The sequence below is a fragment of the Diachasmimorpha longicaudata genome, chromosome 6, assembly GCF_034640455.1.
Source record: "Diachasmimorpha longicaudata isolate KC_UGA_2023 chromosome 6, iyDiaLong2, whole genome shotgun sequence".
Classification (NCBI taxonomy): Eukaryota; Metazoa; Arthropoda; class Insecta; order Hymenoptera; family Braconidae; genus Diachasmimorpha; species Diachasmimorpha longicaudata.
In genome coordinates this window covers 865046-936769 of record NC_087230.1, presented here as the reverse complement: position 1 = coordinate 936769, position 71724 = coordinate 865046, and the positions used below count along the sequence as shown (strand labels likewise).

Genomic DNA, 71724 nt, shown 5'->3' with positions numbered 1-71724 from the left:
AATTGTTTGTTGTACGCCGAATATGACAATTTGCTAGAAATTGATTCCACAAGGCAGGTTATTGTCGACTACAGCGGATGAAAATGGAAGACTACTTAATGGATGCGCAGCATAAGATTGCATTAGTTGCATTCAACCTGCTGAACGAGACCAACGCTCATTTCCCGGATGACCGTCGTTCTATGAATACACTTGAGCTCCTGGAGATATTACCGCATACAGATGCATGCATTGGAGGTGTTTACCCTGCCGACCGTGTCCCCTGGACATGGCCCCGGCCCTGTGCTATCATCATCAACACCGACAACCACAATCAGGCAGGAAGTCACTGGGTTGCCGTTTACATCGGTTCAAATAGGCGAGGAATCTATTTCGACAGCTTCGGAATGCCACCCTTCGATACAAGAATCTCTCAGCGCCTTAAGCGAAATTGCAATGTTTATGAATGGAGCCAGAAGAGACTCCAAGATATATCGTCTGATGTTTGTGGGCAGTACTGCATTGTTGTGCTTCACTGGTTGTTCAATGATCGGTCTTTACAGTCTGTTAGGGATTTGATGAGTTTAACCGGGTAGGGTGGATTGGAAGCGGAAGTGGAGAGATGATTTTCCAACTCGGGATGGTGACAAAAAACACGTTGATTATGCCGTAAGGCGATCCAATATAATTTAACCCAAATATACACTATTTACACGTGATAACTTTCCGATAATGATGATGATGATAATTATACAATATTCGATGATAATGAACCAAAATTGATATAAGAAAAGATGAATCAATCCGATAAAAGCCACGATACAAAAACCTGATCAGATCACGATATTTGATGTGATTTAGTTGATGGATGAACACGAAGTGAGGTATGTGGTCAGAGTAACCCCTCATGGCACCCGAGCCCACTCCCGAATTATTCCGATGGTGTCCGATCGACCCAGTGCCCTGGATCAGCCTTAATTTTATACATTCCGCCCGCCTTCATCGTCGGATGATGATGAATGATCCTCTTGTTGGTTTTCTTCCTCGGTGCTGATTGGTAACGGAACCACCTTGTTGATGTGTCTGGTGTAGGTATTTGCACCTCCTGCCCCAGTGGTGATGTCTACCACCCTTGTGAGATTGTCATCACTTGGATGAACCCTTGATACTCGTCCTAGAGGCCACTTTGTTGGTGGATACCTCTCGTCAATGATGAGGACTAGTGTTCCGACCTTGATATCATCCGTTGATCTTTTCCATTTGTAGATGGTTTGATAATGATGCATACACTCCCTTGACCACCTGTCCCAGAATTGCTGAGCGATCCTTGCGATCATTTTCCACCTTGTGAGACCTTCCATTTTGTGATTGATGAGTGATGGCTCTGGAACTGCGTTGATGGGTTCCCCAATGATGAAGTGTCCAGGTGTGAGGGCTCTGCAGTCATCAGGATCGTCTGATAGAGCGCAGAGAGGCCTCGAGTTAAGTTGCGCCTCGATTTGGATGATGAGTGTATTGAGTTCTTCGTACGTGAGTACCAAATTCCCTGTGAGCCGTTTTAGATGAAATTTCACAGATTTCACCGCAGCTTCCCATTTCCCACCCATGTGGGGTGATTGCGGTGGGATGAAGATCCATTTTGTGCCGTTTGATGCCAGTTCGTTGATGATGTGATGAATTTCCTTCCTTGATTCGTCTAAAAGCTTGCCCAGCTCATTGTTTGCTCCCATGAATGTTTTAGCATTATCACTGCTAAGTGTAGCACAGATACCTCTCCTTCCAGTAAATCGTTTGTAGGTCTCGATGAATGCCTGTGATGTTAAATCTGTGAGTAGTTCAAGGTGAATTGCTGATGTGGCAAGACACACAAAAACTGCAATGTACCCATGATATTGTCGAGCTCCTGATCCTCTCCATCTGCTGATTTTGATAGGACCTGCGTAGTCCACCCCTGCGTGATTGAATGGCCGTGCTGATGTGATTCTTCTTGGAGGCAGCTGTCCCATAAGCTGCTGTCCCCTGATGGCTCGATGTCGTGCGCAGATGACGCACTTGCGAATATGCGATTTTACAGGATGACGACCCCCGATGATCCAATATTTGTGTCTGATGTGTGCCAACGTCGCCTGTACTCCTCCATGAAGAGTTTTCCGATGAGCCTCCTCGATGACCAGTGATGTAAGCCTTGATTGCCTTGGTAGAATTGATGGGTTCCTGGCTTCTGGCTGAAGATTTGATCGTTTCAGCCGCCCGCCTAGGCGAATGGTCTGATTCTCATCCAGATAAGGAATCAACCGTGCCATTGGATGATTATTTGCGATGTCTTGTCCATTGATGAGGCGATTGATGACTTGTCCAAAACTCTCCTGTTGTGTATAGTTGATCCAAAAGATTCTGGTCTCCTCCAGTTCTTCTGGCAAGAGATCTAATTCTCTTGGGACTGGCTCCCCTCTCATGTTGTTGATGACTCTCAGGACTCTCGCCGAGATCCTGCGCAACCTGTCGAGTGTAAAGTACCTCTCCAAGAAATCTTGAGGTCTCTCCAGATTCAGTGCCACCGGATGTGCAGACACTGGCCTTTCCTCCAGTGCTGCTTCTGCCGTAGATTCGATTGATGTTGATGATGATGATGGCCAGTTTTCCATTGATGATTTCAGCCATGATGGACCATTCCACCACAGCTGGTGATTTACAAGTTGATCTGGTGATAATCCCCGTGATGCACAGTCTGCTGGGTTCTCGACTCCCCTGATATGTTTCCATTCAGCTGCTGGTAATGAGTTCTGGATTTTGATCACTCGATTCTGAACAAAATCCTTCCACCTTGATGGGTGTCCATTGATCCATGTGAGCGCCACCGTGGAGTCAGACCAAAGAAAGAGTTGTAGATTCTCTTTCTCCAGCATCTTCCTGATGTAGATTACCAGATTGGTTAAGATGACAGCAGCTGTCAATTCCAAGCGAGGAATTGTCATTTTCTTAAGTGGTGCGACCTTGGTTTTTGCACTCACCAAGATGACTGATGGCTCAGATTGATGATTGTCCACTCTGATGTATACTGCGGCACCCATTGCCTGATTCGATGCGTCAGCAAACCCATGAAGTTGGATGTTGCTTGAAGTCGATGATGTTTGAAGCCACCGTGGGATTGATATTTGATCCAGATTTGAGAATTCCTCCCTGAATTCTTTCCAACGTTTGATGTGACTCAAGGGCAGTGGATCATCCCAACCAATTTTGAGAAGCCACAGCTCTTGGATGAAGATTTTAGCCCTGATGATGACCGGTCCGATGAGTCCCAGAGGATCGTAAATCTGGGCGATCTCTGAGAGGATTGTCCTTTTGTTGATTTTTTCCGTTGATGGCTTCCTTGATTTATAGATGAAGCTGTCTGAATGAGGGTTCCAGCACAGTTCCAATACTTTGACCGTTTTGTCCTCGAATTCTACCGCCGATGTTGATTTTGTTGATAATTGAAGATCCTGTAGGATTCCTTGATGATTCGAGATCCATTTTTGCAGTGGCATGCCGCCCGCCATGCAAATATTGATGAGTTGATTGATGAGTTCCTTGAGCTGTTCCTCAGAATCAGCTCCCCCATAGATATCGTCGACATATCTCCCTTTGGATAGAGAGACAGCCGCCAGTGGATATTGATGTCCCTCGTCCTCCACGAGTTGTTGAAGAACTCGTAGAGCCAACCATGGTGCACACGTTTGGCCATACGTCACCGTTGTCAATTGATATGTGATGATTTTCCCCTCCTCATCCTTCCATAGGATTCGTTGAAGATCCCAGTCTTCTTGATGAACCTTGATTTGACGGAACATCTTCACGATGTCCGTTCCGACGATTAACCGAAAAGTTCTCAACCAGATGAGAACGTCTGAGCCTTCCGTTTGCAGTTTTCCTCCTGCATGAAGTATGTCATTGAGTGACACTCCTGATGTTGTCTTGCTGGAACCGTTGAAGACGACCCTGAGTTTTGTGGTGATGCTGTCTTCCCTTAAGACACCGTGATGAGGCAGATAGTAGCTCACTGATGGTTCTGATTCCTCTGAGACACGTCTCATGTGTCCCAGATCCTCATATTCCCTGATGAAGTCCTTGTAGAGTTTCCCATACTCTTGATTTGATTCCAGTTTCTTCGCCGTTCGGTTTAACAATTGTAGAGCATGTCTCCTAGACTCTCCCAATGCTGATAGTGATGTTTTGAGTGGGAGGCGTACTACGTACCGTCCCTCACTGTCTCTTGAATGTGTGTTCCTGAAGTGTAATTCACACTCCTGATCGTCTTGATTGAGAAGAATTTCCTTAGATGATGAAAGTTCCTCCTGGACCCAGAATTTCTTAAGAAGATCCAACAGCTGCTCAGTCGGAGACTCTCGTACTGCAGTTAGAGAAGACTTCGGCTTGCAGTCTGTACAGCAGACCGTCCCAGAAACTATCCAGCCAAAGATGGTTTGTTGCGCAACAAGTTGATTATCCGGAGATTTGATAACCTCATGCCCAATGATTTGACCATAATGATCAGCCCCGATGATAATGTCGATAGGACCAGGTTTAAGATAGTTGTTATCCGCCAATTGAAGATGTTGAAGATGATTTGCCTCTTCCTTTGCACAGTGAATTGATGGTAATGTTGATGTGAGCTTGACCAGAATGTGGGCATGATTTCGATCTGATTTTGATCGTTGAACCGAGATTGAAGTTTGACCTTTACTGCTCCACGAGTCAACCCTGACTCCAAGCCTCCTATTCCAAAGACCCTGAGATGTGATGATGATCGACGAAGACGAAGAAGTTGTACCATTTGATCAGTGATGAATGTGACCTCTGATCCCTGATCAATCAGAAGCCTGACCATATGATGAGAACCTGTTGATGTTGATGCAATTGCTTTAGCTGTTGCCAACAGCACAACCCGTTGACTCGCTGAATTCGATGATGATTGATGTGTGACCTTGATGTCAGAGGACGACCCCGATATCTCTGATTTCGCCAATGATGTTGCTGATACTTGAAGATGACCAATTGAGCTCTCAATTGATCCCGATGCCTTTGATGTTGATTCACTCCCCTGTGAGATCTCTGAAGAGTTGAGAGAGTCGTAAATTCTCTCTGTCTTCGTTGAACTCGGTGATGATGATGTTGATGATGAACCTAGGGATGTCAGAGGACGACCCCGATGTTTCTGATTTCGCCAATGATGTTGCTGATATTTGAAGATGACCAATTGAACTCTCAACTGATCCCAATGCCTTTGATGTTGATTCACTCCCCTGTGAGATCTCTGAAGAGTTGAGAGAGTCGTAAATTCTCTCTGTCTCCGTTGAACTTGGTGATGATGATGTTGATGATGAACCTTGATGTCAGAGGACGACCCCGATGTTTCTGATTTCGCCAATGATGTTGCTGATATTTGAAGATGACCAATTGAGCTCTCAATTGATCCCGATGCCTTTGATGTTGATTCACTCCCCTGTGAGATCTCTGAAGAGTTGAGAGAGTCGTAAATTCTCTCTGTCTCCGTTGAACTCGGTGATGGTGATGTTGATGATGAACCTAGGGATGGAGACAACCAGATGAGGGGCGTATCATTTGCCAAAATAATGTAATAAAAATGATACTTAACCTCTCGATCCGGATGCTCCGTGATCTCCCTGGTTTTCCTCGATTGCTGTCCTGATCATCCTCACTCTGACTATGCTCCGCGTCAGACATGATAATCCTGATTTATTTTTGAATTAACTAAATTCGTTGATGAGGAGCCCTGTTGTTTACTTTCCAATGATCCTAACCGCCTTGTGATGAGGGAAAACCCGGTTGATGAGAACCGCTTTCCACAGATATGAAACCACGCCGATGAGAAACCCAATTTGACCTTCTGTTGATGAGAACCCCTGATAATATTTTTCGACTTACTGTGATATTCGTGTTTACAAGATGAAAACTGTCCAGTTGTTCGAAACTCGAGCGCACGTCGAAATCAAAACAACATTCCTCTGTTGCGATCGCTTTCCCTCACTCCCGATCGATGACGTCACCACGTCTCCGAGTTCCAATGTTAATGTTTAAATTAATCGCCACTTCACTTAAACACTTCCAGATCCGGCTCGAAGGACCATTTTGTTAGGGATTTGATGAGTTTAACCGGGTAGGGTGGATTGGAAGCGGAAGTGGAGAGATGATTTTCCAACTCGGGATGGTGACAAAAAACACGTTGATTATGCCGTAAGGCGATCCAATATAATTTAACCCAAATATACACTATTTACACGTGATAACTTTCCGATAATGATGATGATGATAATTATACAATATTCGATGATAATGAACCAAAATTGATATAAGAAAAGATGAATCAATCCGATAAAAGCCACGATACAAAAACCTGATGAGATCACGATATTTGATGTGATTTAGTTGATGGATGAACACGAAGTGAGGTATGTGGTCAGAGTAACCCCTCATGGCACCCGAGCCCACTCCCGAATTATTCCGATGGTGTCCGATCGACCCAGTGCCCTGGATCAGCCTTAATTTTATACACAGTCCTTTCATAAACTATTTACTTCAGGCACACAACGTAACGATCGCATTGTTATGAAAATGTTCAACAAAATTATTCAAAAACGCAATTGTAATCGTAGAAATTTAAGTAAGCCTTTTCAGAACTTGTCTGGTAAAGGTAGTTTGCATTGTAACCAACGGTCTTTAAAAAATATATTCCGTTTGCATTAATTTAATAATAATAATAATAATTTTGATTACCACTTTTTTTTAAATCCCCAATATTATGTACCACCCCTCATACAAGTATAATTTCTGAATAAATGATTTATATACTCAATAAATTATGTATTATATATTTATTTCATTTCCACATATATACCCACATTTCCCACGCCCCCCCCCTTTGAACCACGTGGCCCTTACCACCCCCCCCTTTAAATCACGTGACCCTTACCCCCCCCCTTTTGAATCGCGAGGCCCTTGCCACCCACCCACCACCCACTTCCTGTCGAACAAAGACATTCTTTTGGGGACCCTCACCCCAGGGGGCCCTAGAGCGGCGACGTCCTCCTCAAAGGACAATGGGGAAAACGTGTTCGGACACGTCTGGAAAAAGGGGGAAGGGGGGCGATTCCTGGAATAAAATTCGCCAATCGTGCCCACTTACTACTACAGACCCTCTCACTCTGATGATGCAAGTCCGGTGGTTTTAGTTCAAAAGAAAAATGCCTCATGGAGAATTTGCATTGACTATCGCCTCCTTAACGAAAAAATTATTAAAGACCGATATCCTTTCCCGCTAATTGAGGATCAATTAGATAAGCTACAAGGCCCTAAGATTTTCAGCACTTTAGACCTGAAGAACGGTTTCTTCCACGTGCCTATTGATGAAGGAAGTTGAAAATACACATCTTTTGTTGTGCCCGATGGTCAATACGAATTTTTGAATGTCCCGTTCGCATTGTGCAATTCGCCGTCGGTATTTCAACGGTTTATCAACGCAGTTTTTAAGAAAGAAATCGCAGAGAGTATAGTCTTAACGTATATGGACGACTAGATAATCCCTTCACAAGACGAAGAAGAAGGATTGAAGCGGGTTGAGAAAGTTTTAAAAACCGCGAGCGAACGCGGGTTAATCATTAATTAGCGGAAATGTATATTTTGCAGAAGCGCGTCGAATATTTGGGGCATATCGTAGAAGACGGTTGCATACGCCCCTCAGATCATAAAAAAAAAGCAGTCGTAAAGTTCCCAGTCCCTAAGAATGTTTGTGGGGTTCAGAGTTTCTTGGGCCTCACAGGGTACTTTCGGAAGTTCATACCGCGTTACTCGATTATAGCGAGGCCTTTAACACAGTTGTTAAAGAAAAATATGAAATTTTCCTTTGGAAAAGCCGAAATGGATGTTTTCGAGTCATTGAAGTTTGCATTGGTTAATAAGCCAGCATTAAGATTATATAACCAATCGGCAGAAACAGAACTGCACACCGATGCGTCTCATTTCGGGTATGGTGCGATTTTATTACAGCGTGACAGTGAAGATCACGCCGTTCCTCCTGTGTACTTCGCAAATGGAAAGACGAGTCCGGCCGTAGAAAAGTACACAAGCTACGAGCTAGAGGTTTTGGCAATCGTCAGAGCACTTAAGAAATTTAGAGTCTATCTGTTAGGTATTTCGTTTAAAATCGTTACTGATTGTTAAGAATTCACAATGACGATGCATAAAAAAGATCTATGTGTGCGAGTAGCTCGGTGGGCTCTTCTTCTCGAAAGTTTTGATTATGTTATCGAGCACAGGCCAGGGAAACGTATGGGTCATGTTGATGCGCTTAGCCGCAATACGTTGCCAACCGTATTTTTAATTGACGAAAAGAGAGATAGTGTGATTTTAAGAATGAGCAAAGCGCAAAAAAGTGATGAAGAATTGAAAAGGATTTTTGAATGAATCGCACGTGGTCATGGCGATGGATATATTGTAAAAAATGATTTATTGTATCGGGAAGTAGACGCCGATTTATTAGTAATAGTTCCTCGAAGCATGCAGGCTCAGGTAATAAGACAAGCATACGAACAGGGTCATTTTGCCGTTGGTAAAACAGAGTCTATTGTCCGTAAGGACTACTGGTTTAAGGGGATGCGATCCAAAATTGAGAAAATAGTCCGTAGTTGTGGGAGTTGCATTTTGGCTGAGAAGAAGCAAGGCAAAAAGCAAGGGTTATTGCATGCAATTGATAAAGGTGATGTACCTCTCGACACATATCATATCGATCATTTAGGACCCATCCCGTCAACGAAAAAGAGTTATCGGCATTTATTTGTAGTAGTGGATACTTTTACGAAGTTTGTGTGGTTGTATGCTACAAAATCGACTGATACCGCGGAAGTGCTAATGCGGTTACAGAAACAATCAGTGATCTTTGGTAATCCAAGACGTATAGTGTCGGATAGAAGATCCTTCACTTCACTTCCAATGATTTCAAGGATTATTGTCAAGAGCAGGGTATTCCACACAGCCGCATAGTAACCGGTATACCAAGGGGCAATGGTCAGGTAGAGCGAGTTCATCGGACGAGAATTCCACTCCTGGCAAAACTAGCGTCACCAAAATCAGATGAATGGTACAGGCATGTACAGACGGCCCAGCAGTATCTAAATACTACCATGAGCAGAAGTACTGGGAAGACACTGTTCCAATTACAGTTTGGAATACACATGCGTCTAAAGGATGATCCACACATTCGTGAGCATATCGAAAATGAAGCCGTGGAGATGTTCGAGCAAGAACACGATGACGTGCGTGGGATAGCCAAGGAGAACATCACCAAAATCCAGGCTGATAACCGGCGCACCTTCAACTCCAGACACAAGCAGGCTAATCGGTACCAGGATGGTGATCTAGTCGCAATCCAGAGGACCCAAGCTGGACCTGGATGGAAATTCTCCTCCAAGTTTCTGGGGGCATACCAAATTATTAAAGTCTTGCGTCACGATCGGTACCTGGTGGAAAAGGTTGGTGAACACGAAGGTCCGCAGCGAACTTCAATCGCATCCGATCACATGAAACCGTGCATGGTTCATGAGGAGTTTGATTTGGGGGATGACGTGGAGTCAGACATCTGAGGGCAGATGTCCATGCAGGAGGGCCGAGTGTCGGGGCACGGAATCTTTCCCTTTACTTTTACGATATAATATCAACCATTTAGAGCTTAAGCAATACTTTAAGGGAACTACGGGTAATAAAGCAATTTACCCGTCTAGGTCTTCTTTCGGTTGTCCCAGGTAGAGGGCCTGGCGCCCACATTTGGAAAATCCCCAAATTCGTCTTGGCGAGGCTAGATTTCCTGGAGAGGATCGGTGTAAAAGCCTCCCCAAAAGGAGAATATTTTGGAGTGGGAGTACCCGTAGGGCCCGGCGGGATGTCTGAGGGGCATCAGGGGTCAGTTCAGTTTGTAATCGGCCGTGGTAGCGACAAGGAGGTTCTCACTTTTGATCCCTCATGTAGTTTGAATCTTTAAAATTATTAAGTATACCTTGTACTCTGTCTATGAGTTTATATCATTTCAAAATAAATCCCAGTTGCATGTTAACCTTATTATATTCCTACAGTAATCCCAAGTTTCATCAGCCTCCACCAGCATTGCCAGACATTAGGAATCGGAAAGAACCTGAAATTTCAGTGGACGAGAGTTCTGTAGACGAAGGTAGAAGAAGGCAAAGCTATACGCCACGCACTCCTCCTGTACATCGACCCCGTACAGACTCGAAAAAACCAAGACTAAGTCCTTCCTTCTCCAGTAGTAGTAACTGGGCACGATTGGCGAATTTATTCCAGGAATCGTCCCCCTTCCCCCCTTTTTTCCAGACGTGCCCGAACAGGTTGTCCCATTGTCATTGAGGAGGACATCGCCACTCTGTGGGCCCCCTGGGGTGAGGGTCCCTAAAAGAATGTCTTTGTTCTACAGGAAGTGGGTGGTGGTGGGTTGGAGGTAAGGGTCACGTGATCCGAAAGGGAGGGTGGGTGGAAAATGGGGGGTAAGGGTAACGTGATTCAAAAGGGGGGGGGAGTGGGTGACGTGGGAAATGTGGGTATATATGTGGAAAATGAAATAAATATATAATACATAATTTATTGAGTATATAAATCATTGATTCAGAAATTATACTTGTATGGGGGGTGGTACATAATATTAGGGATTTAAAAAATAGTAGTAATCAAAATTATTATTATTATTTGTGACGGTTTTTCGAAGGCTCGCGGAACCCTTCGTCCATCCGCCCGCCCTCTGGCACCGGAATACCCATCAACCAAATCAGAAAAATCCGTTAGGCGCCAGGTCATTAAAACGGAATGACCACCGTACACAAAATACTCCTCCGCTCTCAGCTTCAATAACTCCGGCAGCTCGGTTCGGTGAGATTCAATTAATCAAAAGCTGAAAGGGGAAATGCAACTGGGACTTTCTTTAAAGCAGCAAAAAAACAACGCAATTGTCAAAATTGTCGGGGATCACAATGTTTAATAAATGAAAGAACATAAAGAAAATAATCGATACAATCACAAGAAATCAATTAGATAAATCCCCGGACATCGCTCAAGCGTGATCACACAAAAGTTTAACCTATACGATACCGTCACTGGTGTCCAATTAAAATCAAGTAAAACGCTTCTGAAGTCAGCCAACAAGAAAATCAATTCACAGATGTTAAAACGGTCAACTGAGTCATAAATAAATACTGAATGAACAACCGCGGTCCAAGACGCAGGTTGCTATAGTCCGAAACATAAAACATAATTTAAATCAAACCACGGAGTCACAAAGCTCCATCGCTGTCGGAAAAGTCAGATAAATTAATCAGAATCTAAACGTTATAATATTGTCAAAATACTCCAGTGATTCGGAACCGTAACGCAAAAATCGATAAGTCTGCGTGACCTCGAACAACCAAAATTCCAATCAATAAATACACAATAATCCAGAGGTCACGCGACCTTGAAATTACAGAAATCAGACTAGAATTCGATGGCGAGAGATTGATGAGTTTTGCGACACGAATCATCGGACAGAAGTCGCAATACTCATCATAGAAAATTCGCTAACATTTCTCCACAGCCCCGAATTTTAACAATCCTTAAACAAATCTCAACAATTTTCAGAGCGAGAGAGTAACGAGTCCGCGACACAAATCATCAAACAGAAGTCGCAGGACTCACTCCAGACCGTTAATTAACAAATTCCCATTTAAACTAATTCTAACACAATCTGCAGAATGAGAGAGAGAGGTAAAAAAAATCGCTGAGAGAAGTGGCCAGAGATCCCTGGACAGAAGAATTCAACTAACGGTCCGCAGGACCCAGGTGTACAGAACACCAACAAAACCGGGATCTCTGCCCACAATCTTTACACAAATTCCAAAAAAAACTAAACAAATGGCCACCACGCTCACCCTGAGACTCCATCTTTCCCTCGGATCCGTCCTCAAAAATGCTTTACAGCCTCAACGGGATACTCGGCGAAATGGCGTCCGTGGCACCACACAATTAAGACACAGCTCTGCTCTGAATGTCCACCAAACAGGAAGTGATTTCCCTCGCCACGTGAAAATCCGCAACAGGTCGGTAACCTGATGATTTCAGGTGATTGTGAGTGGGGGGGGGGGTGATCGTCGTCATTTCCCACCAATCCACCACGACCAGCCATGCGCAACAGGCCCATTCATTATGGCGCATGTGCCATCAACTACAACTAGGCTCAATTAACCACATCATCCGTGCGTTAATTACTACCCATGAGATTAGTAACCCTACTGATTAACATAGTCCTATATTCCCATTAATCGCGAGACCTCGTGCTCTGGTGAGACGTCACTTCCGTGTCAATTAATAGCTGGATTGTGGCTCCCTCATAGACCACATTGCAAATCCAGTCATCAGCCAAAATCCGGAGTTTGCCGACCACTGCGTCACTTCCGGGTAGAGGATTCCTGGAGGGTGGCTCCAACGTCGGCCAACCCAACCGCTCCTTCATCCTCTCAATGCTCCTGCACACTCACGCCATCTCCCGGCCTCCCCAGGATCCTCGCCGTCGTCCTCAGCGGGAACGCGGTGGTGCGTAACTCAATTTACAACAAAATAAAATCATCAATAACCAACCTCTATCCTCCTCTCTACTCGAACCCTCGCCATCGAAGGTGACTTCCCGCCTGGTGGACGTCTCCCGGATCGCGGAACGGTCGAGGACCAGTAACGCGGTAAAATACCACGTTACATATTATAATTAAATTAATGCAAACGGAATAAATTTTTTGAAGACCGTTGGTTACAATGCAAACTACCTTTACCAGATAAGTTCTGAAAAGGTTTAGTTAAATTTCTACGATTACAATTGCGTTTTTGAATAATTTTGTTGAACATTTTTATAACAATGCGATCGTTACGTTTTGTGTCTGAAGTAAATAGTTTATGAAAGGACTGTAAAGACCGATCATTGAACAACCAGTGAAGCACAGCAAAGCAGTACTGCCCACAAACATCAGACCATATATCTTGGAGTCTTCTCTGGTTCCATTCATAAACATTGCAATTTCGCTTAAGGTGCTGAGAGATTCTTGTATCGAAGGGTGGCATTCCGAAGCTGTCGAAATAGATTCCTCGCCTATTTGAAGCGAGGTAAAGGGCAACCCAGTGACTTCCTGCCTGATTGTGGTTGTCGGTGTTGCTGATGATAGCACAGGGTTGAGGCCATGTCCAGGGGACACGGTCGGCAGGGTAAACACCTCCAATGCATGCATCTGTATGCGGTAATACCTCCAGGAGCTCAAGTGTATTCATAGTACGACGGTAATCCGGGAAATTAGCGTGGGTCTCGTTCAGCAGGCTGTGTGCAACTAATGCAATCTTATGCTGTGCGTCCATTAAGTAGTCTTACATTTGCACCGACTGTAGTCGACAATAATCTGACTTGTGGAATCAATTTCTAGCAAATTGCCATATTCGGCATACAACACGCAATTTATATTCTTCACTGTTGCTTCATGGAAGCGAACTTCAATGCGAATAATTCCACTTTTCACCAGATTCCAATGACCAGCGGAAGTTGCAGATAAATCAGGAGTCAGATCGAACGCGAACAAGCAAAATCCATCGGAATAGGCCGGACGAGAGATGTTATTTCCATGGTCGCTGAAATGTGTTCCAGTACCAGCAAATAGGGTGTTGAATGCCTCCACATCTAGGCAGACGGCAGAGGTGAAACTCGGTTGCAGAGGTTTTGTAGGTACTTAACGTCCATCGACATTTAGGCATAAAAAGGTTATCCCAAAATTTTGAAAGTTGAAGGGATTCTTCTTCCTCGATCCGTTGAAACTGGCATTTTCAACAAATCTCAGTATGATTCTTTTAGGCAGTTGCCCCAAAATGGCATTGTCTATTGTCTCTCCCATGATCCCCCTATGAAGAACAAAGGATTTGACCTCCACCCGTGTCAAAGGATATTTCGCAGTTGTCTTTGCAAGCGTTTTAGCGTGTGCTATCAAAATTCCAGGGCTGAGTTTCACACGGCGAACTATCAAGGGGGCTTCTTCTATATGCACCTTATAATTCAAGGCACTATCGTCCATAAGACAATAGGCATCCTTTGCACGGATAAGACGAACGCGTAACTCTACGCCATTCATCAAACGCTTATCTTGATTGAACACGTCACAATGTAAATGTCCCAGTAGATCAAATGTTTTTCCACCTTTAGTAAATGCCTGACGTGCCGCTAGCCCATTGTTGGTTCTCGCATCGCCTGCCGCTACAGCAGTAGAATCCATTGCACCATAGCTATCCGTAGCCCAAAGTGACTTTCCAAGATGTGAGGACTTTGCATCTGTTCCATAGTTCAGTGATGTTTCAATGTATGCTCTATAGATGTACAGATTATTTGGAGGCGTAACAACTTTTTGGTTGAAGTATACATCCACTTGGTTAAACATTGAATGTAAAAAATTATTCACAGGACCAACCGAGTCGTCTAGAGCAGCAGCGCCATCGGGTCTCAGGATTCTGGCGCGAACTTTGATCATGGTATGTGCCAAATCAATATATTCTTCTCCATGGCCTGGTACGATGAATTCAATTGGGGCATCGTCCCACAGCGTAGACATAGGATTGTAATAAACAAATTGAGAATTTTCAATACTAGTTTGGGTAGGTGGTATGGTAAATAGGTCCCGCTCCGACTTCACACACTCAGAAGAGTGCGAATGTAGAAACGCCATGATGATTAGTTGAAAATATCGTACAAATCACGAGTCTTCCGTTTTGATTTATGTCCCGTTACTTTTTTCACTTTCTTGTTTTTCTTGTTTGCAACGGGTCTCTTCTTTTGATTCGTCCGAGTTTTGGATGTCTTGGCAGATCCAGGGCCAGTGAGCTTATGAGAGGCGAGGCGTTTACGCTTACTCTTATATCCTGAGCCACGCGTCATGATTCCAATTTTGTCCTGGGCCCTCCTTTTCAAGTTCAATCCAGACTCGGCTAATCGGTCTTCTAGCGCCACCTTTAAAGGCTTGCCATTTGTCACTACATCCCCAGCAACGTTAATACCCGCATTGAGAACTTCTTTACCGACTGCTCGGGCTGCGCTTCCCAGACAGGGCAGAATCCGTCGAAAAAGATCTCCAAGGAAAGCACCAATTCCCTGGCCTCAATGATAAGGACTTCCAACGCATACCCTTCCAAAATCAGTATATCTATCCACTGTTCCTCCACCAGCTTGGTTTGCGTAATATGCAATGTAGCGGCTCATTTTTTAGTCAATCAATCCTCTTGAAATGAAGTGTCACGTTCAAAGGGCCATACTCGAATGGAATCATATCACCCTGATTGCATCTTATATCTATTTCCATTGGGTGAAATGAATACCTCATCAACGGAATATAATGAGGAGTGGAACACGTAGTACAGTGCATTGTCCCCTAGGTATACGTAGACGCGCTGAATGGTACCACTCCTAACAGAGATGATTGCACGTCACCTGTTACGGAGGGTACACAAAGATCACTGTAAATGAACAACTTCCCAGGCAAACCTCTGGCCAAACTTGCTGGTAAAGATCCGTGACAATAGGGCCTGGAGTTTGTGAAGCTGTGTACACGTCTTTCAAATCCCAACATATCGCATACTTTATTGGAAAAGTCTATTGCATGAACTGTGCTAGTGCAGTTCTTGGAGTTGCAGTGTTTTACAATTTTCACAAAACGTTGTTGCGACAAATATTCGAATCGGATATGAGTACTCAAAGGCGGAAAAGTATTCATGAACCCCACTAAATCTGTTAAATCTTTGAAAACTGCAGTAGGTAGAAAAATGTTTGTAGTGAGTTTGTCTTGCTCTTTTTGTCGATTGAATTACTAATGAAATTGATTGAAGAATCTTTGCCATCACGTATACGTAAAAAATTGCAAGGAAATTGGATTTCACTCAGACCCACTACCCATTCTCCGGCCTGTTCAACTTGTTTTGGAAGCAAGGTCGTGAATTTCGATGCTGTATTATCAGGATGATAGCTCATGCTGCTGTTGCTGGGGAGCACCATATAAAATTCGTTTCTCTTCATTTTCTCCCAATTGCATGCATTTCTGCAGCGGGTATCCAAGAATCAAACTTATCGGGATATCCTTCCCAATGAACAAGAACCTGCTTATTTTTTCCTTTTCCCTTGGAGCGTATGACACGTTCCACTATGAACTCCTGCTTGTCCGTTCGTTGATTGACAAGCACCAATTCGGGTTGGTAGAAAAATCCCTCAATTGGTTCGTCAGCAAAATCCATCAACTCGTATATCGGCAAAGATTGCTTGAAAACAGCTTTCGTTATTTTGAATATTTCTTTACTCCAATTAGTTTCATATCCTTTCTCAAATGTGTCTTTCGTTCGACTGATGCGTACATAGTCGCCAACTTTATATTTAAAGGCTTCCTTACGTGGTTTCTCCGTCTTGAAACGACTTTGTATATTCCGCCATACGTATGTTGCACTATCAATAGTCACAGCCGCAGGCGCCATCTTTATTGAAGAATGTTGCGCGTTGTTATAAGACTCGACAATTGCTTGCAAAACATCTGTATACTTATATGTTGGACTATGTGTGAAGTAACGCCACATACGTTCCTTCAATGTCCGATTGAAGCGCTCCACAACTGCAGCTTTTATGTGGGGATTACGTGCAACACGAAATTTTCTTTTCTTATCAGAAAAAAATTTTTGGACACTGTTGGCCATAAATTCTTTTCCCTTGTCCGTTGTCCCTTGTATAGAAACAGGAACGCGCCCTCCATTTGTATCCATTAGACGCTTGAAAGCTTCAAGAATCTATGATGCTGATTTGTCTTTCAATGGCTCTACCCAGGCAAACTTCCTCAAGACGTCAATAACTACAAGTAAATATGAAATCCCATCATTATATGTTTTTAATGATCTCAATTCAACCAGGTCAGCCTCCCACACATCATCAATGTTGGTTACTGGATAATGAAGACGCGGAAATTTACGCTTAATGGGCCTTGAAGTGTATAAGTGTTCTGAGCATTAAGCCAATTTTTTATTTCACTTTCAGGTATTTCTTTCTTAAGTTTTGACAAAATATTTCGAGCCCCTATGTATGCCTCGGGCTCTGGAAGGTTAAAATATGTCCTTGAGAGTTTTTCATTGTTGAAAACGAATGCCATGATGTAACTTTGTCGGTTTTCGGGGTGTAGGAAGGACTTAGCCGTGGTTTTTTAGAGTTTTTACGGAGACGATGTACAGGAGGAGTGAGGGGCCTATAGCTTTTCCTTCTTCTACCTTCACCTACAGAACTCTCCTCCTCTGAAATTTCAGGTACTTTTCGAGTCCTAATGTCTGGCAATGCTGGTGGAGGCTGATGAAACTTAGGATTACCCAGAAACTCCCGAGGAGTGTTCAGGCTTTGGAGATAAACGGCAAAATGTTCCCATCCTTTAGCTGAATATATTTTCCGTACTCTGACAACATCTTGTATGAGATCCACAATATTAACACCAGGAAATGTTTGTCCTTTTCCTTGTCCTTTTGAATTCCATTTGAGTCTGTTAGCAGTGTCAATGGCGTCAATGTATTCTAGTATACCAGCAGCTTTTCGCTGATATACTTTAGGTACAATAGCAACAATAGCTTTTGGGTCGTATCGTTCAGTGGTTTCAGCTTCAACGGGGGTCTCCGTTTTTAACACCGGCGTTTTACTCTATTCTCTATAAAACAAATATCGCCTCAGAACTTTCTTATACAGCTTCCATTTTTCATGATCTTCTCTAGGGCTGTTCGAATTTAAAATTTCCAATAGCTGGGTATCCAATTTACTTGTAACAGTGCCTGGAGTTTGGGCTGATGGCTGAATTTCTTTAGCCAATTCAGTTAAAACATGGTGAGCATCAATATGTGAAGAATTTTTTTTAGACTCTCCACACTGTCCTCTGGTACAAGAATGATTTTACGTGCATTTTCCATCCTTATACAATGGCTGAGATAAGTGCGCTTATCAGAGGACCCAATAGCATCGGTAAAATTGAACCACCTTTCTGATTAATGATTTTTTGCTTGCTACTTAACCTTTTTTTTTTATCGGCGAGTTTTCTCAAAAGTTTTTTATGTTTGCACAGTTTTGATTTCTCGTAACTTTTCAAAGGAATATTTCCGTGTAACAAATTTAAAGCACACTCGCAAATGCAGCGAATTAAATCTTTATTAGCGTGTTGTAGTATTACTCGTCGTAGCCTGGGTGGTGCGTAGATGAGAGCGTGTAATAAGGCTGTATTCTTTTCTCCCAGCGACTTGCGAACAGAGCCGCTTTCAGAACGACTTCTCGTCGCCATCACATATGAACGACTGGTACACTCCGTGATGCCCCTCCTCCTTTTATATTGCGATCCTTCCGCGGAATCTAAACATAATGATGGGGATCACTGGGGAATACATTGGTACGAAACCTACAGTTTTCATGAGTCGATTGTTTCAAATCTAACAACAAATAGCCATGAGCTGCCGGAGTTGCATCAAAATAGGCTTCTTGCAGAAATTTTGGATCTTCTGGATATCATCAAAATCTCCAAATCTTGGTAGGCCTTCCCGAAGTTCGACACAATTATTATCATAATCCGAATATCCATTCTGCCACTCAGCGTCATAAAAGATCACTTTTCCAATTTGTGTATCGCGCATTTGCTTAATTTCTTTCAAAAACCTTTCAGCAAAAAATGTTTTTCCACAACCCGTTGGGCCGCAAATCATTGCAGTGAAGGGATGTTTCCACCTCGTGTCCATATTCCTTTCTGTTCATCTATGCCTAAAATCTCATCATGTTATACAATTTTACGACATCAGAACATATGGATTTGAAAATTCTAGAGGGGGCGTGACGTAATGCACCTGTATGGGGGGTCAAGTGGGCTTGCCTATGGCTAGAGCAAGGACCATGCGCGTAGGCGGGGGCAGGTAAAAAGGTGAAGAAGTGTAGTAGCCCCCCTGTGGCGCCAATAGTAAAATCCCTGACTTTTCCCAATATAGACCGAATTTTCTCGCACTAGCTGCAGTCGTCCAATGACCATTCACAATGTCGGACCCAAATGATTTAGCGGGTCCCAGTGACCCTTCCGAAGAAAATACTGCACCTCTACAGGGAGATTTTGATTGGATAAATAATTTTGATCTTGACTTATTCGGTGATTTTGCCATTGAAAATAATTTTGATCGAGATTAATTCGAAAATTTCAATTCTGAGGTCTTTGATATTCAATGTGGTGGTGGTGAAAATGTGGTGAGTGACCCTAAGTCTTTGGAAGCTGTTGAAGAGTTTAATCTAGATTTACTGGATCAACATAATGGGAAGTATCTAGCTTCATACCGCTTATAATACCGAGAAAAAAATTTTAGGCATATTTTTTTATTGAAAAATACTAAACTCAATTTCAGATCAACAAAATGTCGCGAAGAAGAGAGTCAAAATCTATTGCCGGCCTTAAGGACAATACGAGGATCACGCCAGAGACTTCCACGTTTCAAACTCGACACACATGTGATGGAGTTTGCAATCAACCCTTTACCTGAAAGTCGTGACCCTGCCGACTGGGTTGAAGAAGCTTTTCGTGATGTCTATCATAAAATTATTGAGGCTGGAGGACGTGGTATGAATCGAATGTGCCTTACATTCAATTTTGCAAATATGCAAAGAGACAATGCCTGGATAAGTCCACGTGCGATCAAAGGATATGAGTTTCAAGATCTATGGAATCTTGTCAGCTCTATCGCGCAGAGCGCAAACGGATTCGGATGTGCCGATACGTTTTGGATCAAATTTCACGTGGCTGAAGCCCCGGTAGGTCAAGGTTTTCTTGAAAACGACATGAAAAGAGGGCTTAGTAGGAAATGTATCCTTCATATTACGAATGAAGATGGCTTGTGTCTAGCCCGGACACTCGTTGTGGCCAAAGCACGTGCAGAAAAATTGAAAACCTTAGTGGATAAGGGCAAGATCCATGAGGTATGGCAGGCCATCCGGCAATGCAATAACATCAGTTCCAATAACATCAGTTCCACGGATGTTATTGACATTATTGGCATTATTGGCACGGATGCCCACGGTGTTTCAAATTCAATAGAGATAAAGAGTTAAGTCACAAGGATACACTAGAGAGTCGATATGAGAGAACAGGGGCGATTACACGGGAATTTCGACACTCGGGTTATGAAGTCGTTGAAATGTGGGAATGCGATTTTATTCACCAAAAAAAAAACAGACCGTGCGTTGGCGAATTTTGTAGAAAACGTTGATCAACAGATGTTTATAGCCCTGGATCCACGCGATGCATTTTTCGGGGGACGAACAGGAAATACCGTAACACATTATGATGTAAAAGATAATGAAAAAATTCGCTATGTTGACGTTTGTTCGTTATACCCATACGTTTTAAAGACAGGGATTCTCCCGATTGGACATCTCACTGTCCGTGTGGGGCGTGATTGCCAGCCTATATGCCCTAATAACAATATTTCGTGGATAGAAGGTCTCGTGAAATGTCGCGTTTTACCCTCCCGTTAACTATTTCACCCTGTTTTACCAGTAAACGCCCATGGAAAGTTACTGTTCCCTCTTTGTCGATCATGCTGCGATGATCTTGTACAAGACAATTGCCCTCATGATGATCCCGCTGATCGCGGATTTTTGGGAACTTGGGTCGCTCCAAAACTTCGTAAAGCCGTAGAAATGGGGTATAAAATATTAGAAATCAGTGAGCTTTGGGAGTATAAGAGAACTACGCGTTATAATCCTGTGACACGAACAGGCGGACTATTTGCGGAATACATTAACACTTTTTTGAAAATAAAACAAGAGGCTTCGGATTGGCCTGCCGAGTGTGTAGATGAATCAAAGGATAGATATATTGCTGAATATGAGGCGCGAGGAGGTATAAAACTTGACAAGGATAAAATTCAAAAGAATGCTGGATTAAGAGCAGTAGCAAAACTTTGTTTAAACTGTCTCTGGGGTCAATTTGGGGAGAGGGAAAGCTTGATAAAAAAAGCTATTATTCGAACACATGAGGGATTTGCAAATATAATGTTTAACCCTGAAATTGAAGTAACAGGACTTGTTCGACTGTCAGGACTGTCGATAACGACACTCTCTTCATGTCCTGGAAACATTTAATTGAAGCCGCGGATATGTCCACTAAGGCTAATGTCGTTATTGCGGCGTATTGTTGCGTTCCCGTCTGGTTTGCTGGTTTCCAGGTGGCAGGTCCGATGCCCGTGGAGTGCAAAACCACTCTGCTCCACAAGTGCGGGATTTTTGAATTGATTAAATGAATACAAACACCAATGTATGGGATTATAATAATGAAACGTTTATTATTAGGTTGTAGACTTAGACTGCACGTTTCCACGTCTAAAATCGATCTGTTCTTACAATATTCCTCCAATATTTATCCTAAGTATCAGGACGAAGGGCCCTGTTTCTCAATAAGGAGTAGGGGACCAATCGTGGCCTTGAGCTCAGTTAGGGGGTTGGCTCTACACCCCCACGATCCTCTGGGCTTACTTAGCTTTGACTCCGGGGCTACATTATTCTAACAAAGGGGCCTCACATATGGACTTTAAAGAGAGAGAGAAAATACTAGAATTTCTCTCGGCGAAATTAGACTGTCTCCGAGAAAAGGTTTTATGACTTGAACGGTTCGATGTGGGACTCAAATTACACTTGGAAACTCTATAACAAAAAATTATACAAAGAATGTTTTATTTGGGAGGCTTGAGCTACGTCAATAAATTACAAGATTTATTACTTGTATCCGCTCACAAGTTTCTGAAACTGACAATTTCAAAAGGCTTTGTTTTTTCATCTTCAAAAGTGTTTAAAAATATTACAAACGGCCTGAACCTTTTCTCGAGAGTTTAAATTATTGAATACAATATTTGAACGCCAGACGCTAGATCTAGTAATAATATGGTGGTCATAGGGACCCTATATGGTAAGTAGCGGTCTACGCGACACCTTCCCCCTTATAATAAAAGGTGTTTAATAAACAGCTTTTTGACATGATTATCTCCTGTTATTATCAGAATTAGGCGATTCATACAATGACTTATAGAATATAGCTTATCTATTTCTTAATTAGTTATTTGATTCTCATCGTTGTCTACTGGTCTTATAAATGCTAACTTTAATTTATTCGTATGAACTATTTTTCTCTTAACTTTATCAATAGCTAGTTCTGCATTCAATTTTCCATGCATTCGAATTATTTCGTATGGTCCCATCCAACTATAGTCGAACTTCGAAGTTTTTGGTTCTTTGCGTAAATATACCTGATCTCCTACATGAAATTCTCTTGGATTAACATTTTTGTCATAATATATTTTACTCTTTTCTTTGGCCCTTTCCAAGTTGAATGCCGCAGTAGCCTGAGTGGTGGTAATCTTAGTGAAAAGGTCGTCAAGATATTGCACGTACGTTTGAGGAATTTGTTCTCTGGCAAATTCGGAAGGTATGATGGCTTTGACACCGAAAACGAGTTCGTGAGGAGTGAAACCTGTAGCTTCATGTACTGAAGTGTTATACGCGAACATGCCGAACCGAATCCATTCGTCCCAATCAGTTTTAGTACAATAATGTTTGAGGTATTCCACAAACACCCGATGTGCACGCTCTAGAGAACCAAGAGACTCTGGATGGAATGCAGTAGAATTTATTTTTTGGATTTTAAATATTTTGCAAAAATTCTTCATTAGTTGACTAACAAAATTGCTGCCTTGATCGGTGTGAATTACCCGAGGACAACCGAAACGGCTTATGAATTGTTCAGCGAGGGCTAACGCGACACTAATGGAATCGATAGAGGAAAGAGGAATTGCATCGGAGTACTTGGTGAGATTATCCTGAATTGTTAGAAGATAACGATTATTTTTTGCAGTTATGGGTAGAGGCCCTACAATGTCAATTTGAATTTTATCGAAAGCTCGTTTGGGAGTGTCTGTAATGCGCATCGGTTGTTTGGTTTCACGGGCGAGAATTTTATTCCTTTGACAGCTGTCACATGTGCGAACAAAATCGGCAATTTGTTTACGCATCGATGCCCAATAGAAATGCTCACGAATGCTATGATATAATTTGTGAACACCTTGATGTCCACCCGAAACTGACTCGTGGTATTCACGTATAATTTTTTCTCTCTCGGCTACCGGTGGTGTTTCTATTTCACCTGTACAAACTGTAATTATATATGCTGAGTTATTGAATATATTTTTGAGAAGACTCCCCACCTCTGGCCATTTAAATGAATCTAATCCTGTATCATTCGCGGCGATACTGAAAGTTTTGACGTCCTGAGAATCCATCAAATGTTTTAATGATTTGAAAGCGGTCTCGAGAGTGATCAGATTTGTTTTTGAAGTAGAAGTCTCGCGAATTACGAGATGAAATATGAAATGGTTTCTGTCGGTTCGATAAGTCATTGCCTGACCCAATGTTATCGATACGTCCTTCAATTTATCGATAGAAAATAAATTCCTATTTAATAGTTCAAGTCCTATTTCTGAGGTCACTCTAAGGTCAAGGGGGATGAAATGGATGAGGTGATCTCTACGTGTATATAAGTGGTCTTTGGTGTGGAGCATAGTTGGAAATGGTTTTGGAGCAATTGTATTATAAATGTCTGCATTTGTTTGAATAATACTAGATTCTATGTTACAACAATCTACTGAGGTCAATCCCATGAATCTGCCTTCGATTGCCCCCCCATGCATATCATCACTATTCCCTCGTTGGTGGACGAGACATCCGCCTGGGCCCGCAGTCCTCTTCCTGGGATACTGGTCAGGTATCAGGTCGGTATGCTCGGTAGACATTCCACGTTTCGCACCTCTGGCCGGGGTCTGAAGCGGCGGTCCGTAGACAACACCGATAGTCGACAGACTATCGGACCAGGGTGGACTAGATACTGATGGACACGATGACTCGAGACACGAGAAAGAGACAAGCCCCGTATCGGAACCAGATTCACGGGTTTTCTCTTGTTTGTCGGAATTATGTCCTTTATCAGATGTTAATGCGTCATTAGTAATTATGTTTACGACCTCAGGAGGCACCATGATCCCGCGCGCCAGGAACACAGCGCCTATTAGTTCTTCGGTGTGAAAAAAGTTTTTATCTACTTGTTCATCCCGATCCTCATTGACATCTAGAAGCAATGACTCGTCTGCGCAGTCGAGCATCTCTTCCAAATCCCTGGGATGTAGGGTTCCGTCTGTACTTTCTTCTGTCAAGTATGTATGTGTTTCAGTCGTTGGTTCGTCATAGGAATTAGTGGGATTTCGGGAAAGAGCGTCCGCGTTGGAATTAATTTTTCCCGGCTTGTATACGATAGTATAATCAAACTCATTCAGACGGATACGCCAACGCATTAATTTCGATGTCGGATCTTTGGCGTTATGTAACCATACTAATGGACGGTGATCGGTAATGAGGGTGAACTGGTGGCCATATAAATAAGGCCGAAAATGTTCAACGCCGAATATTATGGCCAGGAGCTCTTTTTCCGTGGTTGAATAATTTACTTCGGTATCCTTCAATGTCCGGGAAGCATAGGCGATAGGAAGATCTTTACCGATGGGCCCTTGACTCAATACAGCCCCGACTGCATAATTAGAGGCATCAGTTGTCACTAGAAAGGGTTTTGAAAACTTGGGAAATTGTAAAAGGGGTTCCGAGCAAAGAATATCGCGCAATATCTCGAAAGCTTTCTGTGCTGAATTGTCCCAAAGGAAAGCGTTATCCTTTTTCAATAAACGAGTGAGAGGTTTGGCTAATTTTGCCATATTTTTAATGAAACGCCTGTAGTATCCAATGAGACCAAGAAACTGTTTCACATTTTTTCTTGTTTTGGGGACTGGGAAATTCTTTACGGCGTGAATTTTCCCTGGATCAGGTTTCACACCCTTATCCGTAATTTGATGACCCAGATAAATTAGTTCACGACGGAGGAAATGACACTTGTCAGGTTGAAGAGTTAAACCTGCATCTCGTAACCGTGCCAATAGATTTTTTAATTTCCTCGCGTGTTCCTCAAGTGAACTGGCATAGATGACAATGTCATCCATGTAAACGAAGAGTTCTACCCCCTGGAGTCCGGATAAAACCATATCCATCATACGTTGAAACGTAGCTGGAGCATTTTTGAGGCCAAAAGGCATTTTATTAAACTCAAAAAAACCGAAGGGGGTGGAAAACGCAGTTTTATGTTTAGATTTTTCGTCCATTGGGATTTGGTGAAAACCTGAAGCTAAATCGAGAGTGCTAAAATATTTAGCACCACCGAGTTGATCCAATATATCGGTAATATTGGGTAGGGGATAAGCATCACTGATCGTTTTTTCGTTAAGAGCCCTATAATCGATCACCATCCGCCATCGCGGTTTTCCTGACGAGTCAGATTTTTTTGGGACGATCCATAAGGGAGAGTTATATGGGGATGTTGATGGCGAGATTATTTTATTCTCTATAAGACTTCCGACTTGTTTTTTGATTTCCTCTTTGTGGACAGCTGGGAAACGATACTGTTTAGTATTAATCGGGATTTCATCAGTCGTAAATAGTGTATGCTTTGCGGCGGTCGTAGAGCCTAATTTATCTCCAGGGAGATAAAATTGATAAGGGAATTGAGTGAGCGTCGCGAGGACACTTGCATTTTCTGATTCATTCAAGTGAGACAATTTTAACAATTTTGTCAATTGGACAATTCTTTGTGCCACTTCCTGAGGATTTTTCCTCATAGGGTCGTTGACACGAGTTTTTTCAGGGGTTGAGGGCACTGTACCAAAATCCTCAAGTTCAACGGGGGGGAGAGTGAGAGTAATGTGGCTAGTAGTGGAGTTTATGGCGAAGATCTTTGCCACTCCATTCTCATGCTGAGCCAGAACCTCACCCAAATAAACCCCAGGACCGGCATTTATTTTACGAATGTAACCGGATTTTTTATCCGGGTTTTTGATAAGTAAATTAATTAATTTTTTCGTACGAGGCGGAAGTTCTAGGCTAATATGAGAGTCGAATAGAAATTCTCTATCACTCAGACATAAACTACTCGGGCATTTATTTCTGAAGTGTAATACTGCCTCTTGTTGCACGAGAAATTTGATACCCAAAATACCGTCAGCCTTAACTGGGAAAGTATCAGTCACGACTTGGAATTTAATGTCTATTTTTCCTACTGGAATAGTGATTTCACCGAGAGTAGATACCATGCCAGATCCTATTCCAGTGACCCAAAATTTAGTTTTTTCATCAAAGAACGCGTCGGACTGTAAAGCCTGTTTTTTTATTAAATTCAATTGTGACCCGGTATCGATTAAAAATTGAGAATCATTTTTTATAAATAACACGTCGTTCAAAGGGATTATTGGGAGTTTTCCAGCCCCGTCACTCTCGCTGTTGTAACAGACCCTGTGGGCTCTGCGCGCGCAATTAATACTTCGCTCCGCGCGTTGATGGCCGGCGGAGCCCCCTTTGAGTTTAAATGCTGGTCATTATTACCGCGACATCCCCGATTTTCCTCTTTCTTCTGATACTGAGAGTGATTATTAGAATAATCTCTACGATTTCCCGAATAATTGTTAGTGCGATTGTTGGGTCGTCTGTCGAATTGATAACGTTTTTCACGTTCACGTTCACGTTCGTGCCCGTCGCATCTGTAATCGCGTCTACGTGCGTAATCTCGCCCTGAGTTACGATAACCGTCGCGTCGGGGTTGGCGTTGACCATCATTCTGATGCGAGTAATTTGCACTATGGACCCTTGCGTGAGCAGTAATTGGCTTCGAAGAGGACATTTGCAAATGACGGGTACGTTCGGCGTTCTCTACCTCGATTCTAGTCGCAATATCGATTGCATTTTGCAAGGAAGATGGTTTTTCTTTTGCCAAAAGAGTACTCATCAATGGATCGCGTAATCCTCGAGTGAAGCATGTCATTGCAGAGTTGTTGAGGAGTGTAATTATCCCAACGATCTGAACATTATCATATTTTTCGTTGGCTGCCTCACGACCGCGAACGAGAACTTCCAAAACTCGAGCTCCAAAAATTTCGATGCTTTCTTTTTCATTTTGAGCTAAACTGCGTAATTCGTCATTAACTAGGTCGATGTCAAAAACCCGAATGAATGCCCTCTTCAATAATCCGATCAGTTCAACAAGAGTCCGAGGTTCGTCTTGATTTGCAATAAGTCGTTTAGCGTGCCCTTCGATCTTGCTGCAAATTAGAGCTAATAAATTAATACAATCGGTTGGTTTCACGCGTGAATTCGCGATTTTACATTGTTGCAAAAAATTGGTTAGCTCCGCGGCTTTTCCATCGAAACGAGGAATCATATCACTGGCTAATTTCAAAGGCAAATATGACTGAGTGTGAGACGGTGACTCCATTTCAACAGCATTAATGAATAAATTATCGCTGGGGGAATGAGAGATACGCGGTGAATCACTCTGAGATGAAGAATGTGTCGCATTTTGGAAGGTCATTAGAGGGTTATATCGTGTTATTTCATCGGTCTGACCGTTTGTGGGCCGAATTTGTCGAAGTTGAGGAGGCGCAAAACTTGACTGAGGAGGAACAAAATCATAGATTTCTACCTGGAATTGACCACTAGCACTCAGCTGTACATCTAGATCCCTGTGCGACATTTTATATATAAAAAATGAAAAGACTTACGTCCTGATGACTTCTATATTTTTCTTTTATTAATTCACTTAGTGTCTTTATTTTGATGAAATCACAAGTTGCTCCGATCCATTGGCCGTCGGTGTTCACCGCCTGGAGATGTTGATGATGTCGTCCCCGTGTTGATGATTGCAATTGTGCCGGCGTTCACCGCCCGGGCACCCGTCGGCTGCTGCAGTCTCCCCTCGTTCGGTAGAATTAATTCTTTTGATGATGGCTTTGATGATGGTAATTATCGATAGTTGTCAATTGATTTTCGTGGATTATGATTTTAGCCTCTTTGATGCGTGTGATTTCAATGGCAATGACAATGTACGGTCATTGAAACCACCCTCTCTGGCATTTGCCCGACGTTCTTGGGGAAAACCGTACTCAAAAAACCCAAGATAGAGAGATGCGTGATAATGATTATCTTGATAATTGTGGATGACGTTGAGTTAAGTCCACTAAAAGAGGCGGTAGCCAAGGCGACGTCCTTCAGTGTACCCGAATTTTAATTTTAAACATATTAAATGAGTGGAAATTCGCCAACGACTTTCAAAAAGGTTTATTTTTCAACTCCCGCTCAATTAATCACCAGTTCAGATCACTAACATCACTTTAACTATTGCAGTTGTCTAATATTGTAATTTTTTTCAGTTTTTATTTCGAACCACACACTTGTGAGCCGGCACTATCACTTTTGAATTTTATATTGTTTTATTTGTTTTATTAATATCCCACCGCTGTCACCAAAATATGTTGCGTTCCCGTCTGGTTTGCTGGTTTCCAGGTGGCAGGTCCGATGCCCGTGGAGTGCAAAACCACTCTGCTCCACAAGTGCGGGATTTTTGAATTGATTAAATGAATACAAACACCAATGTATGGGATTATAATAATGAAACGTTTATTATTAGGTTGTAGACTTAGACTGCACGTTTCCACGTCTAAAATCGATCTGTTCTTACAATATTCCTCCAATATTTATCCTAAGTATCAGGACGAAGGGCCCTGTTTCTCAATAAGGAGTAGGGGACCAATCGTGGCCTTGAGCTCAGTTAGGGGGTTGGCTCTACACCCCCACGATCCTCTGGGCTTACTTAGCTTTGACTCCGGGGCTACATTATTCTAACAAAGGGGCCTCACATATGGACTTTAAAGAGAGAGAGAAAATACTAGAATTTCTCTCGGCGAAATTAGACTGTCTCCGAGAAAAGGTTTTATGACTTGAACGGTTCGATGTGGGACTCAAATTACACTTGGAAACTCTATAACAAAAAATTATACAAAGAATGTTTTATTTGGGAGGCTTGAGCTACGTCAATAAATTACAAGATTTATTACTTGTATCCGCTCACAAGTTTCTGAAACTGACAATTTCAAAAGGCTTTGTTTTTTCATCTTCAAAAGTGTTTAAAAATATTACAAACGGCCTGAACCTTTTCTCGAGAGTTTAAATTATTGAATACAATATTTGAACGCCAGACGCTAGATCTAGTAATAATATGGTGGTCATAGGGACCCTATATGGTAAGTAGCGGTCTACGCGACAGTATACAACCGCTCACGTTTCTGGGAAGGGTTACCGATTCTCGGGTGGGGCGCCACCGTCAACTTTGACTGGCGGGTTTTTAGCCGTTCGTATTTCGAATTGAAAAACAAAGTTTCAAAAACCCGCGGCCCGCCAAAATGAAAATTATCTCTCAGAAAAGTGTATGTTATAGAAGGAAACATAAATAAATAAATGATAAAAATTTAAAAAAAGTCTCCCTTTAAATTTTTCCCCACCCAATTCCTATTTAATAATAATGTAAAAATAAAAGAACTAAACATTAAAAAAGAAAGACAACAAATGTTTATTTTAAAAAATTTTTCTTATTAAAAAAAACTCAAATCTAAACTACATTTTTTTTGTTCGACTTAATAATAATGATCTTAATGCTAATATACTTTTGTTCTCAATATTTAAACTTAAAACTAAGGGACATAAATGGAGGGAAATACATAAAATTAGAAAAAAGAAAATTGTCATTAAAAAAATTTTATTAAAAAATAAAACTGGAAACTAAAATAAAAATTTTTTTTTTAAACATTAAATTGGATTAAATTTTTTTTTGTTTTTCCTGAGGCTCTGTTGTAATTTAAAACGAAGAGAAATAAATGAAGAAGAAAATATTTGTTTTAAAAAATTTTATTTTAAAAAACTTAAAATTAAAAATACAAAATTTATTTAAAAATTTAATTTAATTAAGGGGTGGAGGGGGATGTCAGTCCCACGGCTCAAGGGCCCAGGCATCCTCGACGTTGTCGGCGAGCGGTGAGCCGGCGGGGGGGGGGAGAGAGAGAGATTAGGTTAGATTTCCTTTATTAGCAATTTGCTAAGGCTTTCTCTGCGATTACTCGCTACATAGAATCTTTACATTGCTTTCACAAATTTTATAGCTTCTTGTATAAATTCTGAGTCGCCCAATCTCCTTATCTCTATCGGTAGTTGATTGTATAGTTTTATTCCTTCGTACATCACGTCATTTTGTGCAAAATTTAATTTCTTTGTTTCGGTCGTAATATTTTCGCTCTGTCTGGTTACCCTTTCATATACGTCGTCGGACACATTTCTGTCACTCATTTTTCGTATGTATTTCAGTACATTTAACTTTATTCTTTGCTCTACGTTCATCATACTCAATGCGTCCATCATATTGCTTATTCTAGTTCGTTTTCTACACTGTAATACCGACCTCATTGCTCTATTTTGCATTTTTTGCAGAGTTTTCAAACATGTTATATTCATTGTAAATAGAATTGTACTACAGTATTCAAAGTGTGGAGCAATTATGCTATCATATATCATTTTTCTCGCTAAAATACTTAAGTTTACTCCAATTCTATTCAAAATTCCAACTTTTTTACCGATTTTTTTCACCAAGTATTCTTGATGGTCTTCGAAGCTAAGCGTTGAGTCAATGATTATTCCGAGATATTTTATATGTGATACTCTTTGCAATTCCGTTCCTTTTGACTTTTCACATTTATAATTTTGCTTATTTTCTTTCTTCCATGGCTAATTATCATAAATTTGGTCTTCTGCATATTGATTTTTAAGCTATTGTTTTCTAGGTAATTTTCTATTCTGTGTAATGCCAAGTTCATCTTTTCTTCCAGGTTTCTAGAACAATTCCCTTGGCAGTATATCACCATGTCATCTGCGAAAAGACGGATGTGCCAATGGTTAGAGCCACACTTTCTTACAATATCATTTACATAAATTAAGAATAACAACGGTCCTAGCACAGACCCCTGTGGCACCCCCATCGAGACGTCAACTACGTTCGACTGGCTGTATCTGTAGTACGTTGATTGTGTTCTATTTTCTAAGTATGACTGGAACCATTTTAGCACCGACCCCCCAATTCCGTACCTTTCCATTTTTTTAGTAATAATTTGCGGTCCACTGTTTCGAATGCCCGTTTCAGGTCTATGAACATAGCTCCCACAATCATTCCCTCCCCAATAAATTTTTTCCATTCCGATGTGATTTCTTGCACAGCATTTTCACAAGATCTATTTTCTCGGAATCCATATTGTTCATTTATGAACAGGTTATGTTTTTCAAAATATTCGATAAGCTGTTTTGATACGATTTTTTCTGATATTTTTTCATATTGTGGGAGTATGTTAATAGGCCTAAACTCCTCCATTTTCGTCGTATTTTTTACTTTTGGAATCGGTATAATTTGCGAGTGTTTCCATTTACTTGGGACGTGACCTTTCATAATAGATTCGTTCATAATTTGTCTAATATTACTTCCCATGCACTTGTTAGCCAATTTCATTATTTTTGTTGATATTCCGTCTCTGGTGCCATTTTTATTCGGTAAATCTCCTATTATTCTATTAAATTCCTTTTCCGATACAGTGTGAAAATCATTGAGCGATGTATTTGTATATTTCTCAGAATCATTATCTATTTCTATTACTTTAAAAGTTCTTAAAATTTCTTGAACGCTACTTACAAAATAGCTATTGAATTTGTTTGCTATATTATCATCTCCATCTATCTTAATATTATTCATATGTATTTCGCTAGGCAATTTTGCTTCGCTAGTTCCATTCATCAATTTCTTTAAAGTTTTCCAGATCATTTTACTATTTGTCTTATTTTCATTAATTTTTTCGCCATAATATTTCAGTTTTGCGTTTCGCATTGCAGACACCACTTTATTTCTCGTCTGTTTATACTTTAACCAATCATTTTCATTTCCAGTATATTTGGCTATTAAAAATAGCTCTCGTCTTTCTAAGATTAATTGTTTGATACTACTATCGAATCATTGTTTTGCCCTTCTGGCATTTTTTTCGTTAATCCACTTTTCAGGGGCTAACTCGTCCACTGTTTTAGCAATTGTATAAATTAATTTTGTCGCAGCATTTTCTAGGTCGTTTGTATCTAAAATTGTATTGAAAGTACTAAATTCAGATAACACTTTCTCTTGAAATGTTACTTCGTTGAAATCTTTAAAATTACGCTTTAATATTTTGTCGTTTCTTTGTATATGTCTATCTGTTTCCAACTCAAATTCGATTAGGGCATGATCGGTTATTCTCACGTCATTCACTACTTTCAAAGACATATGATTGTTACAAAACACTAGATCAATGATGGTTGATGACCTTTCATTAATTCTCGTCGGTTCTTTTACATATTGCTTCATGCCAAGTCCTGAAAAAGCTCCGAGTAGTTTGTGTGAATAACATGAGTTCTCATTGACATTTATGTTAAAATCTCCCATGCATATGCAGTTACGTTCATTTTTAAAGTTTTCACATATGTCTTCTTTAAACTCTATAAATTCCGATATATTTGCCTTCGGAGAACGATAAGTTACTATGATCACCCCTTTAAAGCTTCTAACATTTATTTTAATACCGATTGCCCAGCAATTATTGTCAATTTTTTTATTTACAGATGTTTTATATTTGATATCGCTACGGACATACCCCAAAACCCCTCCCGTTGTTCTTTTTTCAGAGTCACACCTCAAGATTCGATAACCTGGTACATGAATTTCCTCATCATCTATTACGTTTGTCTAGTTTCGGATAGCGCTATTATTGCCGGCTTTTTCACATTAATCACCAGATCCACTATTTCATCTTTATTTCTCAATAAACTACGGACATTCATATATACGACTGGCGATTTATATACGGTTGTATTTGGTAGAGATCTTACGAAATCGCGACATTTCCTATTTTGTATCTGTTCATAAAATATTTGTGGGAAGAGCACGATTTATCTTTCACATGGTGTTCAATTTTTTCGTTCGTAAGTTGTAATTTCTCTTTGTGAGTCCAACAGCTGATACATTTGAATTCCGTAGCTCGACATTCCTGTGTACTATGATTTAGTGAGCATTTTCCGCAGACAATTGGTTTCTTACAATTTTTCGCGATATGATGAAAACCCCAACAATTGAAACATCGCTTGACATTTACATATTCTGTTACTTTACACCTATTCCAGCCTAAGTTAACAAATCCTCTTTTTATAATATTTTGATGCATATTTTTGCCCACCTCAATGACAAGTGACATTTTATTATATTTTGTGATGACCCATTTATTTATTATTTTCAGGTCAACTCCACCCGCAATTACATCCCATTTATTTTGTTTCAGTAGATCTCTCGCTATTACCTCGTTTGTTTTTTCATTATAGTCAATATCAATATTCGTCACTTTTATCTGTGGTACATATTTTTTTGGAGTTAACACTTTATATTCAGCGCCTAACTGCTCACCCATATAGTCAACTAGTTTCTTCGTTTCCAGTGGATTCTTGCAGTCAATCACGACTTTTCCTTTTGATGATTTTTTAAACTTACACACATCTATTGCGAGATCTGTCAGATCAATGTTGTTTTTTACAGCTGTTTCCGTTACTTCAGCGCTTACATTCGCAATGAGTTTCACAATTATCACGGAATCGCCATACACCGACCTGTGCGGTGTTTGCGCGGTTACACTGGCATACGTCACAGCATCTGCGTTGTCAATGTCGATTGAAATCGAGGGCGAGCGGAGCGCCGGGGAGGGGGAGAGAGAGAGAGATTGATTGATTGCGTTTATTCTTTAGCAACAGCTACATTGTTTTTCGCTTCCATTACATTCATTGCGCATTGTTTTTCACATACACAATTACATTGCGCTTCTTTTGTTCCTGTTTGGGGAGGGTCTAATCTTTAGAGTGGATGTGGGTGAAGAATCAGGTGAAGGATATGGTGGGATTAATCCGGGTGAAATTTAAACTCACTGTTCACTTTTCTGTAAAAGTTTAATGGGGCCACGTGCCACCAAAGTCGAAGTTTTACACAATTGTTTAATAGTTAAATTGATAATGTACTGGTTTTGTTCGCTGAATGTTCGATTCACAATTATTTAGCTCTGTTGGGTAACTTAATAAGGAAATCCTCCTTATATCTCTGATGGAGATGTACTTGGGGATTCACTTAGGTGATGTACTGGGGTAGAATTAGGAGAGGTACTTAAAGATTTACGCGTTACTGCACTCGATGGCTGTCCACGGTAGACTAGGGCGAGTTTTTTGGGCTTCCGGGGTCAGCTCGAGGGCCTAGTGACCTGAGGTGTCGCTGCTGACCTTTTGGCCTGACCGGGGGCCTTCATTACGAATTTGGCGCTGAACATTCGCGTTTCAAACAGTTCCCTTGAGCCACATAGCAAATTTTCGAGTATTTCGTTGTTTAATTGCACTCCTTTGTACATCGCGTTATTTTCGGCGAAGCTGGTTCGTCTGAAGGGTACCCGCAAAACTCCCCCTCTTCGCCTCTCACCACCAGCATTACTATCATTTTTCACTGGCCATTCGCCTTCCATCGTAGCTGCATGCACATATTTTATGACATTCATTCGAAGCCCCTGCTCCACCGACAAGAATGATAATGCAGTCAGCATATCCACTTTAGTTCGGCGACTGCAATGCAGAATACTCCTCATTCCCTTATTCTGTAACTTCTGCAGTTCCTTTAATCGTGTTTCGTCCACTGTATAAAGAATTGTGCTGCAATACTCGAAATGTGGGGCTATTATGCTTTTATACACCATATTTCTGGCCATCCTACTCAAATTATTACCAATCCGGTTCAATATCCCGATCTTCTTACCCACTTTCTTGACTAGGTACTCCACATAGGCTTTAAAGGTAAGGTTACAATCGATTAATATTCCCAGATTTTTTAATTTGCCAACGTTTTCAATTTCAAACCCATTCTTGCACATAACCCTGACATTTTTTCCGATGTTCTGTTTTCTATTTTTAATAATCATGAATTTCATTTTTGCGGTGTTCATTTTCAATTTATTTTCCACCAAGTAATCCTCCAATATATGAAGTTGTTCATTCATTTGCCTTTCCAGCTTTTCAGAGCTCGAGTCACACACATACAAAACCATGTCGTCAGCAAATAATCTCATATTAATCTTCTTTATAGTACATTTTAGTATATCATTTATATAAATTAAGAATAATAATGGTCCCAACACCGATCCTTGAGGAACTCCGGACGTTACTTCTAACCTATTAGATTTCGTTGCTGGGTAGCTCACGCTTTGTATACGTTCGCTTAGGAAGGAACTAAATCAATTTCAGACCCTCCCGCCAATACCATAGTTTTTCAGTTTTATCAATAGGACATTTCGATCTACCGTTTCAAATGCTCGTTGCAAATCAATAAATATAGCTCCCACTATATTTCCTTGATCAATGGTCTCTCTCCAGTCAGACACCAGACTTTGTACAGCTTTTTCGCATGATTTCTTTTCCCTGAACCCAAATTGTTCCTTGATCAATAGGCTATTTAGTTCCAAATAGTTCATTACCTGTTTCGCCACTATCTTCTCTAAAATTTTTTCATATTGCGGAAGCATATTGATTGGCCTAAATTCTTCAGCATTATGAGTATTTTTAATTTTTTGTATGGGCGTGATTTCTGAGTGTTTCCACTCTCTGGGAACATATCCCTTCTCCAATGAATCATTTAGTATTTCACATAGTTGATCACTCGCAGTTTCTGAAACTAATTTTAATATGCAACTCGAAATTCCTTCGCTAGTGCCACTCTTTTTTGGCAGAACCTGCAGCATTTTTTCCAGATCCGTTGGCATTATCAAATTGAAATTCTCGAATCTCTGTTCAGTGAGTATCATCATTTCCATTCGAGACTCGCGATTCGCAATGCTATTTATGTTATCTTTTACGCTGTTTATAAAATAATTATTGAACGCACTCGCAATTGCCGCTTCATTCGTGATCGTAATCCCGTTGATATTTATTTCATCCGGTAATGTACTAGCTTGTTTTTTGTTTAGAATATTTTTCAATGCTTTCCACATTTTGTTCTGATTTTTTCTATTGTTATCAATTTCGTTCTCATAATATGCCCTTTTTCTTTCTCTGATATGAGAAACTACTTCATTCCTTTTCTTCCTAAATTTATGCCAGTCATCTTCTCCATTACGTGTCATAACAACTTTGAACAAATTTTGTCTCTCCCTTATCAATTTCTTCACCTCGTCGTTAAACCATTTTTTATCCACTATTCTGGTTTTTATAGCCCTGTTTCGCAGAGGAGCTTCCGAGTCAAGTGTTCGAATTATGGTATCCACAAATATATTTGCTTTGTCATCTACATTAAGAATGTCATTTTCAGTAGAAGATCTATGTTGCAAATTCATCTTTAATTGTTCTTTAAAAATCTTAGCGTTAAAATTCTTGAAGTCTCGGCTTTGTCTTCTGCTTATCGGATTATCGATCGTCGTCATTCCAAGGCTAAACTCTATTATTGGATGATCCGTTATTTTTGGGTCATGTATGACGCTAGCATTGACTTCAGTATTACTAAATAACAGATCAATTGTCGTTGCGCTATTTACATCTATTCTCGTTGGCTCTTTTATTAATTGCTTCATGCCCAGTGCTGCAAAGACATTGTTCAATTTTCTCGAATAATATCGATCGCTGTTTAAATCGATATTAAAGTCGCCAACGCAAATACAATTTTCCTGTCTCTCAACAGACTCACAAATGTCTTCTATATAGTTGATAAAATCTGAGTCACTCGCACTTGGTGAGTGATATGTCACTATTAGTACTCCGTTAGATATGTCACTAACAATTTTTACCCCAATGGACCAACAATTATTTTCAATCTTACTGTTCACAATTTTCACGAATTTGATGTTGCTTTTTATCAGAAGCCGCAGTAGCTGCTTGCGCCATGTGTATGCGCAAAAACGTCAGCGTACAGCTGCGGGTTTATACAGGGTGGTCCGATTAAGGGTGTCGATTCTGACCAGGCATGTTTTGGGGGTGATTCTGAGCAGAAAAGTCCTTTTCCACTTTTCGCTCGGACGCACCCCTGCAGAGATATGGGGGTGAAAAGAACGGCCAATGGGGCGCGAGCATTGTGGGGCACTCCGTCCGTGTGCCGCCGGTAAGCAGTGTGTGTGCTTCCCCTTCTCCGCGGCCGGACGTTCCATGCCGCTAGTGAGTGAGAGAGAGAGAGAGAGAGAGAGAGGGGGGGAAAGATATTTCAAGACAATCCTTTCGCGGGAGGGGGGGGGGCTGGGGTGATTAAAAACCAATTATTATTTATATTAGTATTATTTATTAAAATACAAGATTCTGAAAACCACGGGCATCCCCCTTGGCATTCCGCAGCAAATTGTTTAAATATTAATTATCTCATTATGCAGGGGGCCTACAGCATTTTGTTAAGAGATCTTTTTTATTGCAAATTAAATTTACAACAAGAAAGGTCTGTTTGAGATGGAGACGAGGTTGCGGTGCCGATTTGGGATCGGTGGGAAAAATAAAAAGACACGAGACACGTTAGCTGATGGGAGATGTACTATTTAATTTATTGTAAAACAATTTGAGGCGTAACCTCGCGTCTTTCGAGAGAACTTTGTCACAATAGAGTTTATTAATTTCAATTCACGCACTGCTGGTGATGTACTAGAACAGTTATAGAGCACGCGATTGAAAAATTGAGGTTTTCTTGGAGATATTTGATTTAGAGATAGCTACAAAAACTTGAACGTCTGTGGTTCGTCAAGGATGTAGATGGACTGAGGCTCAGAAACGTCCGTTGGGCGTACGAGTCGTAGCGCGTGGTGATTTTCTCATCCCTCTATAGGGTGATTAGAAAAACTATTTAAAATTAAGTTTTCTGGAATGTTCGAGAATATTTACTGGAGGATTGGGTGATCTCTCTCTCTCTTTTAAACATCCCGGGGCCCATTCATCATCAGGGATGATGAATTATCTCTCTTGAGTTTCTCTTCTACGGTGGATGGCTTTGGTAGGTGTCTACTCCTCTTCCTGCTCTGGCTCCTCTTCTGGAGGTTGTTCTGCTGGAGGTGGATCTGTCGGTAGGAGGCAGAGCTTGGCGATGGGTCTTTTGAAGATTGAGCTGGTGCTGGTGATCCTCTCTAAGATGGGAGTTCCATTTTGTTGTGTTGGAACTGATGCTTTTGAGGTCCTGATGGTTGCAACTCTGGTTAGGCCATCTGCTCCTGGGTGAATTTCTATTACTCTTGCGAGGGGCCATTTTGCTGGAGGATAATCTTCGTCGATCATCAGGACCATGTCTCCAACCTCGATGTTCCTCTCTCTCTGGTTCCACTTATAGATGGCTTGATATCGTTGGAGACACTCTCTAGCCCATCTGGACCAGAACTGCTGGATTTTTTGAGTAACCAGATTCCATCTTTGTAGTTTTCTGGGCTCTCTGTTGAGGAGGGTTGGTTCTGGTATGATCTGGAGTGGCTCACCGATCAGGAAATGTCCTGGGGTGAGTGCTTGGAGGTCTTCTGCGTCATCCGTCATTGGAGTGATTGGCCTCGAATTCAGGCAGGCCTCGATTTGGATGAGGATGCTGTTGAGTTCCTCATAGGTGAATGTTGATGATCCGAGGACTCTCTTGAGGTGGAACTTGGTGGATTTCACAGCTGCCTCCCATTTGCCACCAAAGTGGGGTGCTCTCGGTGGTGAGAAGCTCCATTGAGTCCCCTGTGTGGCGAGGGCAGCTTGAATCTCGAGGTTCTCTCTCGAGGGTTGATTGTACAGCGTCTTGAGTACTGAGGCTGCGCCAACAAATGTAGTGGCGTTGTCGCTGTACATCACTTCGGGGATTCCTCTTCTTCCGGTGAATCTCTTATATGCCCCTATGAAGGCATCTGTCGTCTGCCTGGACACGAGCTCGAGATGAACAGCTGATGTGCTGAAACAGACAAAAACTGCAATATGCACCATAGATGGTTGGGCGTTTGTAGGCCGCCATTTGAGAATGGGAAGTGGACCTGCATAGTCCACTCCCGTGTGGAGGAATGCTCGTGTTGGTGAAGTTCTAACAGCCGGCAGTGGTGCCATTCGCTGTTGAGCCTGGCGTCCTCGGTGTCTGATGCAGATGGCACATTTCTGGATATGGGCTCTGACAGTGCCTCTGCCACCGATGATCCAGTACTTCTGTCGCGTGAAAGCTAGGGTGAGTTGTGTCCCACCGTGCAGAGTTTTTCGGTGAGCTTCTTCGAGGACTAACGTCGTTAGTCGAGACTGTCGAGGCAGGATTGCTGGGTGAATCTCTTCGGGATCCAGCTGTGAGTTTTTGAGACGGCCTCCTAGTCGGATAATTCCGAGTTCGTCTAGAGTGGGCGTTAACTTTGCCAGAGGATGACTCCGTGGTACTTGAGCGTTTCTCACGAGCAACCTATGAACAGAAGCAAAATATTGAGCTTGAGTTATTTTTACCCAGAATATCCTGGCCTCGGTGAGTTCTCTGATGGTGAGGACGGGCGTCTGGGGAACTGGCTGTCTTCTAAATCGCTCGATTGCTCTGTTCAGTGTCGCTGTTACTTGGAGTACCTTTTCCATTCTGGAGTACCTGTTGAGTAGTTCGGCTAAGGCATTGATCTTCATGGCCACTGGATAGGACGGTGACGGTCTTGCTTCGGTTGCTGCTACTGCTGGGACGTCTTCTATTGAGGAAGGCCATTCCTGGGGATCCTGATTAATCCATTCAGGTCCGGTCCACCATAGGGGATGTACTGCTAGCTCTTGAGGAGCTATTCCTCTTGAGGCACAGTCGGCTGGATTCTCCTTGCCGCTGATATGTCTCCAGCTTGCATCTGGGAGTGAGTCCTGGATTTTGATGACTCGGTTTTGGACGTAGTCTTTCCATCTTGAGGGGTGTCCTTTTATCCATGCCAGGGTTACCATAGAATCTGTCCATAGGTGAGTTTCTACTTCCCTGAGGTCGAGCATCTCTTTGGTGATGACCACTAACTTCGTAAGCAGGACAGCTGCGTTGAGTTCAAGACGAGGAATGGTCATACGCTTGATAGGAGCCACTCTTGTTTTTGCGCAGACCAGTACTGTTGAAGTAGGCTCATTGAAGTTCTCTGTCCTGAGGTACACTACTGCACCCATTGCTGCGGTGGAGGCGTCTGCGAATCCATGGATTTGGATTCTCTTCGTCTTGGATGAAATTCTCAACCATCTCGGTACTGAGATTTGATTCAGCGTATTGAGATTGAGCCTGAAGTCTTTCCATTGGCGTTGATAGTCTTCTGGTAGAGGTTCATCCCAGTTGAGTTTTAACTTCCATAGATCCTGGATGATTATTTTTCCTCGAGTGACTACTGGTGCGATGAGTCCCAATGGATCGAAGAGTTGAGCTATTTCTGATAGTGTTGTCCTCTTCGTGAACACTGCTGAATCAAACTCCTTTGATTTGTATTGGAATGTATCAGTGGTTTGATGCCAATACAATCCAAGGACTTTGGTGATAGGCTCTTGGAATTGGATTATCGATTGAGTTGATGATATTCCTAATGTCTCCAAGGCTTGTGGACAGTTGCTGCTCCACTTCTGGAGTGGAAACCCGCCTGCTTGGCAAAGACCACTTAGCTGCCAGGCGATTTCTCTGAGTTCTTCTGCGGTTTCTGCTCCACCATAAATGTCATCGACATATCTGCCTTTGGTGAGTGTCTCAACTGCGGCAGGATATCGATGGCCTTCGTCCTCTGCTAATTGCTGGAGCACTCTTAGAGATAGCCATGGAGAACAGTTGAGTCCGTACGTAACTGTGGTGAGCTCGTAGGTGATGAGCTGTTGTTGCGAATTGTGCCACAGTATTCTCTGGAGATTCCACTGGTCCTTGTGAACGTTTATCTGTCGAAACATCTTGACTATGTCTGTTCCAAAGACTAGTTTGTGCTTTCTCAGCCATGTCAAGACGTTCATCGTGTCTGCTTGGAGCTTCCCCCCAGGATAGAGGATATCGTTGAGGGATATTCCTGATGAGGTTTTGCTTGAGCCGTTGAAGACTACTCTCAATTTCGTAGTGAGTGCGTCTTCTCGTAGAACCCCGTGATGCGGTAGATAGTATGCTGTGGAGGGTTCTTCTTCTATTGGTGCTCTCCTCATGTGTCCTAATGTCTCATACTCATCGATGAAGTCTCTATAGAGCTTGGCATAATTATCGTCTGCCTTGAGACGACGTGCAACTGACTGTAGTTGCCTTGAGGCTTTGAGCTTTGAGTTGCCGAGTGCTTCTGCTGATGTCCTTAGAGGGAGTCTAACTGTATAACGCCCGGTCTTGTCTCTTGAGTGCGTGGACGTAAATATTTTCTCACACTGGAGTTCATCTGGTGATAGCTCTGAGTTCTGCGTTGTGGGTAATTCTTCCTGGGTCCAAAATCTTTGAAGAAGCTCTAGGAGTTGTTCATTGGTGGATTCCTTTACGGCCGATAATGAAATCCTTGGTGAACAACCTTTGCATTCGACTGGTCCGGATAGGATCCATCCGAATACGGTTTGTTGGCCAACTAATTGAGTATTACTGGAGCTGACTACTCTCTGCTTGAGGATCCGCCCATAGGTATCAGCTCCTAATATGATGTCTATTGGCCCAGGTTTGAGATAGTCTGGATCGGCTAGTTGAAGACCTTGGAGTGGGTCGATCCTTGGTGATTTGCAGGAGAAGGATGGTAGCTTCACGGTGAGTTTCTTGAGGACGTGGGCATCAAGGTCAACTTGTTCTGACCCGTCGAGTGCGTAGAGTGTAATTGAAGCTACTCCTCTCGTGCGTCCTGCGTTCGTCTCTGCGATTCCGATGAGCTCAATTGATGATGACCTTATTGAGAGGTAGAGAGATTTTACTAGTTGCTCGGAGATGAAGGATAGCTCTGATCCTTGATCGAGGAGCATTCTTATACTCAGTGTGAAGCCTCTTGGAGATTGGATTCTTGCTTGGGCTGTGGCTAGCAACACACATTGGTGAGTGTCTTTTGATAGGTGACTCCGCTGATTATTGAGTATCTTCTGATTGCGTGTCTCTTCTGCCTTACTGATCGTTGCCGTGTTGAGCGTAGTCTTTGGTGATGTACTTCTCGAGTCTGTTGAGTTGAGTGCGATCAGTAAGGGTTCTGATTAAAGTGAATGATTTTTATGTACACTCACTCCAATCTGTCGACTCCTTCTTTGGAGGTGCAATCTCTGCCTTTGAGGTGGAAGCTACTGGCTCGTTCTGTTGCACCTCTCCCGAGGTGTGTGGGCTGCCTCCGTGGATCAGCGTGTGGTGCCTGCGTTTGCAGGTGAAGCACGTCTTTTGAGTCTTGCACTTTGAGAAGACGTGTGGCCCTAGACAGTTAAAGCACAGTCTGGTGGTTGAGACGAAGTCGTTCCTCTGGATCGGTGATAGGGCTATAAATTTGTCGCAATTCGCGATGAAATGCGACCCCTTGCAGTAAGCGCAGTTGTTACTGGGCTTTGTTGCTTCCCGATGATCAGCTGATTGAGTTGAGGCTGTGAAAACTCTTCGTGTCCCTTGAGGAGATGCTGGTCGTGGTCGTTGAGTCTGAGTCTTCGGATGGAGTCGTTCTCCTGCGTTGATACCTCGTGCGCACGACTCCACGAAGTTGGTGAAGTCCTTGAGTGATGGAAAATCCTTGGAATCCCCTACTTTGAGTTCCCATGCTCTTAGGGTCTCTGTGTCCAGAGATCTTCTCAATAGATGAACCAGCATCTGTTCCAAAATCTGGTCTTTTGGAAGCTTGGTTGTGGTGATCAGCTGATCAAACGTCTCCAGCGTAGCTGCTGCGTTCGAATTGAGGTTCTCTGCGTTCGCCTTAGTGATTTTGGGAAGACTGAGGACCCTGTTGAATAGAGCTTGTGCTGCTAATCTAGGATCCTCATATTTCCTCACTAATTTGTCCCATGCCTTCTCATAATTCTCCTCGGTGATTGTGAAGGTGGACAATAATTGAGAGGCTGGTCCCTTGAGTGCTTCCTTGAGACGAACCAGCTTCTGTACTGGTGGGATTGAGTCGTCTTTGCCCACCAGTGATTGGAAGAGATCTCTAAATTGGCTCCATTTAGAGTGACTTCCATCAAACGTGATGAGTGAGATACGCTTTAATTGGTTGGCCTGCTTCGTTGAGGTGGATGCGTTCGCCTCCTCTTTTTTAAGTTGCCCTTTCAGTTGATAAATCAACTTTGAGCAATCTCGACGCCATGTGGTGGCCCTTTTATACCCCTCATAGGCCAGGTACTCTTGAGTGGGAAGCAGGTTGACCGCGAATTCCTTTTGAATGGTCACTACCTCGTTCCAGTCAGCTTCCAGCATTTTCTCGTGGCCCTCGAGTTCATCTAACGTGAGCCTAGTTATTTGAGTGGCCAGTTCCAGCAGCTCCTTGTGCAGGTCACTAAATCCACGCAGCTTTGTTCGGATTTGCTGGAGCTGGAAGTTTTGTAGCGCAGACAGATTCAGCGGGTCCGGTATTGGTGGCACCCCAATACATGATTCCCGCGTCTTGATGCGAGTTGGAGTGGGCTCTGGTTGCTTTTGCTCTGAGACGTCATCATTAACCTCTAATGATGACGGACCTGGAGTGGGCGTGTCCTCTGTAGCTTCGGACACTCTAATACTTGGACGAGCAAAATTAGCATCCGCATCTTTAAATTGATCATCGAGAATCTCTTCGAGATCGTCTGGGTGTTTTTGGTGTAAGTCAGACATGGTTACTTACTTGGTGAGTAGCTATTTGATTTCTACTTTACCTAATGCTGACTTATTCACACTTGCGGTCGGTAATGTAGAGTGCTTACTTGGTGATGCCGCTTTCTGAGGTCGGTTGAGTCCCACTGAGGTTCGGCTGAGTTCGGCTTCACGAGGTGTTCCGACGATTCGAAGAAGCACGTTGAGTCCTGGGTGTCGGTGTTTATGGTTGAGTACGCCTGAATGTAAACACTAGACCCAGTGTTTGGTGATGTTCTCTGACCTTGTCCTTTTGTTAGGCCCGTGAGGAATGTTGACCGCACGTACCTGAGTGTCAATTATCACTGCACGAACTTTCCACTGAACAAAATTCACGATGTAATTTTTCCACCGATTTCCCAGATCCGGCTCGAAGGACCAAATGTTTGAGATGGAGACGAGGTTGCGGTGCCGATTTGGGATCGGTGGGAAAAATAAAAAGACACGAGACACGTTAGCTGATGGGAGATGTACTATTTAATTTATTGTAAAACAATTTGAGGCGTAACCTCGCGTCTTTCGAGAGAACTTTGTCACAATAGAGTTTATCAATTTCAATTCACGCACTGCTGGTGATGTACTAGAACAGTTATAGAGCACGCGATTGAAAAATTGAGGTTTTCTTGGAGATATTTGATTTAGAGATAGCTACAAAAACTTGAACGTCTGTGGTTCGTCAAGGATGTAGATGGACTGAGGCTCAGAAACGTCCGTTGGGCGTACGAGTCGTAGCGCGTGGTGATTTTCTCATCCCTCTATAGGGTGATTAGAAAAACTATTTAAAATTAAGTTTTCTGGAATGTTCGAGAATATTTACTGGAGGATTGGGTGATCTCTCTCTCTCTTTTAAACAGGTCTCTTGACAAAATCTTGTAAAAGAGCCTCTTATCAGGATAATTAATAATAAACAATGCATCTCTACATTGCCAGGGGATGGCTCGCGATTTTCGGGGGAATCCGGCGCAATAAACGCGTTTTCTTGATTATCAACTAAACAAATGGATTTACGGCCTTTTGTCATAAGAGATTTGTTGCAGAGAATCAAATTGTCTACAATAAATGTCTTATGGCGGGTCCCGTAAATCCATTTGTTTATTCAATAAATCGATTTGAAATTTAAACAAACACCGCGATTAATTAATAAAAGAAGACGATTTCGCGATTTTTATCTCAAATAATTAATATTTATAATTGAATTCCCGGCAAAAAATGCGTCTTGACAAAATGTTGTAAACCCATTTGTTTACAAGATAATTGTCAAAACGTGTTTTTTTATGGAAAAATCCCGAAAACCACGGGCATCCCCCTTGGCATTCCGCAGCAAATTGTTTAAATATTAATTATCTCATTATGCAGGGGGCCTACAGTATTTTGTCAAGAGACCTTTCTTGTTGTAAATTTAATTTGCAATAAAAAAGATCTGTTTAAAAGAGAGAGAGAGATCACCCAATCCTCCAGTAAATATTCTCGAACATTCCAGAAAACTTAATTTTAAATAGTTTTTCTAATCACCCTATAGAGGGATGAGAAAATCACCACGCGCTACGACTCGTACGCCCAACGGACGTTTCTGAGCCTCAGTCCATCTACATCCTTGACGAACCACAGACGTTCAAGTTTTTGTAGCTATCTCTAAATCAAATATCTCCAAGAAAACCTCAATTTTTCAATCGCGTGCTCTATAACTGTTCTAGTACATCACCAGCAGTGCGTGAATTGAAATTGATAAACTCTATTGTGACAAAGTTCTCTCGAAAGACGCGAGGTTACGCCTCAAATTGTTTTACAATAAATTAAATAGTACATCTCCCATCAGCTAACGTGTCTCGTGTCTTTTTATTTTTCCCACCGATCCCAAATCGGCACCGCAACCTCGTCTCCATCTCAAACATTTGGTCCTTCGAGCCGGATCTGGGAAATCGGTGGAAAAATTACATCGTGAATTTTGTTCAGTGGAAAGTTCGTGCAGTGATAATTGACACTCAGGTACGTGCGGTCAACATTCCTCACGGGCCTAACAAAAGGACAAGGTCAGAGAACATCACCAAACACTGGGTCTAGTGTTTACATTCAGGCGTACTCAACCATAAACACCGACACCCAGGACTCAACGTGCTTCTTCGAATCGTCGGAACACCTCGTGAAGCCGAACTCAGCCGAACCTCAGTGGGACTCAACCGACCTCAGAAAGCGGCATCACCAAGTAAGCACTCTACATTACCGACCGCAAGTGTGAATAAGTCAGCATTAGGTAAAGTAGAAATCAAATAGCTACTCACCAAGTAAGTAACCATGTCTGACTTACACCAAAAACACCCAGACGATCTCGAAGAGATTCTCGATGATCAATTTAAAGATGCGGATGCTAATTTTGCTCGTCCAAGTATTAGAGTGTCCGAAGCTACAGAGGACACGCCCACTCCAGGTCCGTCATCATTAGAGGTTAATGATGACGTCTCAGAGCAAAAGCAACCAGAGCCCACTCCAACTCGCATCAAGACGCGGGAATCATGTATTGGGGTGCCACCAATACCGGACCCGCTGAATCTGTCTGCGCTACAAAACTTCCAGCTCCAGCAAATCCGAACAAAGCTGCGTGGATTTAGTGACCTGCACAAGGAGCTGCTGGAACTGGCCACTCAAATAACTAGGCTCACGTTAGATGAACTCGAGGGCCACGAGAAAATGCTGGAAGCTGACTGGAACGAGGTAGTGACCATTCAAAAGGAATTCGCGGTCAACCTGCTTCCCACTCAAGAGTACCTGGCCTATGAGGGGTATAAAAGGGCCACCACATGGCGTCGAGATTGCTCAAAGTTGATTTATCAACTGAAAGGGCAACTTAAAAAAGAGGAGGCGAACGCATCCACCTCAACGAAGCAGGCCAACCAATTAAAGCGTATCTCACTCATCACGTTTGATGGAAGTCACTCTAAATGGAGCCAATTTAGAGATCTCTTCCAATCACTGGTGGGCAAAGACGACTCAATCCCACCAGTACAGAAGCTGGTTCGTCTCAAGGAAGCACTCAAGGGACCAGCCTCTCAATTATTGTCCACCTTCACAATCACCGAGGAGAATTATGAGAAGGCATGGGACAAATTAGTGAGGAAATATGAGGATCCTAGATTAGCAGCACAAGCTCTATTCAACAGGGTCCTCAGTCTTCCCAAAATCACTAAGGCGAACGCAGAGAACCTCAATTCGAACGCAGCAGCTACGCTGGAGACGTTTGATCAGCTGATCACCACAACCAAGCTTCCAAAAGACCAGATTTTGGAACAGATGCTGGTTCATCTATTGAGAAGATCTCTGGACACAGAGACCCTAAGAGCATGGGAACTCAAAGTAGGGGATTCCAAGGATTTTCCATCACTCAAGGACTTCACCAACTTCGTGGAGTCGTGCGCACGAGGTATCAACGCAGGAGAACGACTCCATCCGAAGACTCAGACTCAACGACCACGACCAGCATCTCCTCAAGGGACACGAAGAGTTTTCACAGCCTCAACTCAATCAGCTGATCATCGGGAAGCAACAAAGCCCAGTAACAACTGCGCTTACTGCAAGGGGTCGCATTTCATCGCGAATTGCGACAAATTTATAGCCCTATCACCGATCCAGAGGAACGACTTCGTCTCAACCACCAGACTGTGCTTTAACTGTCTAGGGCCACACGTCTTCTCAAAGTGCAAGACTCAAAAGACGTGCTTCACCTGCAAACGCAGGCACCACACGCTGATCCACGGAGGCAGCCCACACACCTCGGGAGAGGTGCAACAGAACGAGCCAGTAGCTTCCACCTCAAAGGCAGAGATTGCACCTCCAAAGAAGGAGTCGACAGATTGGAGTGAGTGTACATAAAAATCATTCACTTTAATCAGAACCCTTACTGATCGCACTCAACTCAACAGACTCGAGAAGTACATCACCAAAGACTACGCTCAACACGGCAACGATCAGTAAGGCAGAAGAGACACGCAATCAGAAGATACTCAATAATCAGCGGAGTCACCTATCAAAAGACACTCACCAATGTGTGTTGCTAGCCACAGCCCAAGCAAGAATCCAATCTCCAAGAGGCTTCACACTGAGTATAAGAATGCTCCTCGATCAAGGATCAGAGCTATCCTTCATCTCCGAGCAACTAGTAAAATCTCTCTACCTCTCAATAAGGTCATCATCAATTGAGCTCATCGGAATCGCAGAGACGAACGCAGGACGCACGAGAGGAGTAGCTTCAATTACACTCTACGCACTCGACGGGTCAGAACAAGTTGACCTTGATGCCCACGTCCTCAAGAAACTCACCGTGAAGCTACCATCCTTCTCCTGCAAATCACCAAGGATCGACCCACTCCAAGGTCTTCAACTAGCCGATCCAGACTATCTCAAACCTGGGCCAATAGACATCATATTAGGAGCTGATACCTATGGGCGGATCCTCAAGCAGAGAGTAGTCAGCTCCAGTAATACTCAATTAGTTGGCCAACAAACCGTATTCGGATGGATCCTATCCGGACCAGTCGAATGCAAAGGTTGTTCACCAAGGATTTCATTATCGGCCGTAAAGGAATCCACCAATGAACAACTCCTAGAGCTTCTTCAAAGATTTTGGACCCAGGAAGAATTACCCACAACGCAGAACTCAGAGCTATCACCAGATGAACTCCAGTGTGAGAAAATATTTACGTCCACGCACTCAAGAGACAAGACCGGGCGTTATACAGTTAGACTCCCTCTAAGGACATCAGCAGAAGCACTCGGCAACTCAAAGCTCAAAGCCTCAAGGCAACTACAGTCAGTTGCACGTCGTCTCAAGGCAGACGATAATTATGCCAAGCTCTATAGAGACTTCATCGATGAGTATGAGACATTAGGACACATGAGGAGAGCACCAATAGAAGAAGAACCCTCCACAGCATACTATCTACCGCATCACGGGGTTCTACGAGAAGACGCACTCACTACGAAATTGAGAGTAGTCTTCAACGGCTCAAGCAAAACCTCATCAGGAATATCCCTCAACGATATCCTCTATCCTGGGGGGAAGCTCCAAGCAGACACGATGAACGTCTTGACATGGCTGAGAAAGCACAAACTAGTCTTTGGAACAGACATAGTCAAGATGTTTCGACAGATAAACGTTCACAAGGACCAGTGGAATCTCCAGAGAATACTGTGGCACAATTCGCAACAACAGCTCATCACCTACGAGCTCACCACAGTTACGTACGGACTCAACTGTTCTCCATGGCTATCTCTAAGAGTGCTCCAGCAATTAGCAGAGGACGAAGGCCATCGATATCCTGCCGCAGTTGAGACACTCACCAAAGGCAGATATGTCGATGACATTTATGGTGGAGCAGAAACCGCAGAAGAACTCAGAGAAATCGCCTGGCAGCTAAGTGGTCTTTGCCAAGCAGGCGGGTTTCCACTCCAGAAGTGGAGCAGCAACTGTCCACAAGCCTTGGAGACATTAGGAATATCATCAACTCAATCGATAATCCAATTCCAAGAGCCTATCACCAAAGTCCTTGGATTGTATTGGCATCAAACCAGTGATACATTCCAATACAAATCAAAGGAGTTTGATTCAGCAGTGTTCACGAAGAGGACAACACTATCAGAAATAGCTCAACTCTTCGATCCATTGGGACTCATCGCACCAGTAGTCACTCGAGGAAAAATAATCATCCAGGATCTATGGAAGTTAAAACTCAACTGGGATGAACCTCTACCAGAAGACTATCAACGCCAATGGAAAGACTTCAGGCTAAATCTCAATACGCTGAATCAAATCTCAGTACCGAGATGGTTGAGAATTTCATCCAAGACGAAGAGAATCCAAATCCATGGATTCGCAGACGCCTCCACCGCAGCAATGGGTGCAGTAGTGTACCTCAGGACAGAGAACTTCAATGAGCCTACTTCAACAGTACTGGTCTGCGCAAAAACAAGAGTGGCTCCTATCAAGCGTATGACCATTCCTCGTCTTGAACTCAACGCAGCTGTCCTGCTTACGAAGTTAGTGGTCATCACCAAAGAGATGCTCGACCTCAGGGAAGTAGAAACTCACCTATGGACAGATTCTATGGTAACCCTGGCATGGATAAAAGGACACCCCTCAAGATGGAAAGACTACGTCCAAAACCGAGTCATCAAAATCCAGGACTCACTCCCAGATGCAAGCTGGAGACATATCAGCGGCAAGGAGAATCCAGCCGACTGTGCCTCAAGAGGAATAGCTCCTCAAGAGCTAGCAGTACATCCCCTATGGTGGACCGGACCTGAATGGATTAATCAGGATCCCCAGGAATGGCCTTCCTCAATAGAAGACGTCCCAGCAGTAGCAGCAACCGAAGCAAGACCGTCACCGTCCTATCCAGTGGCCATGAAGATCAATGCCTTAGCCGAACTACTCAACAGGTACTCCAGAATGGAAAAGGTACTCCAAGTAACAGCGACACTGAACAGAGCAATCGAGCGATTTAGAAGACAGCCAGTTCCCCAGACGCCCGTCCTCACCATCAGAGAACTCACCGAGGCCAGGATATTCTGGGTAAAAATAACTCAAGCTCAATATTTTGCTTCTGTTCATAGGTTGCTCGTGAGAAAAGCTCAAGTACCACGGAGTCATCCTCTGGCAAAGTTAACGCCCACTCTAGACGAACTCGGAATTATCCGACTAGGAGGCCGTCTCAAAAACTCACAGCTGGATCCCGAAGAGATTCACCCAGCAATCCTGCCTCGACAGTCTCGACTAACGACGTTAGTCCTCGAAGAAGCTCACCGAAAAACTCTGCACGGTGGGACACAACTCACCCTAGCTTTCACGCGACAGAAGTACTGGATCATCGGTGGCAGAGGCACTGTCAGAGCCCATATCCAGAAATGTGCCATCTGCATCAGACACCGAGGACGCCAGGCTCAACAGCGAATGGCACCACTGCCGGCTGTTAGAACTTCACCAACACGAGCATTCCTCCACACGGGAGTGGACTATGCAGGTCCACTTCCCATTCTCAAATGGCGGCCTACAAACGCCCAACCATCTATGGTGCATATTGCAGTTTTTGTCTGTTTCAGCACATCAGCTGTTCATCTCGAGCTCGTGTCCAGGCAGACGACAGATGCCTTCATAGGGGCATATAAGAGATTCACCGGAAGAAGAGGAATCCCCGAAGTGATGTACAGCGACAACGCCACTACATTTGTTGGCGCAGCCTCAGTACTCAAGACGCTGTACAATCAACCCTCGAGAGAGAACCTCGAGATTCAAGCTGCCCTCGCCACACAGGGGACTCAATGGAGCTTCTCACCACCGAGAGCACCCCACTTTGGTGGCAAATGGGAGGCAGCTGTGAAATCCACCAAGTTCCACCTCAAGAGAGTCCTCGGATCATCAACATTCACCTATGAGGAACTCAACAGCATCCTCATCCAAATCGAGGCCTGCCTGAATTCGAGGCCAATCACTCCAATGACGGATGACGCAGAAGACCTCCAAGCACTCACCCCAGGACATTTCCTGATCGGTGAGCCACTCCAGATCATACCAGAACCAACCCTCCTCAACAGAGAGCCCAGAAAACTACAAAGATGGAATCTGGTTACTCAAAAAATCCAGCAGTTCTGGTCCAGATGGGCTAGAGAGTGTCTCCAACGATATCAAGCCATCTATAAGTGGAACCAGAGAGAGAGGAACATCGAGGTTGGAGACATGGTCCTGATGATCGACGAAGATTATCCTCCAGCAAAATGGCCCCTCGCAAGAGTAATAGAAATTCACCCAGGAGCAGATGGCCTAACCAGAGTTGCAACCATCAGGACCTCAAAAGCATCAGTTCCAACACAACAAAATGGAACTCCCATCTTAGAGAGGATCACCAGCACCAGCTCAATCTTCAAAAGACCCATCGCCAAGCTCTGCCTCCTACCGACAGATCCACCTCCAGCAGAACAACCTCCAGAAGAGGAGCCAGAGCAGGAAGAGGAGTAGACACCTACCAAAGCCATCCACCGTAGAAGAGAAACTCAAGAGAGATAATTCATCATCCCTGATGATGAATGGGCCCCGGGATGTTTAAAAGAGAGAGAGAGATCACCCAATCCTCCAGTAAATATTCTCGAACATTCCAGAAAACTTAATTTTAAATAGTTTTTCTAATCACCCTATAGAGGGATGAGAAAATCACCACGCGCTACGACTCGTACGCCCAACGGACGTTTCTGAGCCTCAGTCCATCTACATCCTTGACGAACCACAGACGTTCAAGTTTTTGTAGCTATCTCTAAATCAAATATCTCCAAGAAAACCTCAATTTTTCAATCGCGTGCTCTATAACTGTTCTAGTACATCACCAGCAGTGCGTGAATTGAAATTAACAAGCTTTAACTGTAAAATTCTCTCAAGGACGCGAGGTTACGCCTCAAATTATTTATAATAAATTAAACAGTGCATCCCCCAACAGTCTAACGTGTCTTGTGTCTTTTAATTTTTCCCACTGATCCCAAATCGGCACCGCATACTCGTCTCTATCTCAAACAAGATCTCTTAACAAAATACTGTAGGCCCCCTGCATAATGAGATAATTAATATTTAAACAATTTGCTGCGGAATGCCAAGGGGGATGCCCGTGGTTTTCAGAATCTTGTATTTTAATAAATAATACTAATATAAATAATAATTGGTTTTTAATCACCCCAGCCCCCCCCCCTCCCGCGAAAGGATTGTCTTGAAATATTTTTCCCCCCCTCTCTCACTCTCTCTCTCTCACTCACTAGCGGAATGGAACGTCCGGCCGAGGAGAAGGGGAAGCACACACACTGCTTACCGGCGGCACACGGACGGAGTGCCCCACAATGCTCGCGCCCCATTGGCCGTTCTTTTCACCCCCATATCTCTGCAGGGGTGCGTCCGAGCGAAAAGTGGAAAAGGACTTTTCTGCTCAGAATCACCCCCAAAACATGCCTGGTCAGAATCGACACCCTTAATCGGACCACCCTGTATACATTTAGTTTTCCATGATTTCGCGCATTTTTTTTTATTTCTGTTATTTTTCCGGGAAAAAACATGGCATATAGATTTTAGGATTCTCTCGCCTTTTTTATAATGTAAAAATGCCCAAATCTTCATTTCTCTTTGCATAAAAAACGATATTATGCAAGACCACGCCCCTTTTCCTCAATTGTTCTAAAAAAAAATCAACCCGGACATTTCGTTATTGTGTTGCCCCCCCTTACATTCCGTCGTCCGGGAATTTAGGTTGGCATTAGTTGGATGGGTCTAAAATAGGTACATCGGCAAATAATGGTACACAAAGTGGCGGCCATTTTCCCCAGCAGTTTTGAAACTACAGGAAGTGGCGGCCATTTTCCCCAGCAGTCTAACCTAAACCTGGCAAACTAAACCTGAAAAAGAATTTAAAAAATTGACCTGGAAGTAAAAATAGTCATGAAGAAAATAACCTAGAACTTGAATATCAAACAAAAAACGTGGAGAAAAACCTGAAAATAAAAATCAATAATAGAAAAATAATAGACTCAGTCTAAAGAGTCAAATAAACCTGAAAAATAATGAAAAAAATTAATCTAAAAGTTAGGAAATTCTAGAAAAAAAGAATTGTCAAAAAATGAAGGAAAAGACGAATTCAGCTTTTTTTTTCAAATCCAACTAGGCTGAACCATGTCAACGAGGTCGAAACTGTTGTGGGAGTTAGAAAGACGGAAGAGGCAAAACAAGGAAGGAAGACAGTTGTTAGAGGAAGCAATAAGCGGGGGCAGTCGAGGAAGGCAGAATGCTGAGAAGATGGAAGCAAACAGGGTTGCTGCAATGAGGGCTGAGCTGCAATTGTTGAGGGAGCAATTGAAAGGACAACAGTCAGGACAGCAAGATGATAAAAAGGAGCCGGATGGCGAAAGCGACGAAGAGGCGAGGAATAGCAGCAAGGAGAGCGAGGAGGGTCAAAAAAAAAGGGGAGGAGAGCGTCAAGCCGAACGGGACGCAATGTTAGTATTTTTCCCCATATTTTTAAAAATTTTCCATATTTTAGATATGTAGTGGAGCGTGGGGCAGAATTTCGCAGTAAGCAAATGTGGTAATCTAAGGGAGATAGGACATTTTTCATGAGGTCCTTTTTTGTAGAGAATTTTACAAGCTACAAAAAGGGTTTTCATCAAAAATGTCCTATTTCCCTTAAATTACAAGATTTGCCTACTGTGAAATTCTGCCTTGTGTTCCATTTTGCCCCACGCTTTCCTAACAAATAATGGTAATGATTTCGATGTTTCAGCTACTGGAAGACGGAATTCAAAAAACTCCAACGGACGATGCAGGAATCCGTCACTGCAGGAAACACAAGAGGGGAAGCAGCAATTCATCCAGGAGGGAGAGATGTCTCAATGAGGCACCTCAGAGGCAGAGGACAAATGCCAAGTGGCAGGGGAGGAAGAGGGCAATTCCACTCACAAGGATTGCAAAGGAGAGGCCAATTTTACGAAGGTGGCAGGGGCGGGGAGCGAGAGGACGCGGCCCGAGAGGTCCTCAAAGAGGGAGGGGATATGGCCAGAGAGGGGGGAGAAAATTGACCTTCATCAATTACATTAGTTATTAATAAAAAAAAGATGGAGCCAAAGAACAAAAAAAAAAGACTGGTAGTAATAGATAGATTTCTTAACAAAAATGGTTGTTATATGATATTTTATTTATAATTATAATACTGTAATGAAGAATTACGATAATAAAATAAATATAATATAACTACTAAGGAATATATTAAATAAGGATTAAGAAACATCTAATGTAACAAAAAAAAATACTGGTCATTTAATAAAAAACAAACATGATTAAAACTAGAGGACTATCAATTTGTTTAACCTAACGATGGAAAAAGACTACATAAAACCTGAAAAAAATTATGCACCTGAAAAGAATAAAAATAATAACCCTGAAAAAAAGAAGAAATTACATAAACCTGAGAAAATATCATAAACCTGAAAAGAATAAAAATAATAAACCTGAAAAAAATAATATGAACCTAAAAAAACTAAAAATAATAAACCTAAAAAAAATATGAGGAACCTAAGAAGAATAAACATGATAAATCTGAAAAAAAAATCTACAAAAAAAAATTATCTGCTCTTAAGGAGTGACTGCCAAAATTTTCCTATTCTTCATGTTTTCTGTATATTTCTCGGGAATTATCGCATATAATACCACAAGAGCTCCGAAATTATCGGATATTTCCCGATAGGTTCGTTGCAAACAAATGAACGTGTCAAGTTTTCCAGAAAAATCACTCGCGCTTCGCGCTCGTGATTTTTAAACTGGAAAACTTGACAAGCTTATTTGTTTGTAGGAAATCTTGGGGGAAATATCAGATAATTTCGAAGTTCAAGTGGTATTCGGGGGATTATTTTTTGCAGGTCTATGATAGATAAGAATTATTGTTTGATCAATCATCGTTTTTTTAAAATAAAATTGAAAAAAAAAATGAAATATTTCTACGGAAGTTATCATCTTTTTTTTTTAATTTAACCCTAGAATGTTTAATGACCGATCCAACAATCGAGAATCGTTTGCAGGTGATTGATAGATGATCATCAATCTTCTACAGAACACCAATTATGAAGTATTAATTAAAAATCACTTTGGAGTAAGTCGTTGCAGAGACTGCCACGATGGGGGGCCCCACATTCTATTCAACAGCTGATTGCTGCTGTCCCTTTTATGCATAGCAGAATGTTATTCACATCTCTCTTCTCTATGCTTCTAATTTTCTATTATCCAAAATCAGCCCCCTGACACTCAGCCAAACTACTGTCCGCGCTAATGAAGCCATCCAGGTGGCGCTACACAACTTAACGGTAGACCGCGCCATTACAGAATCGTTCAAACAGCGATGTTGTTTCTCGGAGTCATTCACGATAATTATGGCCAAGGCAATAATGGCAAGATATTATTTTGTGTACGATAATTTATTGATAAATACATAAATATGGTCGATCGATGGAGAATGGAATCCTCCGTCGATCAGTGCCCCTTTTATCCCTTAATCTTAATTACAGTAAGTACGGCGATTGTTTTTAACCTGCGCGAACCGCCGAAAGTCACAGCGCCGTGACTTCCGAGGCGGTCTTAATTTTTTTCTCTCAAAGATTAAGGGATGAAATGGAGATCCATCGATGGAGAATTTAATTCCCTGTCGATCAGTCTCCCTTTCATCCCTTAATCTTAATTACAATAAGTACGGCGATTTTATTTTAGTGGCAGCCAGTGGCAGAGGGACGACTACTGCCGGATTACCGACACAGGCCGCCCGCTGAAACGTCAAATCTCACGGTGGCGCCATCACTCTGCTGGGCTCATACTATTCGAGGCGTGGGGTCACCGAAACCCGCGATCTGAGCCTCTACTTTGGTCGATCCTCTTTGGCCGTATACTTGGCAAATGGAAAATTAATTATTAATGTTGATTGATTGCAATCGTTAGGAAATCGTTCGGGGATGTTAGGAAAAACATTTTCTTTATTTAGAATTTTTTTTTCATTTTTAATTAATTACATTTGGAAAATATGTTTAGTTGGCAGATAAAAAATAATTATTAATGTTGAATAATATCAGTCGTTAGGAAATCGTTCAGGGATATTAGGGAAAACATTTTTACTATTCGGGAAAATTCCTCTGATTTTTAATGAATTAATTTCGGAAAGTCCGTATAGTTGGCAGATGAAAAAAAAATCAGTTGTATGTGATTGCAATCAATGGTTATCGTTAGGAAATCGTTCCGGAGTATTTGGGAAAGGATTTTTACTGTTTAGAAAAATTGTGTTCACTTTTAATTTATAAAATTAAACGAACATTACAAAAAATATCGAAATGTACTTAAAAACGTTTGGGAAACTTATTGGAAATTCATTTCTTATGTGAAAAAAAAATAAAAAAAGATAAACAAAGGTTAGTGTATTGCTAAATGGATTGGAGTCATCATTGAATATAAAAACATCCGCCACACCTTTGAATTTTCCCGCTGCCCTTAACCCTTTCATCTACGGTGAAATGGAAATCGATCGATGGGGAATTCAATTTTTCGACCGTAGCGCCATCCCTCTACTGGGGTCACACTATTCGAGACGTGGGGTCACCGGAACCCGAGATCTGAGCCGCTACTTTGGTCGATCCTCTTTGCGCAGCGTGTTGTTTCTCCAGTGTTGTTATTGTGTTCCGCTGTTTTTAGTGTTACCGTGGTGTTTTCTTTTTATTTCCTCCAATTCTTTCATTTCTCGTTTCATTTGCTATCTATTTACTATCTACTTTCATTCTTTTGTTTCATCTTTAATCATTCTCCTCTCATTTTTCTCTTTCATAACCTCTTTTGTTCACTTCTTTTCTTCTCTTGATTCGTTCAAACGGATCGTTTATTTAAAACAAATCTTCTTTCTCTTTCGTCACTGCTTCAGTGACGATCCAGCAGTGTTTTCATTCCTGCAAATTCTTGCCATCATCTCATTTAGATTGTGAATAGTGGAAGTTTTCTTCTGCAAATTTCTGCAGTTATTTTTTTGTAGATTTCAATAGTGAAAGTTTTCTTCTCAATAAATATCCAGCAGTTTTTTCATTCCTGCAAATTTCTGCAGTCATTTTTTTCAGATTGTGAATAGTGGAAGTTATTTTCTCCTGCAAATTCCTGCAGTTATTTTTTGGTGGATTTAAATAGTGAAAGTTTTTTGCCCACTAAATAGGGGAAATTTTTCTCAGTGGTTGATAAACTTTCTCTGCTAGCCTCAGCAGTTTTGAAAATCGATCGAACTGTCATCCAGTTTCTTTAAACAGTGGTTTGAATCATCGATTTCATAATGTCACAAGTGCAAATAATCACTGCATTTTTTGCTTGAACAAAAGTTCTTCTTCCACTAGTAGTCATCCTGCTTCTTCCAGCAGTTTCCTCTCTAGAAAACCGATAAAAAATCATTGGTGTCATTGTGCTTCTTTCAATTAATATTCTAGTTTTAAAAACAGTTATTCTACAAACCTCAGTTTTGAAATTCAACTGTCATCCTGCTCGTTTGGGCAGTGTTTCTTTTCACGAATTTCAGTATTTCACTTCCAACACTTTCACGATTCCAACAAACATTGTTATTGCATTAACATCAACAGTTATTCGATTTCTTTTAGCAGTGTTTTCCGTCACGAATTTTTAAAAAATTGAATTTCCGTGTATAAAAGAAATCGCTCTGCTTATCATAGCAGTTCCTCACTCGTCTCGAGAGCTTAATATTCCGCTACTTCATTTATTCTAAGACAAAACATGAATCCATTGGAACAAACTGATTACCAGTGGATTTTGGGAGAAACTAATAGATTGAAAGATGATCACATGGATTATTTTGGATATTTGATGAATTTGCAATATGGTTTTCCTTTTCAGGAAAGTTGGAAGATACAAATTCCAGATTTAATTCAATCACTTCCAGCTGACAAAAGTCACATTCAATTACTGCATTATCGAGATGGTGATTATGGTATGGATAATATGAACGATCCTTCAGATCATTGGGTTTGTAGTTATTACGATACGAATAATATTTATATTTTGGATTCTACCTGGACTGAACATAAACAAGTTCCTCCCAAATGGTTGATTTTTTTGAAGAAACTTTATCCCTTCTATCCTTTTGAAACCAAAGGAATTTCCTTTGTACCCGTTCCCAAACAAACAAATGCCTATGATTGTGGTGTATTTGCAATAGCTTTCGCCACTTGCATTCTGAACGGTCAATGGCCAGATCTAGCGGAAGTTTCATTTGATTCAAAACAAATGCGCCCACATGTTGTTAGAATCTTCAAAAATGGAGAAATTACTCCTTTTCTTAATTCATCGGGAAGATGTATTGGAGTTTTGAATACAACAAAAATTGTTGATGAAAACTGTAACCGCGTTAGCTACAGTGCGAAAAACTCCGAATCACAATCGAATGAAAAAATGCAGATGTCCACAACCGGAATGCCCACCCTAAACAATAATCATTCTCCTATTTTGACCGTGAGTTCTAAATACGACCAATCACAAGAACGGGACAGCGGGAATGACTCAAAGCTGTTGCTGAATCAAATTCAAGAAGGACTGAAACTAACTGATCAGCATATGTTACAGTTCAGCAGAATTGTTAAAAAATATACCGATTATGAACTGAGAGATACTCTTTTTATACAACGCCCTACGAGAATAGAGCCTGTGTCCTTGAATGAAAAACACATTCAGAGACTTTTTTCCTCCATTGAGCACTGGATTTGCTGTTATTATAATTGCAGAAAGATTTACATTTATGATTCATTAAATATGAGAACTTTGCATCGGGATCATCAAGTATTTTTGCAGAAATTGTTTCCATTTTATAATGTAGAAAATAGTACTGTTACTTTTTGCAAAGTTCAAAGTCAACCAAACTTGGTAGATTTTGGAGTCTACGCGATTGCGTTCGCAATTACTCTCATATTTCGTCAAAAACCCAACCTGGTTAAGTACAATCATTCAATGATGCGTGATCATTTGTGTACAATATATCAAACTGGTGACTTATTGTACTTTCCTACCATTGAAAATCGTAATGTTCCTTCTACTTTACTATCTCTGAATGTAATTCGCAGGAGAGAATCCGAAGCGAAACGGAAGCGTGAAAAGAGATATGCAAACGTCGATGATATTGGTGAAGGAATGAACGACTCGAAACGACGTAAGAAATCCAACCAAATTGGAGTTCAGGATATGGCATTAACACGAGAAGGTGGCAGTGCCCAAACTGTAATTAAGGGAGAATCAAATTTAAATGACCCAGAGAATGCAACGAAAGCCCATTTCATTTGTAAAAGGAAGCTTCCGACGAACACAATTTCCGACGAAATGAACCCTGCAAAGCGATATAAAAAGTCTGACTAAATTGAACGTCAGAATATCAGATCATCACAAGAAAAGGAGAATATCGCGATTGCAATTAAGAAAGAATCCGATTCAAACGAACCATTGAGAGCATATTTGGTTAATAAAAAGAAGCTTTTGACAACTAAAAAGAAAATTGGTATGACAATTGGCCAGAAAATCAAAAAAAAATATCGTAGCCTCCACATCAAAGAAAATTCATTAAAGCAACATTTCTCTACAGAAATCTATGTACAAAATTTGACAGAAAAATTGACGGGTAGGGAGATGAGTGAAAGAAGGTTGGAAGCTGAAAAAATAATCAAGTGGACATTGCTACAAAGAAAATTATACATTCAGAATTTGTATCGTACTTTGAAAATACTTACAAAAAAAGCAGAATTTTATTTATTACGAGAAAAAAAGCGATATAAAGACTCAAAAAGCAGATTACGAGACCTTTGTGGTGATGAAAAACATTCAGCCTCTAATGAAGCATACTTTTATGAAACGTCATATACTTTTGACAAATTCCAGAACAATCCGATTTTTGATAATGGAGAACATGAAAGTTTTGTAATTATTATGAATCAACAAGGTCAGGCAATGAATATTTTACCACTAATGACTGATACTAAGACGACAGGTAAAAAAAAGAAAAAAAAGAAAACTTGGATGTGCAGCGAATTCTGTCGTGTACGTCATGATGAAAACATTATTACTAGTTACCAAGATTTACTTGGAATTCTAAAATTTCAAAAATTAAGGAGATTTCAGCAATTTCTCGTGTTTTTACAACAGAGATTCCATCAAGCAAACAAGTTAGGTCATCTAAGTTATGTTGATAAATGTTGTGGCAATACGTATTTGAGTATACTCCAGTTATTATCACCTCACTTTCCTGCTGTGAAATATATTAAAGACCTGATCTACAAAATGATCGCCATATTTACTAAATTGAATGCTCTAGATAAAGCATTGGATGCGTCTGAGGTCTATTTGTTACAGGATATCACAAAAGAGATGAAATCGAAGGGTCATCAACTTTGTGCTAATAATAATCTCTGTTTGGATGAAGACTACTTGCAGGAAAAATTTCGGAGTGCCTTCATCGCTTTCAACCAGCGGTCCCTAGATACTCCATCACATATTTGTATTTCTTGTCAAAAGCTTTGTCACGACCGAGAAATAATCAATTTAGCAACTTTACAAACTCCGCTTGATATGATTAATCCAAATTGGGAAAAGTTGATCTTGTTTTATGTGGCTAATGCCGAGGATGGACTTATACAAGGAAAAAAAATATTTGAGGACAATTCTATTTGTAGATATTGTTTGACTAATTTCCGGCAAAAACGATTGCCACCAACGTGTGTACTCAATCAATTAGATGCTGGTGCAATTCCCAAAGAACTCCAAAATTTGAATGATTATGAAAAACTGTTGATTCAAAGAGCAAAATCATTTCAAGTCGTTCAACGTGCGGGAACAATTGCAAATAAACATCTTCCTCACGCATGTCGTGTACAGAAAATGAAAGGGCGAACGTTCTTCCTACCATTACCTCTTGAAGAAACTTTGAAGAAGATATGTCCTGATGAAGACCCGTTGAACAAGGATCATGAATTATATATCTTGGTTCGCGGGGTACCCACAAAAGCTAACATTGTATGGGAAAATTTAGTGAACATAAACAAAGTCTTCAGAGCTTTATTAAAATTGAAAGAGATTAATCCACTGTACAGTAAAATCAAAATACCGAGTTGCGCAAAAGATTTATTCACTTTTGTATCGAGTAATAATGAAGTCGAATACATGGTTGAACCCGAAACGATTGAAAAATCGGGACCGTTAGAACAGTGTAAATCTGACTCTCATGAGTCGAAAGACATGGAGGATGACGGTGCAGATATAAAACATGCTCTATTAACACTGGTGCAGGATGAAAGTATAGCATATGCTAAATATACAATCCAACCTTTACATGATCAGAGAATGTATGCATCGTCGACTAAACTTTATCAAATGCTGAAGGTTAGAGATAACCCTCTGGATTTTCACTTGAAAAATTTAGATTTATTGTGCTTTCCCGACCTGTATCCATATGGTAAAAATGGTGTCCACGAAGTCAGGTCACAGAGACTAACTGATGCAACGTATATCAAAACCCGTTTATGTTCTGTCGATCCACGCTTTCGACTTAATCAACAATATCTTTTTTTCCTTCAACATGATGCTTTCATACGACAAATAAATAGTGGGATTTATCATTTACTTAATGTGATGAATCCCAATGAACGTATTACTGCAAAACAATGCCTGAAAAAATTAGATAAAGGTGAATTGGAAGGTCGAATTGAAACAATATTCGAACGTGTACGGAATTCGGAACAATATTGGCGAATTCCACGGAACAATCTAAATTGTATGATTCAGCATTATGGGCCAGCAACATGGTTTCTGACAGTAAGTCCCGCTGAATGGTTGTGGGATGATATGATTCAGTATTTACGGTCTCTGCACCCAGATTCAGACAGATTATCTTCAGGGGAATTGATTGCATCCGATCCTGTTTCAGTAGCTAGATTCGTTGATAACAAATTCCACGCGATACTTGATTTCATGTTATCTGATAGTCATCCAATAGGTAAGATAGAGCATTACTTTTGGCGTCGTGAATGTCAAAGTCGTGGGATGCCGCATTTTCATATGATAATTTGGATCGAAAATGCTCCAATTTTAGGAGTTAATTCGAGTGAAGAAATAAAAGACTTCATTATGGAATACGTTACATGTAAAATTCCTTCTAAAATACGCTCACCTCATTTATACAGGCGAGTGACGACTCATCAAAATCATCGTCATACAAAATACTGTCAACGAAAAAAGAAAGGAACGTCAAAATCAATTAAAGTATGTCGCTTTGGATTTTCACGAAATGTTTCAGACGAATTTGTGTTGCGGAGCACTGCTGTATCAGTTGCCAATCGAAAAAAGTTGCGAACTAAATGCCGTTTGTATGATTTGCCTCGAACAAAAGAAGAAGAAAATGTTAATGATTATAATCCAGCTGTTTTGACAGCGTGGGAAGGTAATATGGATATCCAGTTCATTGGAGAACAATCAGGATTATTAACTACGTATTGCACAAAGTACGCATCAAAACCGGAAGTCGCAGGTTCGGATGCGGAAGTACTTAACGATATAAATCGAACTAAAACGGTTCGCCAGTTATTATGGAATATTGCATTTTGTAGTTTAAATCATCGAGAAGTCGGCGCGATTGAGACTGCTGATGCGTTAGTGGTCTTCTCATTGTATAGAACAGATCCGAAAACGGTCATTAGGTGGCTAGACGTTCGACAGATCAGATATAGGAAACTAAAGTCCCGTGAAGCAATTGAGACACTAGATTCCGAATCCACTTCAATTTTCTATAAATCCTTAATCGATTATTATTATTTGGAACGGCCAGTTGAACTGGAGTCGTTGTCCTTATATGATTTTGCCAAGTGGTTCGATGTAGTCAATACAAAACCCGTGAGTAAACATACGGAATATTATGAGATGCCGAACAAAAAATATTTATGGAAACGGCAAAATGGTTATCTTATCAATCATTATAAGAATAATTGTGAAATAGAACCGGAAAAGTATTATTTCAGTTTATTACTCCTGTTCAAGCCATGGAGAGATAAAGACGAATTGAAAGGAGATTTTCAGACATTTACTGAATCTTTTATGCATCATAAAGATGACTTATTGAACGCTCATCAATATCATGAACGGTTGGATGAAATCCAAAAAGCATTTGACAATATAAAATTGAAAATTGAAAGAGAAATGAATGGGATCGATGGTGCACAATCTGAAGATGATAATGACGAGATTTTACTGGGATGTGACCCGGTCGAAGCAGAAGCAGCCATGCAAAATTTCCATGATTTGAATAAGAAAACTAAAGAGATACCGGGGGACTTGAATGAAATGATAAGTAAGATGAATGCTGATCAAATTCGTATTTTCCACAGAGTACAAAATGCCATAATGTCTGGAGACAAAGAAATTTTACGACTCTACGTTAGTGGAGAAGGTGGAACCGGTAAAAGTTTTTTAATTGAAGTCATTCAGCGCTGGATGGAACAAGAAACGCCCTACCATGTAGCCACAGCTGCTCCGACGGGACTAGCTGCATTTAACATTAACGGCTTGACTTTACACAAGTTGTTACAATTACCGGTGGAACATGGTTCGGGAATTTTGAAATATCGACAGTTGTCGGATAAAGCGTTGAAGGTGCTACGAGAAAGTTTCAAGAATGTTCAATTGATAATAATTGATGAAATATCAATGGTATCCAATATTAACTTCTTGTTTACCAATTTCCGATTGAATGAAATCTTCAATTCCGGCATCCAAGGCGATGATGGGTGGTTTGGTGGAAAACATATACTCTTGTTTGGTGATCTACTCCAACTACCACCCGTACGCGCGAACCCTACATATATCCCATTATCCGAACATGAAATGGCGAAACATGTTGGTTCAATGGCTACATTTGACCTTTGGTCGAATTTATTCTCCTATGATGAACTAAGAATAAAAATGAGACAAAAAACCGATACAACTTATGGTGACATACTTTCTCGTTTAAGAATTGGACAGGTCACTTCACACGATATCGGACTTTTAGAAATACGAAAAATGCAGTGTGATGAGAAACTGGATTACGACAGGAAATTGAACGTCATATGTCAATACGTCAACAATTTACCACCATGCACAGTGTGTCTATTTGCAACGCGTCTGCAATGTGAAATTTTTAATGATCGTATGTTATGTCAAACACAATCCGATGAAATTACTCTTACCGTTATTGATGAGTACAGTGGATCGAAAATATTCAAGAATAAAGCTTTAAAATTACTCGAGAATTATGAGGATGATGCAAGCCAAACGGCTGGACTGGGTAAGACCATCAAAATCAAAATTGGTTCGAAAATTATGATTAGGAGGAACATTGATGTTACAAAAGGTTTGGTTAATGGAACGATTGCTACCGTTCAAGCGATTTCAAAATTTCTGAACTCTTCAGAAATAGAGTACGTCACTATCAAGTTAGATTCCGGAGAATGCTGCAATATTGAACGAGTGGCGGCCAAAATCCAAGTTATGGATGCGGCTTTTATCATTCGCAGTCAATTTCTGGTATGCCTTAGTTATGGGATAACAATCCACAAAAGTCAAGGATTGAGTTTGGATAGTGCAGTTATTGATGTAGGCAATACTATATTCACTTGTGGACAAACTTATGTGGCACTCTCACGGCTGAAGTCATTAAAAGGTCTGCATTTACTCAATTTCGATCCTCATGCAATAAAAGTTAATGCTTATGGACTTAATGAGTATAATCGATTGCGAGCTGCCCATACGCCAGATTTGCAACAGTATGAGACTTCAATAAAAAACTGGCAAAAAGTTTTTGATTTCCAGTGGGCAGTTCAAGAGTTCGAACTCAATAACAATTTGTGTTGTGAACCAACAGAAAACTCTCGTCATTGGTCGATACGTGGTATTGGAACTTCGAATACCCATGATAGTTATGCTAATACAACAATACAGGCTTTATTCAACTGCAGTACGATACGTAAGAAATTACAAGACAATAATAATTTAATCCATACCGAACTATCGATTCTATTGAGTGAATATATTAGAAGTTCAGGCTGTCTACGATGTGATGGCGTCAGAAAATTTGCCGGTAATCCTTTCGATTCAGATGATGCTCAAGATCCTGTTTCTTTTCTCGAAACTGTATGCTCGAAAGATCCGAATTTGAAAGAACTTGTACAATATGAACTCAGAATTTCAGAGACATGTACGACATGTATGTACACTTCTTCATATGAAACAAGTCAATATGTTTTCCCTTGTGGTCTCCAAACATTTGAGACCCACATGACATTCGAAGGATTGTTTTCTAAGCTGTTGACAAGAAAAAAAGATGCAAGTTTTTGCAATCAGCGTAAAAAATGGGCAGGACTGTCAAGTAAAGTAGAAATACTATGTGCATCGGATGTATTTTTCCTTCAATTATTGCATAACCGAAACAACATTCGAATTTCTTTAGTCCCACCAAGTAAAATTATTATCAATAATAACACTTATCAAGTTATGAGTGCAATTTTACATCATTCTTGCGACAGCAACACTCATAAATATGTAAATATGTTAAGAATCAATAAATTAGACTGGTTGATGGTCCACCAGAATGAAATTAAAAAATCTCGTTGGCCAACTGGTTCAAAAGATGTGTATATCTTGTGTTTGGAAAAATGTGACGATGAGAAGACTAAGAAAAAGGTTGGACGCAAAAGAAAATGAAATAACCCTAAAAATTATCAAAAATAAAAAAGAATGCGCCATGTGTATGCGCAAAGCGTTACATGGGCAATTCCCAAAATATAACCCAAAAAAATTATCAAAACCACCGTAACATCCAAATAACTACGCAAAAACGACTGAAATATATTGGTTATGTGAAAAATCCCCGAAATATAACCGCAGATACTTTTGAAACCATCTTTACGTCCAGATAATTACGCTAAAGTTATTGACATGTGTTCTTAGTGTGAAATATGTGTTGAGTTAGTGATTTGTAATATTAGTTACTGGTTTCACTTGTAGTGGTTTAATTGTTGATCGTATTTTACACATGGCGCGCCCGCTTTTTTAGCGATGGGACGAGTGACAACAACTGAAATGTTTATCTGGAAAAGCATAAACAATTTGTTGTTCTTATGACCGTTTCCTTGAGAACCAATTAAACACATTGATTGAAAAATTTGAGGATCCAATAAGGATAACAGTAAAAAGAAACATGCGTTACACATACGTGTTCTCAGTGTTTACACATCGAAGTTGCGTCTATTCAGCGTTGTAAAAAAAAAGCACCGACAACATTCTTCATATAGATTGGAAAATCGATTTCTGAAGAGAAAAAAATACGCTTTTTTACCTTTGAAAAAAGAAGAAATAAAAAAATATCACTTCTGCCGCTTTAGTTGTAGACCGACGATATGAATTAAATTTTGAGAGTATCCGCTACAAAATTACATGACAGTTTGATGCAAGGCCAGCCATCTCGACTCGAAATAAAATCATTTGACCAATATGATGTTCCGGCTATAATGAAATACACGTTGAAATATAATTTAAGCATGCACGTGTTGGCGTGAATAGAGCTGCATTGTCCATGCAAAGACAAGTTTAATCCAAAAATTTAGTGATTCAACGCTAGTCCCAAAAAGATATAACACATCGATGTTTCTAAGGGTTCTCTATATAGAGCCGTTAAGTGGGTACGTATATTTTTCTATATCATAGAAATCTAACAGGCTCTGAATTTCATTTAATTCTAAAGAGATCAATGAGTTCCCAATAAAAATAGTGGTGGGACCTTTAGAGCAGTCGAGCCTCCTGTTCGCTACTTACATCTTTCACCGCAAGAGGGCAACGAATAATCAGGGGGGGCCCCGTTCGTACTTGTTCAACTGTACAGAGAATTTTCAAATGGTGAGAGCACCACTGTGCAGGGATTCAACTGTCGAGAGAAAAAACTATCAATCTCTACCTTCTCGACGCTGTTTAACCGACCCTGCGCCGCCTGTACAGATGTGGCTATGCCTAGTTTTTTCTCTCGACAGTTGAATCCCTGCACAGTGGTGCTCTCACCGTTTGAAAATTCTCTGTACAGTTGATCATTTGTACAGTTGAACAAGTACAAACGGAGCCCCCCCAATAATCAAAATTAGTTCGGAGTATTCCCCTCCAGGTTTGACAGTTCTTATCAAGTACTCTACGAAACGAACAGAAGTGGTTTGACAGAGCGCGGAGTTTGAATGCACTTGAAGTAATGTTGTCATTTTATTCATTTTTCCGTCAATTAAAGTGATTCACTAAGAAGTTTTTCATTCCATTGACAAAAAAAAAACAAGTAATGAGTTTTATAGCAGTAGAGGACAATACTCGAATGGAAATATTTCTTTTAAGTCCACATTGACAATGTATATAATGCATATATTGATTTATTTTAAAATGTCGCTGGGAAAATATCGCCGTTGAAAAATGAGATACAATGCAAACAACGATAGGTCGTGTTTTGTTGCACGTAGCTCTCTTCAGACGAGTTTTTAAAGTACACGAAAGTGCCCTGAAGATCCCACCCCTGGATTTTTTGTTAAATCGTACTTCGCCAATCAAATGCTAGTACGACGTTACTCAAATTTCAGGTACACTAATAATAACATTAACCCTAGAACGTTGCACTTACTTTTCGTACCCTAGAACGTTGCACTGGGGTACAAACGTACCCCGCGCATTAGACCGCAATTTTCGCAGGTAAAAATTGAAATTGGAAAATGTTGTTGAACATCATTTTCTTAGTTTTTTAATAACGAATACGGCTGTGTAAGTGAAATTGCGTAATTTATTTAAAAAATCCTAGAAAATTTAACTTGAACGAAAAAAAAGTGAAAAAAATTCGATTTTGATTTTTTTCACTAAAGTTACTGTAACTTTGCGAATTTTCAACCGATTTTGAAAAAATTTAATGTTCCTTACAGTTAATTAAATTAACTAGAAACGGTATGAAATGGAATTATGATTTGTTGAAAAAAATGCAGTTATTTGCAAGAATGAAATTTCAAAAAATCGGGTTTGGAGAAAATCAGAAAAAGAGGCGGGAATTGAAATTCAAAATTTATTTATTGTCGATTATACATCAGAATCGAGTAATTATTGGTATATGATGTCAATCTATGCAAAAGTTCGAAAAAAAGTGAATCAATCGTGCATCATACATTCATTACACTTAATTTGTCGGTGCTCCTCACAAACTGGAACCTTGCACGAGACGCAACGAATTGGCGTTTTCCTGTCGATCGATCTTGGACAGACATTACAGCGAATAAGTTTCCCGGGGTTGTTTTCCGTCTTGACATTTCACTTTGTTCTGTTGTGATGTCACTTACGACAATAGATAAGTTCTCCGTTTCCGACGTGTAATCTTCAGGGTCGGGGTCATTGGTGACACGCAATGCTGCTCTTACAGCATTTGCAGCATTTTTTTTGAAAACTAAAAAATAGGAAATACACTAATAATCACCAAAAATGAAAAAAAAATGGAAATACAAACATAAAAATCACCGTACATGAAAAAACAATGTTTTTACTCGAAAATTACATTACATTTATTGCATAAAGAGTTAAAAGCTATTTCATAATACTCATTGTTACTTACCTAGTAAAATAGCTGCTAATTAGAAACGTATTTCGAACAATCACAATTTCACTGTGAACACAAAACATAAAGGGGAACGTTGCACTGGGGTACAAATTAACTCCACACGCTTTTTAAAACTGGCCCACACGAAAGCCAAACGCAAATTACTCGTGTTGTCATTTCCTACTCCCTTTATGATCTTCAAATTGAATTATGGGGAGGGTCTCCGGTCGATAAATGCAGGATTCTCGTTTTTACGCAGCCCTAAAGATGCCGTGGGGTATATTTGTACCCCAGTGGGGGGGGGGGCTCCGTTTGTACTTTCTCAACTGTACAAATGATCAACTGTAGAGAGAATTTTCAAACGTTGAGAGCACCGGTGTGCAGGGATCCAACTGTTGAGACAAAAAGCTAAGCTCTACATATGGCGCTGGGTCCACATGTACAGCCACATTTTTGTCTCGACAGTTGGATCCCTGCACACCGGTGCTCTCAACGTTTGAAAATTCTCTCTACAGGTCATCCATTTGTACAGTTGTGAAAGTACAAACGGAGCCCCCCCCCCAGTGCAACGTTCTAGGGTTAAGAACGTCACGATGTTCCATCGCTAACAAAGCGGGCGCGCCATGTGTAAAATACGATCAACAATTAAACCACTACAAGTGAAACCAGTAACTAATATTACAAATCACTAACTCAACACATATTTCACACTAAGAACACATGTCAATAACTTTAGCGTAATTATCTGGACGTAAAGATGGTTTCAAAAGTATCTGCGGTTATATTTCGGGGATTTCTCACATAACCAATATATTTCAGTCGTTTTTGCGTAGTTATTTGGATGTTAGGGTGGATTTGATGATTTTTCGCAGTTATATTTTGGGAATTGCCCATGTATTTCAGTCGTTTTTGCGTAATTATTTGGATGTTACGGTGGTTTTGATAATTTTTGTGGGTTATATTTTGGGAATTGCCCATGTAACGCTTTGCGCATACACATGGCGCATTCTTTTTTATTTTTGATAATTTTTAGGGTTATATACAATACAACTCCTCCTGTTGTTCTCTTTTCTGAGTTACATCTGATAATAGTATATCCTGGTATGGAAATTTCATCGTCCTCAATGTCATCAGTAACTCTAACCTCACTAAAAGCTGAAATTGTTGGTTTCCTCTCTTTTATTATTAATTGCTGAATCTCATCTTTGTTTTTGATTAAACTACGGACATTCATATAATATACCAACATTTGTCTATTTCTGTGAGAATAACTTTTTTTTACTTTATGATTGAGTTCATTTTTTTGTGTTTCTCTAAAAAACATTTGTAAGATGGACAGTTTTTATCTTTAACGGAGTGCTGCATGTCCAATTCAGTAAGACTTAAACCATTTTTATCGTCCTTACATGTAGCACATTTTAAGATATTATTAGTGCAGCCTTGAGTTGAGTGAGGCTCAGCGCATTTTCCACAAATTTCATTTTTTTTACAATATTTAGCAATATGGAAAACACGCCAGCATCTAAAACAGCGCGTAATTTTTATATAGTCAAAAGCTTTGCACTTATTCCATCCTATATATAAGAGACCTGTACTGAGTATTTTCCGGTGTAATGATTCACTGACTTCTATAACGATTGACATATTATTGTATTTTTCTACAGTCCATTTACTCAATAACTTGATTTCCTTCGAAATATCAACGCCGTCCAGCTTATTTTGTTTTAGAATAAGCTGGACCAACTCTTCATTCCATTTTTCTTGATAACATGAATCAATATTTAGAATTTTTAATTTCAAATTTGAACTTTTGGGAACAACAAGAGAATAGTCAGTACCCAAGCCCGATTTTAACGATTCTGCTATCTTTTTTATATCTTCTTCGTTATTACATCCAATGACAACTTTCCCATTGACAGATTTCTTCATCGAGCATTCCCGAATATTTAATTTAGTTACATCGATTTTCGCTTTTATAACCTTCTCGACTTCATTCTCATTAGATGAGTTTTTCGATTTGACTACAACAACGGATTCACAGGCTTGTCTAGTTGCTGATCTTACATCCTTCGATAAAGTTGACGCATAGGTATCAGGCGTGAACTCACTTGATGATTCAACATATGGATGATTGATACCATTCTGCACTGTGGTTGTTCCCTCTTTTTGTTGGATTACAAGGTGTGTCATAATGATGGTTTTCAAGACATTAACCTCACTTTTAATGAAGTTCATGTCACGTGTCAATTCGTTTTCAAATACTCGTAATTCACTTTTAAAATATTCTTCACTGCAGATTTAAATGCCTCACAATCTTTCTTCGAGTTTTTAATCTCCTCAATTGTATCGGGCACCACGTCAATTTTACGGGTCAATGAACACTCACTCTCTTCTTGCAATCTTTGACAGCACACGAGGAACACGTGTAGACCGAGAGAGAGAGAGAGAGAGAGAGAGAGAGAGAGAGAGAGAGAGAGAGAGAGAGAGAGAGAGAGAGAGAGAGAGAGAGAGAGAGAGAGAGAGAGAGAGAGAGAGAGAGAGAGAGAGAGAGAGAGGAGAGAGAGAGAGAGAGAGAGAGAGAGAGAGAGAGAGAGAGAGAGAGAGAGAGAGAGAGAGAGAGAGAGAGAGAGAGAGAGAGAGAGAGAGAGAGAGAGAGAGAGAGAGAGAGA

The 71724-nt window shown here is 41.1% G+C and overlaps 6 protein-coding genes across 7 annotated transcripts; 3 read left to right on the top strand and 3 right to left on the bottom strand.

Annotated features, from left to right (window-relative positions):
* Positions 1-959: 959 nt before the first annotated feature.
* On the bottom strand, positions 960-5703 carry LOC135163935 (uncharacterized). Its single transcript, XM_064123841.1, has 3 exons — positions 5610-5703; positions 4703-5544; positions 960-4631 (listed from the first exon to the last, which is right to left on the bottom strand). Exons 1-3 carry the CDS (start codon positions 5701-5703, stop codon positions 960-962), a joined length of 4608 nt encoding a protein of 1535 aa, XP_063979911.1.
* Positions 5704-31058: 25355 nt separating this feature from the next.
* Positions 31059-55454, top strand: LOC135163931 (uncharacterized). The gene is made up of 5 exons (XM_064123838.1): positions 31059-31086; positions 53534-53864; positions 54149-54419; positions 55214-55280; positions 55399-55454. The coding sequence occupies exons 2-5, from the start codon at positions 53542-53544 to the stop codon at positions 55452-55454; spliced, it is 717 nt and encodes a 238-aa protein (XP_063979908.1). The 5' UTR covers positions 31059-31086; positions 53534-53541.
* Positions 38126-43835, bottom strand: LOC135163933 (uncharacterized). The gene is made up of 2 exons (XM_064123840.1): positions 42278-43835; positions 38126-42213 (listed from the first exon to the last, which is right to left on the bottom strand). Exons 1-2 carry the CDS (start codon positions 43833-43835, stop codon positions 38126-38128), a joined length of 5646 nt encoding a protein of 1881 aa, XP_063979910.1.
* LOC135163388 (uncharacterized) lies at positions 47741-51144 on the top strand. Its single transcript, XM_064122786.1, has 2 exons — positions 47741-50415; positions 50943-51144. Exons 1-2 carry the CDS (start codon positions 47956-47958, stop codon positions 51006-51008), a joined length of 2526 nt encoding a protein of 841 aa, XP_063978856.1. The 5' UTR covers positions 47741-47955; the 3' UTR covers positions 51009-51144.
* Positions 51043-51855, top strand: LOC135163932 (uncharacterized). The gene has a single exon (XM_064123839.1). It carries the CDS (start codon positions 51043-51045, stop codon positions 51853-51855), a length of 813 nt encoding a protein of 270 aa, XP_063979909.1.
* Positions 55455-68493: 13039 nt separating the features above from the next.
* On the bottom strand, positions 68494-71448 carry LOC135163227 (uncharacterized). Of its 2 annotated transcripts, none has more exons than XR_010299090.1 (2): positions 69071-69330; positions 68494-68905 (listed from the first exon to the last, which is right to left on the bottom strand). XR_010299090.1 is itself a non-coding variant. In XM_064122476.1 (2 exons), the coding sequence occupies exons 1-2, from the start codon at positions 71288-71290 to the stop codon at positions 68625-68627; spliced, it is 408 nt and encodes a 135-aa protein (XP_063978546.1). In that variant the 5' UTR covers positions 71291-71448; the 3' UTR covers positions 68494-68624. The 2 variants fall into 2 exon arrangements, 1 of the variants encoding a protein (XP_063978546.1); XM_064122476.1 differs by lacking the exon at positions 69071-69330 and adding an exon at positions 71164-71448.
* Between the last annotated feature and the right edge of the window lie 276 nt (positions 71449-71724).

Coding starts and splice junctions, on each gene's coding strand:
- LOC135163931 (XM_064123838.1), top strand. CDS start 53,542: ATGTCAACGAGGTCGAAACTGTTGTGGGAGTTAGAAAGACGGAAGAGG. Junction 54,420..55,213: donor TCAAAGAGGGAGGGGATATG/GCCAGAGAGGGG, acceptor ATTTGTTTGTAG/GAAATCTTGGGGGAAATATC. Junction 55,281..55,398: donor CGGGGGATTATTTTTTGCAG/GTCTATGATAGA, acceptor ATTTAACCCTAG/AATGTTTAATGACCGATCCA.
- LOC135163227 (XM_064122476.1), bottom strand. CDS start 71,290: ATGAACTTCATTAAAAGTGAGGTTAATGTCTTGAAAACCATCATTATG. Junction 68,906..71,163: donor TCCATATGTTGAATCATCAA/GTGAGTTCACGC, acceptor CCTATTTTTTAG/TTTTCAAAAAAAATGCTGCA.
- LOC135163933 (XM_064123840.1), bottom strand. CDS start 43,835: ATGTCTGACTTACACCAAAAACACCCAGACGATCTCGAAGAGATTCTC. Junction 42,214..42,277: donor GAAGGAGTCGACAGATTGGA/GTGAGTGTACAT, acceptor TCAACTCAACAG/ACTCGAGAAGTACATCACCA.
- LOC135163935 (XM_064123841.1), bottom strand. CDS start 5,703: ATGTCTGACGCGGAGCATAGTCAGAGTGAGGATGATCAGGACAGCAAT. Junction 5,545..5,609: donor CATCCGGATCGAGAGGTTAA/GTATCATTTTTA, acceptor CTCCATCCCTAG/GTTCATCATCAACATCACCA. Junction 4,632..4,702: donor CAGGGTTGACTCGTGGAGCA/GTAAAGGTCAAA, acceptor ATTCTGGTCAAG/CTCACATCAACATTACCATC.
- LOC135163932 (XM_064123839.1), top strand. CDS start 51,043: ATGTACAGCGACAACGCCACTACATTTGTTGGCGCAGCCTCAGTACTC.
- LOC135163388 (XM_064122786.1), top strand. CDS start 47,956: ATGCTCCTCGATCAAGGATCAGAGCTATCCTTCATCTCCGAGCAACTA. Junction 50,416..50,942: donor CCGAGGCCAGGATATTCTGG/GTAAAAATAACT, acceptor TGTCTGTTTCAG/CACATCAGCTGTTCATCTCG.